Raw genomic sequence first — 70,349 nt, 5'->3', positions numbered from 1 at the left:
GGCCAGAACCCCAACCTTTTCCAGCCCTCATCTGCCACATACTGAGGTGTCCAAAACTGTGTCGGATTTCCTTTTCAGGGAGGGCCCAGTAGGGCTGTCGATTCGGTTCATCCCAAACCGGAAAAACCGTGGAATTTCCCCCGATTCGGCGGTTTCCGGTTCGGATGGAACCGAACTCAAAAAAACATGCCTTTTCCCGCCTTTAAAGACCGCCCTGCCCGGTTTCCTGGCAGTCCCAGGAAACTGGGTGGGGCAGTCTTTAAACTGCTCCCCGCTGCCTGGGCAGGCAGCGCAGAGCAGTTTAAACCTCCACCACCCCCTTCCCGGGAGTCCCGGGAAGGGGGCGGTGGGTCTTTAAAGTGCTCTGTGTTGCCTGCCCAGGCAGCGCGGAGCACTTCCCCCCCCCCAGCTCAGCTGTTGGGCATGTCCCCGCCCAACAGCTGAGCATTGGACCGGGAGGGGAGGAAAGTGCTCCTTCCCGGGACTGGGGGCAGTGGGTCTTTAAAGTGCTCTGCGCTGCCTGCTCATTCAGTGCGGAGCACTCCCCCCCCCCAGCCCAACAGCTGAGAGTCGGGACCGGGAAGGGGGGCGGAGGTTAAACTGCTCTGTGCTGCCTGCCCAGGCAGAGCGGAGCAGTTTAAACCCCCACTACCCCCCTTCCCGGGACTCCCAGGAAAAGCGGGCAGTGGGTCTTTAAACTGCTTGCAGTTTAAAGACCCCCGCCTGCCTTTATTTGGCCAAATTGATTCTGGAATTCGGCTGAATTCCCCGGATCCGAATCAGGGGAGTTTGGACTTCGGCATTTCCCGAATCAAAACGGGTCGAATTTTGCCGAATCTGAATCCTCCTGAATTTTTTTTCCCAACAGCCCTAGGGCCCAGTCTACTGAGCCACTGGAAATCAATGATCGTTTATGCATGGGAGTTTTACCTGTGGTTCGTTGCTGGCTGGACCCACACTTTCCTGTTGGGAGTCTATGCACCAGCAGTCTCCAAGCTCGAATCAGGAAGCATTTGGATTCCCTCCCCTTGAAATGCTGCTTTGTAATTGGCTGTAGTGAGAAAAGTTCCTCCCCCAGAAACCCAATTGCCTCATAAAAAAGCATTTTAAGAACAAAAAAACAAAAAACAGAGCAATCTGAAAAAGAAGGGTGGGGAGAAATCCCTTGGTTTTAAAAAGCCTTTCTTCTTCTCAGAAAGAGCTCAGAGGAAACAGGAAGCATTTGAATACCCACTTGTGTACACACTCCTTTGTAATTGGCTGTGAGCGAAACTCACCTTGCATGTCCTGTACTTTGCCTTACGCACGAGGATTTCACCTGGGCTGAGCTCAGGAAAGAGGGAAGGATCGGGTTAAGAGAGGAATGGGATTTAGGAGGGCTGGCAGCGAGATAATCTCTAATGGAGGGAAAACTCATGCATGACTCCAAGGAACAACTGAGACAGACGGGGGCGGGTGTGGCGAACATGAGTGAAAGTACCCATGCATAAATAACCAATGATTGTGTGAGGGTCTCTGTCTTTGTGTCTCTGCTTTCCATCACCTGCGGTATTATCAGTGAACTCGTAAAAGCAGTTCACACCTTCTGGTCTCAGGCGCCAGGCCTGATGGCCCATGTATCTTCCCCCCCGCTGTTTTCCTGCCAGTACTCCCTCAGGCCGGTGCGGCCTTGGAAGTGTGACAGCCGCACCAGACTTCCTGGGATCCGTCTGATGTTTTGTATTATGCCAAGCTTGTAACTTCCCATAACAATAAGTGTGAACCCCAGTGCCCCAGTGCCCTGGAGTCAATATATTCTGTAAACCCGTATAGCCCCTCACTTGCAACTTTCTACCTGTGCCTGTCTCATCTCCTGAAGGCTTCAATAAATCTATTGTTTCTGTATCAACGTCTGAGCAACTGATTTGGAGAAGCAAACTCAGAGAGGGGGATCTCTCACATTAAGTTGCAAGTCTTTGCCTCTCGGACTGCAGCTGTACCGTTTTGGACAGAATGTCAGCCGACGAGGATACCACCCCTATCCCCGATGCCCCCAAGGCTCCGGACGAGCCGGAGAAGCCGGACCCGAAGGAGGAGGGAGCCAAGCCAAAGAAACCGAAGGGTCGCGCCCCCGACCAAGATCGGGACGAACGTCCCCGGGGGCTTACTTATTGGCTGGACTCTCCCAAGGGCTGGTCGCTCTCGCGGACTGCGGCGAAGGATCGCCGGTTGGCCTTCCCCAGCACGGGACTCGAAGGGGACCCGGCCCGCAAAGAGGCCCTCATGGAGGAAGAACGAAAGCAGTGGCAGGAAGACCGCCGGGCTATGCAGGAGCAGATGGAGACCATGCAACGCGTAATGGGTGAGATGGCCACGGCCCTAGATGCGCTGAAGTTGCAACCTCCAGCCGGTGCTCCCCCAGACGGGGCGCCGGCAGTTCCGCCCGCAACCCCTGCCCCCCCGGCCCGTCGGGACCTGAAAGTCACGTATGACGGGTCGGGAGACCAATTGACCTTTTTTATGGTCCAAGTGGACATTTTTATGCGGGAACAAGGCCGAACCTTTGTTTCTGAGGAGTCCCGGGTGCAGTACGTGGCTTCCCTACTGCAGGGGGAGGCGGCCGCCTGGATGGTGTTGCAGTATGAACTCCGCTCGCCGGTACTGCGAACCCTGGACGAGTTCATGGTAGCACTCCGAAACCGTTTTGAGGACCCGACTCTGGGTGAGCGGGCTAAAGCCTCCCTGATGCAACTGCGCCAAGGGACTAAGTCGGTGGCGCAGTATGCAAGTGAGTTCCAGTCACTGGCTAGCCGAATTCTGGACTGGAGTGAAGCTACCTTGGTACAATGTTTCAGGGAGGGTCTCAACCCAGACCTCCAACATTGGGCTTTCATGCAAGGGAACCCCCCGGATGTGGAAGGTTGGGTTCGCCATGCTGCTGACATCGAGAATCGCAAGCAACTCCTGAACTTGTCCAAGCAACGGCTTGGGCGAGACCCCAGGCCCCGAGGTGACCGTGGCCGGGAACTCCGGCAAGGGGGTGGCGGGGGTCTCTCAGCCGCGGAACGCCGCAAGCGGTTCGAGGCCGGCGTTTGCCTGATCTGCGGGGGAAAGGGTCACTTTGCATCGCAATGCCCCTCTCGCTCAGGCCGTCCGACCCCCCCCCGCCAAACCCAGGCCGAGCCGACGAAACCGGCCGCCGACAGCCAGCCTCGCCGCAGAAGCGGACCACTGAGCCGGCGCTCCGGCGCACCCTCCGCTCTCCACGCGCGCCCCCAGGATGGGGCATCCGACTCTACGGTCCCATCGGGGTCCCGGATTACAAATACCGTCTTTGATTCGGACGGCTCCCCGGAGGCCACCACCCCGTCCCCCTCTTCCAGCGAGGAGGAAGAGTGGGAACAGCCGGCAAAAAACGCCGTCGGTCTGCTGTAGAGGGGGCTCCGCAGCAGACCGTCCCTATCGTTGTGCAAGGAGCTCCACCGATGGTAAGCGCCCAAGAGGACAATGTATTTGTGCGTGTTCATCTGTCCCTACCCAAAGGGGGTCCCCCGTTAGAGGTCCCCGCGTTGGTCGACTCGGGGTGTGCCCGCACCATGATAAATGAGGAAACTGCCAAGAAGTTGGGGGTCCGGCGCAAGCGGCTTCCGGGACCCCTCCGTTTTTCCCAAATGGACGGGAGTGACTTTAAACGGGGCCCTGTGACCCACAGAACTGCAGCCGTGATTATGTCCGTGGGGGAACATTGGGAACGGTTGTATTTCACCATCGCCCCTATTGTAACCCCTGTGGTGTTAGGGATGAACTGGTTAAGGGGACACAATCCCTCCATTGATTGGGTTAAACGGGTGCTTTCTTTCCCCGAAAACCCCTGTGGGTTGCATGACAAGGAACGGGTACTCAGAACTCCAGCCGCCGCACTGGTAGGGTCCCCCGCCCCAGTCTCTCCACAGTTACCCTCTGAGTACTCGCAGTTTACTGATGTTTTCGATGTTAGAGAGTGCGACGAACTGCCTCCCCACAGAGAAACGGACTGTGCCATCGAGATCGTAGGGGAAGGCAAACTGTCTAAGGGAAAGGTTTACCCCATGAGCCCCAGTGAAAAGACTGTATTGCGGGACTATCTGGATGTCAATCTGGCGAGGGGTTTCATACGCCCCTCCAAGGCTCCTTATTCAGCCCCAGCCTTCTTTGTAAAGAAAAAGACGGGAGATTTAAGACTGTGTATTGACTTTCGCAGACTGAACGCAGTCACCCAGTCTAATGCTTACCCCCTCCCTCTTATTCCTGACCTTCTAGCACAATTAAAGGAGGGCCGAATCTTCACCAAACTGGACTTGGTAGAAGCCTACCACCGCATTCGCATCAAAGAAGGAGACGAACCCAAAACGGCCTTTTCCAGTTGTTTTGGGATGTTTGAGTACCTGGTCATGCCGTTCGGACTTTCGGGGGCTCCGAGTGTCTTTATGCAATTAATTAATGAAGTTTTGCATGATTTACTGTTTCGGGGGGTGGTGGTATTTCTCGATGACATTCTTATTTACTCTGAGACCATGGAAGAACATGTGCGCCTAGTGCGAGAAGTGCTCCAGCGGCTGCGGGAGCACAAACTGTATGCTAAGGTGTCCAAGTGTGAATTCCACCAACCTTCTATTACATTTTTGGGGTATGTGATTTCCCACCAAGGGTTGGAAATGGACCCCGCCAAGGTCCAGGCGGTGCGGGACTGGGAAACCCCCACTACCCGCCGCCAACTTCAACAGTTTTTGGGGTTTGCCAACTTTTACCGGAATTTCATTCCCAACTTTGCCCAAGTTGCGCTTCCCCTCACTGCCCTGTTACGTACCAAGGACAGGGGGGCTAGCGCCGCACTCCCCTCAGCCCGTCTGCAATGGTCTCCCCAGTGCCAGCAAGCTTTTGAACGTTTAAAGCTACTTTTTTCATCCGAACCCGTTTTGGCTCACCCGGATTGCACCAAGCCCTTCGTGGTGCAGGTGGATGCCTCGGATGTAGCAATGGGCGGGGCCCTATTGCAGAGGGATGAGGGGGGACGATTAAGGCCGTGCGCCTACTTCTCCAAGAAGTTTTCCCAGTCCGAAATCAACTGGGCCATTTGGGAGAAGGAGGCAGCAGCGGTCAAACATGCCCTTACCATATGGAGACACTTCTTGGAGGGGGCCGAACTGCCGTTCGAAGTGTGCACAGATCACAAGAATCTTGAGGCTCTCAAGGGAGCTAGAAAACTCAATGCCAAACAGATTCGGTGGGCCCAATTTTTTGCAAAATTCCGGTTCACCCTCAAACATGTCCCTGGCAAAGAAAATGCCCTAGCTGATGCTTTGTCACGACTTCCCCAGTATCGCAACGATTTCGATCGCCCCGTCGACTCCCTGTTCACTCCCGAACAGCGAGGGGAAGTCCCTAGCTTAGCCGTCACCACCCGATCCCAAGCCCGCCAACCGGAGACCCCCCCTACGCTCAAAGGTATCCCGGAAGTGTTCCAACAGCGACTCCGAGACGCCTCCTTGCAGGAGGAGGAGCACGATCTCCTCCCTCCTGGCTTGGAACGAACCAACACTTGGTGGGTGCAGGGGGGGAAACTATATGTCCCATCTTCCCTTCGCAAAGAAGTATTGGGACTTGTACATGGGGCCAGGCTGGCAGGTCATTTTGGTTTCGTAAAAACGCTTCACCTGGTTCGAAGGCAGTTTTGGTGGCCCGGTATGAGATCTGATGTGGAGTTGTATGTGCGCAGCTGCCCCACCTGCGCCACAGCCAAGAAACGGATGGGAAAACCCCCGGGGCTTCTCAAACCGCTTGAGAACCCCTCCCGTCCCTGGGAAGTCATCGCCATGGATTTTATCACCGACCTACCTCCAAGTCGGGGGAAAACGGTTCTCTGGGTTATCACAGACCTCTTTTCCAAACAGGTTCATTTCGTTCCATGTGCAGGTCTTCCTTCAGCCCAGGGCTTAGCTAAACTGTTCATCACGCACGTCCTCAGGCTACACTCGATCCCGAGGAAGGTCCTCTCCGACCGGGGGGTCCAGTTTGTTGCCAAATTCTGGCGGGCTTTCCTAAAGTTAATGGGAGTGGAGGAACAGGGCCTTTCTTCCGCCTATCACCCCCAAACGGATGGTCAAACAGAACGAGTAAATGCGGTAGTAGAATGTTATTTGCGCTGCTATGTAAATTTCCACCAGGATGACTGGGTTGACCTGCTGCCATTTGCCGAATATGCGTACAACAATGCGCCTCATTCCTCTACCGGCTTTAGTCCCTTCCAAGTTATATACGGGACGGACTTTGGCCCTTTCGGTTCTGCCCCCGTCTCGCCAGAGCTCCAGTCTACCCCTGATCTTCAGGAGTGGATTCAGGTGGTTAAATCCACCTGGCCATGGTTGCTCAAAAATCTGGAAAGGGCGAAAAGCAAGTACAAGGAACAAGCGGACAAACACCGGTCTCCGGGATGGGAACTCAAGGTGGGGGAGCAAGTCTATCTGTCCACCAAAAACCTCCGCTCTCTTCGCCCCTGCAAAAAACTGAGCGACCGTTATGTAGGACCTTTCCCCATTACCCGAGTAATCAACGAGGTTACCGTGGAACTGAGTCTCCCTAAGACACTCAAGGGGGTTCATCCAGTCTTCCATATAAGCCTCCTCAAACCTTATGTAGCAGCTCCCCAATTCCACCCCCCTCCCGCTCATGAGATTCCTACCGTAGTAGGAGGGGACACCCATTTGGAAATATCCAAGGTTTTAGATTCCAAATGGAAGAAAGGGAAACTGTTTTACTTTGTTCGCTGGAAAAACCTTGGCTCCGCTCATGACGAATGGGTGGCCGCACCCCACATGGCAGCTCCTCGCTTGGTCCGAGAATTCCACCTTGCTTATCCCGATAAGCCTCATCCTCCCGGAGGGGGGCCTTAAGGGGGGCAGAATGTGAGGGTCTCTGTCTTTGTGTCTCTGCTTTCCATCACCTGCGGTATTATCAGTGAACTCGTAAAAGCAGTTCACACCTTCTGGTCTCAGGCGCCAGGCCTGATGGCCCATGTATCTTCCCCCCCGCTGTTTTCCTGCCAGTACTCCCTCAGGCCGGTGCGGCCTTGGAAGTGTGACAGCCGCACCAGACTTCCTGGGATCCGTCTGATGTTTTGTATTATGCCAAGCTTGTAACTTCCCATAACAATAAGTGTGAACCCCAGTGCCCCAGTGCCCTGGAGTCAATATATTCTGTAAACCCGTATAGCCCCTCACTTGCAACTTTCTACCTGTGCCTGTCTCATCTCCTGAAGGCTTCAATAAATCTATTGTTTCTGTATCAACGTCTGAGCAACTGATTTGGAGAAGCAAACTCAGAGAGGGGGATCTCTCACAGATTGTTTCTTTGGGTCTATTCCATAGGCTTGACCCTGGTCACCGAAGAGGAGCTAACGCAGCTGACGCAGATTAAGCCAGTGCAAAGAAAAAATGGCCTGCAACACCATCTGGAACACTTTATCCAGAATCTTGAGAGGCTGATCGAACTTCAAGAAATGCTGAAGGAGTTCGTTGTAAGTCACCCTCTCCCCTGCTTTCACGAGCCGGAACTTTGTGGTGGTGGTAGAAAAGTGCCTTCAAGCCACAGCCAACATTTGGTGACCCTGGTTTGCTGCTGCCTGCCTCTTCGTAGCAACCCTGGACTTCCTTGGTGGCCTCCCATCCAAATACTAACCAGAGCTGGCCTTGCTTAACTTCCGAGATCTAACGAGATCGGGCCAGCCTGGGCCATCCAAGCCAGGCCAAACTTTGCTGTAACAGCAGAAATGAGCATAAGCATTATCCTCCACCGTGGAAAGGGTTGCCAAACTCCAGGTACTAGCTGGAGATCTCCTACTATTACAACTGATCTCCAGCCAATAGAGGACAGTTCCCCTGAACGCCTGCTTTGGCAATTGGACTGTATGGCATTGAAATCCCTCCCCTTCCCAAACCCTGCCCTCCTCAGTCTTCACCCCAAAAATCTCCCGCCAGTGGCAAAGAGGGACCTGGAAGCCCTAAGCGTGGAGTAGTGGTTGAGAGCTGTGGAGTCTAATGTGGAGAACCGTGTTCGTTTCCCCACTCCTCCACATGAAGCCTGCTGGGTGACCTTGGGCTAGCTACAGTTCTCTCAGAGCTCTCTCAGCCCCACCTACCTCACAGGGTGCCTGTTGTGGGGTGAGGAAGGAAAGGTAATTGTAAGCCAGTTTGAAACTCCTTAAAGGTAGAGAAAATCAGGCAACCTGAAGCATGTTGAAGATTTTATGTTTTGTTTTAGGATTTAGAACACATTAAGCCAACAGATGATTGCCTGGTAGGCAAATTGCCAGAAAACCGGGAAAAGAACAGATACCGTGATATTCTGCCATGTAAGTACAAGAGACCATGAATGTCACCACTCTGTGATCTATGGAAAGATGCAAGAGTCTGAAAGTGCAACTAGCATATGACTGGTTTGGTTTGAGCTACGAGTGAAACTCCCAAGCCATTTATGCATGACTGAAAGTCAGCATATACAACTCTTCTTTTTCTCCTCCTCCTCCTCCTCCTCCTCCTCCTCCTCCCTCTTCCTTTTCTTCAGGGCTTTTGAGGGATGGATGTTCAGAAAGGCAAGTTGTAAAAGTTAACAGCAAAAACAACAATAATAATGTGGGGTAATTAGCTTAAAATCTGCCTTGTGTATGAAAACTTCACAGATTGGAAAGGCAGGAGGAAATGTCTCAGGCCTCTTCTCTCTCTCGCTCTAGATGATGAAACGCGAGTCCCCATTGGGGAGATGAAGGGATACATCAACGCCAGCTATATCCAAATGCTCGTGGGGAAAGAGGAGCTCTTCTACATCTCCACCCAGGGTCCTCTGCCGTGCACCATGAACGAATTCTGGCAAATGGTTTGGGAACACCACTCCGATGTCATTGCCATGATTACAAGGGAAATGGAGCATGGGACCTCCAAATGCCATCGGTACTGGCCTGAGCCGCCCCACACGTTTCTGGACTTGATTAAGTTTCAGCTGCGACTGGATAACTATCAGATCCTGGATTGCTTTATCATTAGAGTAATAGAAATTACAAACAAAAGGGTAAGGCACTCGGACTGTGCACACTACCATCTGGGTACAAATTGAAAACAGTAACTATGTTGTGGCAGTGGTGGAACGTGCTGGCAGGTCATAACCGACTTATGGTGACCCCTTAGAGGGTTTTCAAGGCAACAGATGAGCAGAGGTGGTTTGCCATTGCCTGCCTTGGCAAAGCGACCCTGGACTTCCTCGGTGGTCTCCCATCCAAGTATTAATCAGGGCTGACCTTGCTTAGCTTCTGAGACCTGACGAGATTGGGCTAGCCTGGGCCAACCTAGTCAGGGCAAGAGATGTCCACAGGTGATTTGCCATTGCCCACCTCTGCGTAGCAATCCTGGACTTTGTGTGGTGTAGTGGTTAAGAATGGTAGACTCTAATCTGGTGAACAGGGTTGGTCTCCCCACTCCTCCACATGAGCTGCGGACTCTAATCTGGAGAACCATGTTGGATTCCCCCCTCCTCCACATGAAACCAGCTAGGTGACCTTGGGCTAGTCACAGTTCTCTTCGAGCTCTTTCAGCCTCACCTACCTCACAAGGTGACTGTCGTGGGGAGAAGAAGGGAAGGCGAGTGTAAGCCGGTTTGATTCTCCTTAAAAGGTGAAGAAAATCGGCATATAAAAACCAACTCTTCTTCTTCTTGGTGGTCTCCCATCCAAGTACTAACCAGGGCTGACCCTGCTGAGCTTCTGGGATTTGTTGAAATTGGGCTAGCCTGGGCCATCCAGGTCAGGGTGGTATGAATAGAGCTGAACAGAAATCCTTTTGTTCCTGATAACGATTCCTTAAAATTTTCTTACTGCCAGCCTCGACGGTTCTAGTCTGCGTGTCCTTTCGGGTCTCTGTCTTGCAGACGCAGGAGAAACGCATGGTGCAACATCTCCAGTTTACCAGCTGGCCAGACCACGGCACTCCCCAGTCTCCAGAGCACCTCATCAGGTTCATCCGCTTCCTGAGAAAAGCGAACAAAAGGGGCCCCGTCGTCGCCCACTGCAGTGCTGGGATCGGCAGGAGCGGAGTGCTGCTGTGCGTGGACGTTATGTTGACCTACATAGAGAACGATATGCCTGTGAGTTGAGGTTTTTTGTTTTTAAGACATTTTGCTGCCAGAAACAAGCCTCAGTTCTTCGACAGACATCAGTTGATTTAGAACGAAGCCACCGAAGTTCATAGATCCCAAGTTTATAAATTTCATTTATATCCTGCTGTTCTCCCCAGTGGGTACCCAAAATGGATTACACTCTCTTCTCCTCATCACAGCCCTGTGAGAAAGGCAAGGCTGAGAGAGTGTGACTGGCCCAAGGTTACCTAGCAAGCTTCCATGGCTAAACGGGGCTTACTTTATCCTCACAACAACAACTCTGTGAGGTAGGCTGGGCTGAAAGACAGTGACAGGCCTAAGGTTACCCAGCTGGCTTCCATGGCACAATGGGAGTTATGTACTCCTCACAACAACAGCCCTGTGAGATAGGCTAGGCTGAAAGAGAGTGACAGGCCCAAGGTTACCCAGCTGGCTTCCAGGGCACAATGGAGGTTACGTTGTCCTCACAACAAGAACCCTGTGAGGTAAGCTGAAAGAGTGTGACTGGCCCAAGGTCACCTAGCAAGCTTCCACAGCAGAGTGGGGGATTCGAACCTGGGTCTGCCAGGTCTTAGTCCAATACTCTGACCAATAGGAGGGGGAGATGCTTGATCAAAGGGCACAGGGTGTGAGGTTAGAGACGGCAGGAGCTGGAGTACACCGAGCTACACTTCAGGATGTCCCCCGACCTCCACTGACCTGTGCCCATGACTGTTGAGGGTGAACTTAGACAAGCCTCTTTCTCACTCAGCCTCAGTCCCTCCCCGCCGTCGGCAGGACGGGAATGATAATTGCTGACACCCCCCCACCCCCCATTATGGGTTAGTCAAAAAGACAGCATCTTCCTCGTATGCTCCAGGAAGGGCAAGGGCTCGGTGCAGCCTGAGGCTGCCAATAAAGAACCTTCTTTATTCTGGAGAGTCAGCGTGGCGTAGTGGTTAAGAGCGGTGGTCTGAAGCGGCAGACTCTAATCTGGAGAACCGGGTTGGATTCACCACTCCTCCACACAAAGCCAGCTGGGTGACCTTGGGCTAGTCACAGCTCTCTTAGAGCTCTCTCTCTCAGCCCCACTCACCTCCCAGGGTGTCTGTTGTGAGGAGGGGAAGGGAAGGTGATTGTAAGGGGGGTTGATTCTCCCTTAAGTGGGAGAGAAAGTCAGCATATAAAAACCAACTGTTCTTCTCCTCCTCCTTCTCCTTCTTATTATCTTCTTGCAGTTCGACATCAAGAAGATAGTGCGAGATTTGAGACATCAGCGCTTTGGTATGATTCAAACCAAGGTAAGGGCTCTGGGCTGGGTTCCCTTCTTGCTCCAACAGGACGGAGCTGAGCAGTTTATTTGTGCCAGAGTTACAAGAGTCGAGCTGATTTAGCTTCAGCCCAGGGAATGGCAAGCCAATTAATTCTCGGCTTCCCGTGGGAATGGATCGCTCAGGCTCAGCGTGGCAAAGATCCGGCTCATAACCAAGGACTCCTTGCTGCTGGGAGTCAGTCAGGATCTCTCTGCAACAGGGTGATCGCTAGAGGGGCAGCATTCTATGTATGGAGCACCCCTACAGTTGCCAGGCCAACCAGCCTGGCAATCAGAAGGAGGGTTGGAGGATGGGGACATGTGGGGGCAGGTGACCTTGGCGACCCTGCTAGCATCATTAGGTCACTTCTGGCTCCTACCCAAGAATGAAAACAAGTAGCTCTAGGAATCGGCAGAAACTCTGTGGTAAAACCATAGAGTTTCCGGCAATTCATACAGCTACCCATTGTCACTTCTGGGTTGGACCTTGAAGAGACATACCAGTAGGGTTCCCAACTCTGGGCTGGGAACTACCCGCAGATTTGGCAGCAGGGGAAAGCCTGGGGATGGCAGGGTTTGTGGAGGGGAGGGACTTCAATGGAGTACAATGCCATAGAGTTCCCCTTCTAAAGCAGCCATTTTCTCCAGGGGAACTGATCTCTGTTGCCTGGAGCTCAGTTCTAATAGCAGGAGATCTCCATCCACCACCTGGAAGTTGGCAACCCTACATCCCAGCATAGATGCTGGCAGGAATTCTTTCCTTTATATTTCTCCTACTGCCACCTGGAGTGGTGAAGGACAGTGAGCACAATTGGCGGAGTGGAGATTAATTGCTGTTTATAAGTAGGGTTGCCAACCTCCAGGTACTGCTGGAAAAAAAGCTGCAGCTTTTCAAGCGCCTTGAACTGTCTTGAATTTTGTTGAGATTTTGAGAATTCTGTACCAAGGAGCTTGGTCTCCCGATAATTGAACGGTGTGCTAATGAAGCCGCCGACGCGGCGGTGAAAACATTAAATTAATCCGGACTGCGTTTCAACCCGATTTTGATCACTCCCACCGTCTTCTTCATGAATTTCCACGTATGAAGTTTTTTGGGACTTATAAATTACGTTCAAGGAGTTATTGAAGACTCCTTGGGAGCAACGTATTTACTCTACTCATTGTTGTATAGTGATGTCTGTTGTTTTGTTTCACTTTTGCACGTTTTTTCACTTGCACTAAATTGTGTTTGCATTCTACGAGTTGTTGTTGGTACTTATTTTCTCTCCAACCTCCAGGTACTAGCTGGAGATCTCCTGCTATTACAACTGATCTCCAGCCGATAGAGATCAGTTCCCCTGGAGAAAAATGGCTACTTTGGCAATTGGACTCTATGGCATTAAAGTCCCTCCCCCAACCCCGCCCTCCTCAGGCTCCACCCCAAAAAATCTCCCGCTAGTGGCGGAGGGTCCTGGCAACCCTATTTATAAGTGGGGATGGGTGTACAGTATATTATTGGAGATATTTATTAGTTACTATTGCAAAGTTGCACAGTTAGGAAAACATGGGATCACGCAGAGCAAATGCTCATGAGGTGAATACATTAGAAAAGAAAAAACTTACTTTTATTGAAGTAGGTTCCCATTCAGTGTAGTAGAAAGTAGATAAAAGCCTAGGCCTTTTATGCGTGGCTGTTTCATTCACCATCACCACTTCGACGACTTCGGGTCTTGGTGTTGATTATGCATGCTGTTTCCGACCATCAGAGGTCACCTCGCTCTCCCCCTGCCTTTCCCTGAATTTTGCTCACGTTTTCAGAGACAGATTTAAATTTGAAAACGAGGTGCAAAATGCAGGGAAAGGCAGGGGGAGAGCGAGGCGACCTCTGACCGTCAGAAACCACATGTATAATCAACATCAAGACCCAAAGTCGTCGGAGGGGTGATGGTGAGGGAAACAGCCATGCAGAAAAGACCAGAGAGTTGCTGCAGTTAGGTGCGGACGCTTCCGTGTTTCGAAGGTAACGAAGTTTGGCCACTTCTCTTCTGATCTGAAATTCAACCAGCTCTTCCCTTCTTCGTGTGCAGGATCAGTATGTGTTTTGCTACGAACTCGCACTTGAAGTCCTGAAGAACATTCAGACCGCGAACTCCCAGCTACCATGCTAAGGAAGGCTCCGCTGTCCCACGTCTCTCTCTGGACTCTCTTTATCCCTTGCAGTTCATTCCATCGAGATGCTGCCAGGGCACCCAAAGTTGCCTCTCCGCGTCTGAAAAGCAGGGCGTTCTAAAGCATTACCCAGGAAAAGTCGGCACGCCGAGAGTAGATGTGGGGCTGAGTACACGCTGTGAAATATACATACTTGCCTCTGAACTCAGTTCTGCTTGTATTTGTAATGGTCTGTCGATGCCCAGGCAATTCACTGGGGGTTTAATGGCTGGGAGGGAGTTTCCCTGGTGTGGGAGACATTCTGGGGTCGCTAAGAAATGCCTCCTCCTAACTGGCTTCCTGCAATGGCGGCTTGAGAGCCTACATTTTGGATTGCTTCATTTCCCATGACAAAGTTCTCCAGAAAAGAGGCAGCCAGTCCCCATCTCTTGGCTTGAGATGTGCAGCTGCGGCGCGTCTTCATCACCGCCATCCTTGGAAGCCAGGCTTAAATGCATCGGTAGCAGGACGTGGCCTTTAAGCAGTTACCCCGGATGGCAATCCTGTCTACGAAATGTACTTCCTCCCTCTGTCTCGGGGCCAAGCTGCCTGATGTGTCCAACACATGCTAGGTCACAGTTACACAACCAGACTCACAGACAGAGGCACATCGGGGAAACTCACCCTTAAAAAGCTCTCGTTCTCTCAGTCCTGCATGGGAGCCCTTGTGCAGGGGGGCGGGAGAAGGAGCTTCCGGATTCTCTCCCAGATGGCTCTTGCCAGTGGAAAGGGCAGCAGCTGCTGCCCTTTCCACTGGCAAGAGCCGTCTGGGAGAGAAGCCAGATGCTCCTCCCCCTTGCAACACTGAGTGAACAAGCACCACTTAAGGTGAGTTCACCCCGATATACATCTGACTTCCAAGTCAGGTCATGCGCCCGTGAACCAGCACATGTCGAGCATATCCCTCACTGCTCTTTGGCTCAAGTGGCGTGGCTCATGCTTGTGTGTTCTGTTTAATGCATTTCCTTCCTTTCCTGCTTTTTCTGAACCTTCCCAGTATCTTCTGCGTCCATCTGACAAAGGAAGTCCGGTTTTAACTTTTATTTCAGATGCTCTTGTTCTTCCCCTCTTTGCAAACTCCTTGCCCACGGGGTTTCATGGCAACTTCGTACATTCCTTCCTCTTATCCGGAGAACAACCACTGTGTAGGAAAAAAATCACAGATTTTTATAAATAAACAATATGCATTATGGTTTGAATGTTGTCTCTCCAGCAGAGTATGCCCAAATTTTAGAATTGGTACCCCCAGGCCATGTACCCGCATGTACCCTACACGGGAGATTTTGTGCTTTTTCTAATAAGGTAAACTATCTCAGGAGACGGTGTGAGAAGTAACACAGGAAACAATCCTTGACCAGAATTCACTCTTCCTGCCTTCACTAGGGAATCTAAACTGGGATCTCACCTTTGCCTATCTCTATACACAATGGCACATCCTTTACTATGTGGGTGGGGTAGGGTTGCCAGTTCTGGGTAGGGAAATAGCTGGAGATTTTGGGGGTGGAGTCTGAGGAGGGGAGGGTTTGGGGAGGGGCTTCAATGCCATAGAATCCAATTGCCAAAGCAGCCGTTTTCTACAGGGGAAACTGATTTCTATCGCTTGGAGATGAGTTGTATTAGCGGGAGATCTCCAGCCACCATCTGGAGGCTGGCCCCTAGGCTGGGGCCAGCTGCATATTATAAGAGACCACAAAATAAGTGTTTCCCAAGCCCAGGCCTCTCTTATGGGCACACTGCCAGGGAGAATCAGCTGGCAGAAGTAGCTGATATACCATTTTCCCATTATTTTCTCCAACTGGAAAGAGAAACCAAAAGGGGTGTTTCCTTTCCCCCTCCCCCAAATCTCCCTTGCAAGTTTTTTTTTTCTTATGCATTCCTGTTATCATGGCAATTGTAAGGTTAAGAACATAAGAAATATAAAAACATAAGAAAAGCCCTGCTGGATCAGACCAAGGCCCATCAAGTCCAGCAGTCTGTTCATGCAGTGGCCAACCAGGTGCCTCTGGGAAGCCCACAGACAAGACAACTGCAGTGACATTATCCTGCCTGTGTTAACAACATAAGAAAAGCCCTGCTGGATCAGACCCAGGCCCATCAAGTCCAGCAGTCTTTTCACACAGCTGCCAACCAGGTTCCGCTTGGAAGCCCACAAGCAAGACGACCACAGCAGCATTATCCTGCCTGTGTTCCACATCACCTAATTTATAGGGTTGCCAGCTCCATATTGGGAAATACCTGGAGATTTAGGGGATGGAGCCTGAGGAGGATGGGGTTTGGAGAGGGGTGGGACTTCAATGGGGTATAATGCCATAGAGTCCACCTTCCAAAGCAGCCATTTTCTCCAGGGGAACTGATCTCTATTGCCTGGACATCAGTTGTAATAGCCGGAGATCTCCAGCCATCACCTGGAGGTTGACAACTGTACTAATATAATAGGCATGCTCCTCTGAGACTTTAGAGAACAGGTATGCATCATTGCTAGTATCCATTTTGACTAGTAGCCATGGATAGCCCCCCCTCCATTAACATGTCCACTCCCCTCTTAAAGCCTTCCAAGTAGGCAGTCATCACCACATCCTGGGGCAGGGAGTTCCTCAGTTCAACTGTGTGTTGTGTGAAGAAATACTTCCTTTTTTCTGTTTTGAATCAGACATCTGTTTTGAATCGTGCATTTGCTGAGAGATCCTTTCCTGTAAAGAGCTTTCCCCCCTACCCTGGATAAATATTTTGGAAGCAGACCGTACGGAGCAAAACAAAGATCCTCGTTTCAAATTGAGAAGCACCCAGCTTTCCTGGTTTGCGCTCCTCCAGTTGTACATTTGCCATGATGGGCTTTTTGCCAGCCACACTGCATGACGGAATATTCAGGCAAAAATAAAATAACTGAGATGGGTAAGCCAAGGAGATTGGTATGGCAAGGCAGATGCCACCAAATGCCGCTGAAAGCTGCTGAGAGCCAGCGTGGTACAGTGGTTAAGAGTGGTGGTTTGGAGTGGTGGACTCTGATCTGGAGAACCGGGTTTGATTCCCCACTCCTCCACATGAGCGGCGGAGGCTAATCTGGTGAACTTGATTTGTTTCCCCTCTCCTACACACGAAGTCAGCTGGGTAACCTTGGGCTATTCACACTCTCTCAGCCCCACCTACCTCACAGGGTGTCTCTTGTGGGGAGGGGAAGAGAAGGTGATTGTAAGCCGGTTTGATTCTTCCTTAAGTGGTAGAGAAAGTCAGCATATAAACACCAACTGTTCTTCTTTATGACCAAGTAGTTATCTGAGTCACTTCTGCCAGGTCAGCCTTTGATTTCCACTGGACAGATCAGTGCCGAAGGAGCCTGGTTTTTCCACTCTTGGGAACGAGAGCTGGACCAAGCCTTATGGGTTACATTATCTGACGCAGAACCTTCCCCAAAGTGATTGACACCTCAAATTATGGAACGCTTTTCTTTCTTTATGGTGTACCTAATAATTTTATGTTCAGCCGTTGCCTGTCATCATCAGCCAAAGCTGACTAATGTCCAACCTTTCCTCTTTCTAAGTTGTACACAGATGGAGCGTAATCTATAAAATGGCACACATGTAAAAGGTAGTTCTTCAGACCACACTGATTCATGATAGCATCTGAATGTCACAGTTTACCCAGCTTTGTCTGTATATTAAAGATTTGTTCTACTACTGCTACCATTGGTCTTTTGCTGACAACCCTGGTGAAAAAAATAAGATTGCTGTTGCTACATTAAAAAAACACACACATGTGTTTTCTTTCCAGTTGTTTGACTGAAGAAATTAAAGTAAGCAATCTTTGAACTAGTTGCATTCGAAACCCACTGGTTTTACTGACATCCTCCTCTGAAGCAGGGAAACAGTTACTTGGTGAGCCATTCCGATGCATCTACAGGGATTTGGGTGCACGTGTTCTTACAGGGTTAAATGGATTTACCTGCGTCTGCCACCACTGTCTCCAATATAGAAAACGTGTGTGTGTGTGTGTGTGTCGAAGTGCTTTTAATCGAGCCTTTATGCTACACAGGTGTCTTACACAGTGGGTAGCCGTGTTAGTCTGTTTGCAGTAGTCAAAAAGGGCAAGAGTCCAGTAGCACCTTAAAGACTAACAAAAATATTTTCTGGTAGGGTATGAGCTTTCGTGAGCCACAGCTCACTTCTTCAGATACAGCTAGAATGTGAATCACATCGGTCTTTAAGTAGAGGAACAGTATGTAAATGTGAATAGCAGGCTTGATTGGATTAGGTGTGATATGCAAAAGAGTCTGTGATGTCCAGGGGAGAGATGGGTGTGGAGAAATCAGCATTGGTAATGGGCCATGAATGCAAGGTCTTTATTCAGCCCAGGTAAATGCATTGACTTTAGTTTGAATATCAACTGTAATTCAGCAGTTTCTCTTTCCAATCTCCCTTTAAAATTCCTTTGTAAGAGAACTGCTACTCTTAATTTATGCCATCACATGCCAGCAATGCCCTTCCACAATCTACATTGGACAAACAGGTCAGTCTCTTAGACAAAGATTAAATGGACATAAGTCTGACATCAGAAACCACAATATTCAAAAACCAGTGGGTGAACATTTCAACCTTCCAGGACATTCTGTTGCAGATTTAAGAGTAGCAGTTCTCTTACAAAGGAATTTTAAAGGGAGATTGGAAATAGAAACTGCTGAATTACAGTTGATATTCAAACTAAAGTCAATGCATTTACCTGGGCTGAATAAAGACCTTGCATTCATGGCCCATTACCAATGCTGATTTCTCCACACCCATCTCTCCCCTGGACATCACAGACTCTTTTGCATATCACACCTAATCCAATCAAGCCTGCTATTCACATTTACATACTGTTCCTCTACTTAAAGACCGATGTGATTCACATTCTAGCTGTATCTGAAGAAGTGAGCTGTGGCTCACGAAAGCTCATACCCTACCAGAAAATATTTTTGTTAGTCTTTAAGGTGCTACTGGACTCTTGCCCTTTTTGACTACAGGTGTCTTAGTGCACCATTCTAATGAGAGTTACACCCGTCTGCCCCTTGAAGCTAATGGGATTGGAAGAGGTAGCCTGAATTGCCCTGCTAATACCGAGCTCATCAGAGCAGTGTAACTAGGGTTGCCAGGTTTGGGGGGTGGAGCCTGAGGAAGGTGGGGTTTGGGAAGAGGAGGGACTTCAATGGCATAGAGTCCAGTTGCCAAAGTGGCCGTTTTCTCCAGGTGAACTGATTTCTATTGGTTGGAGATCAGTTGTAATAGCAGGAGATCTCCAGCTAGTACCTGGAGGTTGGCAACCCTAAGTGTAACCCAGGTGATGGAACCAAGGAAGAGTTCCAGGTCTCGGGCCTGCTTTCTTAAATTTATTTAGTTATCCGTGTTATTTATAGTCAATCTTTCTCACAGGGATTTAAAGCAGATTCTATGGACACTAATTCACAGAACATGAGTTTGTTGTTCTATATCTAATCGGCATTAAAACACAAAACCTCTTAAGGAACACTTCCTAAAAGTGTGATTTTTTTTTTTTGGTCCTGTTGGGCTAAGCAATTGTAGTCACTGATCTTGAGAACAACCAAGGAAGAAAAAGAATTGTTGGGTCAGTTAAATTTGTTCGGAGTGTTAAATTTTACACTGTTCCAATACTTCTGTGGTTCTTCCCAGGAGAGTGCAAAATACCTTTTGGATTTCTACCCATGTAATTTTGACCTTTTATGCTTTGCTGTTTCCCTCACAGTCACCCCTCCGACAACTTTGGGGCTTTGTGATGCTGTTTCTGACTGTCAGAAATCGCCTTGCTCTTCCCCTTCGTTCCTCGTGTTTTGCCTGCGTTTTGAGAGAGCTATTTAATCTCGAATTTGGAAACGCAGGCAAAATGCGAGGAAAGGCAGGGGGAGAGTGAGGCAACCTCTGATGGTCGGAAACGGCAAGCATAATCAACACAAAAACCCAAAGTTGTTGGAGGGGTGACCACAAGGGAAACAGCCATGCATAAAAGACCAAAACCTCTTAAGAAACCGAGAATAATGAATAAGAAAACAGGACTGAACCTAATTGCTCCAGAGACATTATCTCCCAAAAGTTTTTTTTTTTTTTGTCCTGTTGGGCTGAGCAATTGTAGTCACTGATCTTGGGAACAACCAAGGAAGAAAAAGAATTGTTAGGTCAGTTAAATTCATTTGGAGAGTTAAATTTGACATTTTCCCAATATTACCTAGGAGAGTGCAAAATACCTTTTGGATTTCTACCCCTGTAACACTTTGCCTGCATTTTCTGGATTCTTGCTAAAACAGCATCCAGAAGACACGGGCAAAACTTGCAAAAATGTGCAAGGAGAGCGAGGTGACCTCTGACGGTCGGGAAAGGCATGCATAATTAAAACAAAACACTGGAGCAGTCAGCGGGGTGACTGCGAGGGAAACAGCCCTGCATAAATAACCCTCATTGGGGACAAAAATCATCAGAGTTTATTAAGGATGGCAGTGAAAATTAGGTTCTTACGGTGTTGGTTTTAGATGTGGGGAAAACCAAGTCACTGGTGATAGAAAGCCAGGCCAACATGGATGATGGAAGGGTACTCGGGTTTTCCAGATTCCTACATGGCTCCACTGACCAGCAAATGTCACTGTTCCACTGCACAACTTGGCCTATCTAGTGTTCTTTGTGGTGGTGGAAACTGCGCTCAGGTCGCAGCTGACTTATGGCAACCCTTTATGGGGTTTTCGAGGCAAGAGACATTCAGAGGTGGCTTGCCACTGCCTTCCTCTGCATAGCAACCCTAGACTTCCTGGGTGGTCTCCCATCCAAATCTTAACCAGGACTGACCCTGCTTAACTTCTGGGATCAGATAAGATCAGACCAGCCTGGGCCATCCAGGTCAGGGCAGATGAACAGAGGTGGTTTGCCATTGCCTGCTCTGCGTAGCAACCCTGGACTTCCTTGGCGGTCTCGCATCCAAACATCTGCCAAGATCAGGCTTTGAACTTTTAAATAGTGACGCTGGGGAGGGAACCTAAAGTCTTCTGCATGCCATGCAAATCTTTTGCTATTGAGCCACAGCTCTCCACTGATGTTGCATGAGTCTTCTAGACTGACCCTAGGTCTGTATCTCTCTGGGTTGTTTGGCTACAGATGCACATGCACATTAACATGGCATAGCAGATACTACCTGGCAGCCAGGAGAGATGCGTAGCATTTTCCTTCCCCATCACCCCAGTCAGTAGCGCTGCCTGCCTGCTGTCAGGTCCCGGGCGGGGCTAGGAGGCTGGGTAGTCGTGTGGTCCAAGGTCGAGTCAGTGGAGATCAAAACAGGAGTCCAAATGTGTCCAGAAGAAGTCGTGAATCAAGCTGAGGATCAGAGTTCCAGAAATTCAAGCTGGAGAAAGGGTCAGAAGTGGATGCAAAGCAGTCTGGAAACTGAATCGTTGCTTCCACAGAGAAACCTCCCAACAGCCTGGAATCTATGGTTCTCTGGTGGTGCCCTCCTTTGCCCCACTCATTACCTAGCCTGGCTCCTGTCAGTATTCAGGGCTTTGTGTTCGCCTACACTCCCGTGCATTCCTGCGGCGGGTGTCTAAATCTTTGCGTAGTCTTTCCCTCAGCCTAGCTGCAGGCGGGGGTGATTCTACCAGCTGCAGCTGTCTCTCCTCCTCATTACTCATGCTAGGAGCAGGGGCTTCAGCCTTTGATAGAGACCATTTGCTAACTTCCAAGGAGGTAGAGGGCCCAGCCTCTGCCCCTGCTGCCAACTCATCCGGGAGCTCTGTCTGTTCAGTGCCCTGTACCCTGCTGACCACGACACCTGCCTTTCTGCATGTACAAGCATGTTTGTCCCTGAGCCTGGCAGGCACAGCTCCCAAGAGACCAGAATCAGAAGCCCCCATCCCCTTGTAGAATCAAATCAACACCCTCCCCAAAGCTAACCGGCCAACGTGATTCGTATAACCATCACTTTGGAAAACAGACCTGTCACAATGAGCATAAGATCACCAGGTAACTTTGCAAGGTGGTCAACAGCCCTGTCGGTTATGAATCTGTTGAGTTACTCTCTTATTCCCTCCCTTCGCTTTGAGCTTCTTGAACTCAAAGCCAAACAGGCAGGCACCAGAATAATAGCCGGATACTGAGATTTCCTGATAGTACTTAAGGTCAATAATTGGTTAATTTGGATTGGAAGAAGAGTTGGTCTTTGTACCCTGATTTTCTCTACCTTTAAGGAGTCTCTACCTTCCCTTCCTCTCCCCACAACAGGCACCTTATGAGGTAGGTGCGGCTGAGAGAGTTCGGAGACAACTGTGACTAGGTCACCAAGGTCACTCAGCAGGCTTCATGTGGAAGAGTGGGGAAACAAACCCAGTTCACCAGATTAAAGTCCGCTGCTCATGTGGAGGAGTGGGGAATCGAACTCGGTTCTCCAGATTAGAGTCCACCACTCCTAGTTATAATGGGGTGAGAATCCTCAAGAACTTGTGGGGGCATCTCATTATCTCCTCATCCACTATTTCCTCTTTCCCTTGCATGAAAACCCCCATAACCTCTCTCCTTTTCCTGCTTCCTTCTCTCCTTCCCACCCACCAGCAAACCTACCATTATCTGCTTCCCAATCTTCAGTTTTGCCTTCCTCCCTGCCTCTGTAATGCCTGTAATCATTATTATTATTTGAATGTATGCTTTTGTGTTCAGTCTGCATAATTGCTCTTATGGAAATGCTAGGCCTAGAGTATAAAAGCTGGTTTGGGACACTATGCATTCATGTGCACACACACGAGGGCTTTGGGAAGGTGGCACCCGGGAGTCATGAGTCAGTCAATCAGTCTGGTACAGCCTTCCACCAATACATGGCCCAGAATTACTTACTGCTTAAGGAATGTTAAGTTTCGGTTCCCCGTCCCAGATCATGTCGCCACCTAAATCCCCACCTCAACCCCCACTGATAGGCCTATGCGAATCCAAAGGTGTCCATCACTGGGTCTTTGTGTATCTATGCTCTATATTACGTATATTGTAACACCCCTGACCAGAGGTTATAAATGTAGTGGCAATCCTTTGTTCTGGTGTGTGAATTGTCCCGCTTGCTTTGGGGCAATCACACCCGACTGCATTATTTTGGCCACAATAAACAGATCGTTAATCTTCCAACCTCCGACTGTATTATTTATCATTGGCTACTAAGTAATACAGGAGCACTTCACCTCTACCTGGAAAAAGCTATGACCCAGTTGTCCTGTGCCAGCCACCAGGACGGGCCCAGTTGTGCAGTGAAGTTCCCGCAAGGACTTGGGTGGGGTACATCATTTCCTGCTGTATTCCCTTCCCCACACTATTTCCTCTTTCTCTCCTCCTGGCAAGAAACCAAGGACTGAAGGCTAGCTATAATATAGTGATTGCCAAGCAACGGCCACTGAAAGCATTCATTTCTTAAAGGTACAGCCGCTGTTTCTATTATTTTGGGTATTTTAAATCAGATTTTTCTGCAAACACAGGGCTTTTTCAGGTTTGCAGAAGTATTTGTCTTATCTGTCCATGGCTCCAGTCCCTAGCTAAGTATCCACAGATTTGGCCACATTGACAGATATATTGATAATGAGATTTGCAAATGGAGCATTTTCAGTTTGGGTCTTTATTCATTAATCTCTGAATGCACACACCTTACTAAGCATCGCTGGTGTCTCTCAAAGTCTAGAGAAGGAGGCCGAGGGTGTGTGTGATAAGTTGGTTGTTGTAAACTGTCCTTATTAACTGGGCATTTCATGTAAGTCATCTTCAGCACCTGCCAACAATTACGAGATGTCTGATTAAACTGTGCCCTGTATTTCAGGGGCCATTAGACACTTTGACGGCTCCGTGTACATCTAAAGGAGATCATCTGTCTTCATCTTCTCCAGCTATCCTTGAGTAACTTGACAGGAATCCCTCCTTGCGAGATAATAAGATCCATTATAGTGGAGAGGCTAAAATAATGCCTTACAGGCCCTGGGTGGCGCATTGGGGAGCAATTTGTATTCATTAATGTTCTCACCAATTACTTTCCCCTGATTAACATGTTGAGGCTGACAAATCTCAGGGCGATGCTACTGCAGGCCTTCTGCATCCATCCGGGCTGTCATTAAGGGCTAATAGGCGGCCAGCATTACACCTTTGGCCCTTTGGCAGTGTTTTTGCAGTTCTCTTGAAGCAAGGAAGTAAATTGTCTCTGCTAGATGGGGAATCCGACCAGACTTTGGAACACAGGGCTAGAGTAACCGCTCAACGTTGTCTTTTGGCACCAGGTTTTATCTGCGCTGGCCTTGTGATGTCTAGAGCACCTGGTATGTGTGATTTCCGTGTGCACATTCCACACAAATATTTTGCTCTCCCCAAACTTTTATGGGGAGGGAAGTAGCATGGTATAACCCCATCTCATAAGATCTCGGAAGCTGAGGAGGGTCGGTCAGCGGATGGGAGACCACCAAGGAAGACTTTATAGAGGAAGGCCATGGCAAACCGCCTCTGCTTCCACTTGCCTTAGAAGCCCCTTGCTGGGGTTTGCTGTAAGTCGGCGCCGACTTGAGAGCACTTACATATGTAAACCTTTATTATGGAATATTTCTCAGAAGCCTTGATTCTTTCTTCAACCTCCTTCCACTTCTTTTCCTGTAAACCAGAGCCCTTTCCCATCCTACAAATTTCTCCCTTGACACCATTCCCTTCTGCTTCTTGGTTTCCTTTCCTCTCCTTTCCCCCAAGTCAGCTTTCATCTTTAAAAATCTAAGCATCTAGCTCTTGCTATCATTTAAAAGATATGCATAAACTAGCTGAGCAGTAAAGATGATACAGTTAAGAAAGAGTTAATGTCTCAGCCAGTTCAAAACCCATCAGCATACGTATATTTAAAGTTAGGACTTTTCCCTTTCCTTTCCCCTTAGAAGCTCCTTGATTCATAAATCTTCAAGCCTTCCAAGTTGGCAGCCATCACCACATCCTGGGGCAGGGAGTTCCACAATTTAACTATACATTGTGTGAAGATATACTTCCTTTTGTCTGTTTTTAACCTCTCACCCTCCAGCTTCAGCAGATGACTCCACATTCTGGTATCATGAGAGAGGGAGAAAAGCTTCTCCCTGTCCACTCCCTCCAAACCATGCATAATTTTATAGACCTCTATAAAAACCAGGGCTTGTTTGTGTCATGGGTGGCCGTTCCATTGGCACAGACTTCAAGTGAGAAAGGGAAGGAACAGCATGAGGAAGCCAGAAGCAATCGGAGGGAGAAAGTGATGGGAATAATACCCTTGTCAGAGGAAATTGATCGTTGAATATTAATGGTATTAGCAGTAGAAGCTAATTAATGTTGCACGCACACAATAAAGACTCGCAGTCTCTTCTCTTAGCAAAAATCACTTTTACTTACTAACATCAGGGAAGGGTAACTTAGGTTTTAAAATAACAAATTCCTTACTACATTCTAAGTTTCCTAACGCATCCCAGAAGCTGGGAGCTCTATGGCTTTACATCTTCACATGGTAAAATCTAAAATACAATGGTGATGGCTTCTTCTTGCTAAACAAAGAAGAAGCCCTAGTATGCAAATACTTTTATAACTGTCCTGTTTAACCAATAGCTACTTGACACATACTGTAGGTTACATCACCTTTGATCAGGTCAGCTTGGTTACAAACAATTTAACCCTTGACTGTCTGAAATACAATGAAACTCGCTACCTAAGACCTAACAGAAAGAACTGGCAGGCCTTCTGCAGACATCCATTTACTAGGAAATGGAGCAGAGAGAAAAGTTGCCTTTGTGTGTCTTGTCTGTGTGGGAAAGGAAACAAAAGTCCCTCGCCTAACATGGTCATCCCTTCCCAATCGTCTTTGTCTGTTCTCTTCCCTAGAACAGCTCCCTGCCATTCTGAGCGATAAAGCTGGTGGTGCCAATTGCTAAGGTTGCCAACCTCCAGGTACTAAAATGCTTATTGGTGTTTAAACATATAAAATCTACAGAACACAGTGGGATACATAAACATAAATCTTAGAGAATATATACAATATATACACGTGTAAGTTTGATGCAGTCTCTATGCAATTCAAATTGGTGTTGAAATCTTCTGGGTATATATCTCTTAAGTTCAAGCCTTTCGGTTTTACTGTATCAAAAAGATGTATAAAAAATGTCTCTTTTTGCCTTAATATCCTTTCCGTATTTCTTCTATCATAACGTTTGCCCCTTAGGTGCCATATAACAAAAAAGCGGAGTTCGTTCTCAGAATGGCCGGCTTCCAGGAAGTGATCTACAACTGGAGAGCTAGATATTTTTGCACGTATTCTTGCCCTTTGTTCAAGGATCCTATTTTTTACTGGTCTAATGCTGGACCCTATGTATAAAAATCCGCATGGGCATCTAAGGCAATAGACAGAATTTTTAGTTTCAGTTTGTAAAGTAATTGAGCCTGAACGTGAAATTAGTATCTATTCGTGTAAACTTTTTAACCTCTAAGCTAAGGTTACAAGCATTCAGTATAGTTTTGGTAACTAGAATTACACCCTTTTAAAATAAAAAAAATATTAATAAAAATGGACAGTCTACAAATCCATCTGTTCCATGTGTTTCTATATGGCATTTCGGTCTTAGCCGGTAACACTACTACCTAGAGGTTGGCAACCCTAAGTCTTGATGGTATGTGTCGTAGGCCAACCTGAGCTGCCCTCCTCCTCTGAGGATTCTCCCCAAATCTCAGGTGCTAAATTTTGAAGAGGAAACACTGAGAGAAGCCCAACGAATACAATGGAGTGAACCAGCAGTTTGCTCTAGAAGACACGTGAAGGTGGACTTTGCTGATATCGGCTGGAATGAATGGGTCACCTCTCCGAAATCTTTTGACGCATACTACTGTGCGGGGAGCTGCAAATTCCCAATGCCCAAGGTAGGATGCATAAGTCAACTACTTTCTATGCTTAGAAAGGGGCCTCCTCCCTCAGACATATTGGAATATGGTGGCTGATACAGATTTAAAGGTCTTGGGACTGGTAACAAGGCTCCTGATTTTTTAAATGGAATTATCTTAAGGTGCTAGATAGAATCATAGAGTTGTCAGGGGCCATACAGGCCACATAGTCCAACCCCCTGCTCAATGCAGGATCTCCCTAGAGCACCCCTGACAAGAAGATTTAATAATACAGGTTGAGTATCTCTTATCCGGACATCCAGTATCTGGACTGACTCAAAAACCAAATTTTTTGAGCCGGCATGCAGGCATTACTCACAGGCTCTCAGCAGCACGCCAGTTTGCTTTCTGATGGATCAATGTACAAAAAATTATTAAAATATTGTTTAAAATCACATTCAGACTATGTGTATAAAGTGTATGTAAAACATATATAAAACATAAATGAATTTCGTGTTAAGACTTGGGTCCCATCCCCAAGATAACTCATTATGTATGCACAAATATTCCAAAATTCGGAAAGATCCAAAATTCGGACTGCTTCTGGTCCCAAGCAGTCCAGATAAGCGACACTCAACCTGTATTCAACCATTTCTTGTATTGATAAATCTAGCACCTTAACATAGCAAGGCTGATCTTGCCTGGTTTTTGGAAGACAAAGTATCTTCCAAGTAAACTGGATTGGTTAAGGAAAACTTGGTTAAGGAAAACTATCTAAATTAGTTAAGCTTGCTGCTTTGGTTAATAGGAAAGAAATGAAAGGTTTGGCAACTGGATTCTATGGCATTGAAGTCTCTCCCCTCCCCAAACCCAGCCCTCCTCAGGCTCCCCCCCCCAAATCTCCGTATTTCCTAACCTGCAGCTGGTAACCCTAATGTTGACACAGTTAGCATATAGTCTGAGCAGTTCACATCTTGAACATTTTCTACTTTTAAGCAGAAATTTGTCAATTTAATATTTCACTATTTATTTGGTCATCTTTCTTTTCCAGTGCGGAGACTTTGCCACCCATACTGATTTTGGGGGGGTGTCTCTCTGATGTTGCCCCTTTCCTGCCAAGTCCGGCTGAAATGTGTGGGACCTCTCCCCTCCCCTGTTTTAAAAGCAGCAGAATGGGCACACTTTCAAGTTTGCCTTTTCCAAGAAATAAAGGAGCAGCTCAAAGAGGGGAGTGGGTGCGTGGGTCAGAAGGGCAGGCCGAGAAACTAGGGTCAGATCCATGGTGGCAGTAGCAGCTGAAGCCAGAGCCCCTCCAGTCTTGGTGTCCTGAAGAGGCATCGATGGTGTCCTTGCGGTTTTAAAAAAGCATCTGGATTGGAGGGGAGGGGGGGAAGGAATGGGATTAGAGAAAAGCAAAATGTCTTGATATGATTATTATGTCATAATGATTTACTTAAACCACCTGAAAAGTCATCTATAGGTGGGGATGAATAGAAATAGCCAGGTGATTTGTACAATTTATTCGCTTATTTCATCATATATTGTTTGTGCTTGTATTTACTTTTGTATGTCTTTATTTTCTCCAAGTAATGATATATTTCCTATTATATATTCGCTATGTTATTTTCAAAGGAGTTTTTTGGGCATGAGTCCTTCTATCTCATCTGTAGCGATCTCAGTGCTGTTTATCTTTTATGTTCTGTTTTTATCAATATCATATAATAAAAAAATATATTTGTTTTTTTTTAAAGCATCGCTACTTGGAAAGATGCTTGTCTTCCATCCAGATGCAACAAGGCCAGTCCTTTAGCCTTCATCTACTCGCAAAGCCTCTCTCTCTCTCTCTCTCTCTCTCTCCCTCTCTCTCTGGTTCCGAAACTATTCTGGGAAAACAGACGTCCTTTGCCAAGAAGCAGTAATGACTCTTCCGTCTCCCTTCCAGATCTTGCGGCCGTCGAACCACGCCACCATCCAGAGCATCCTGAAAGCCGTCGGGATCATTCCAGGCATACCAGAGCCCGGCAGCGTCCCCAATACAATGAACTCCCTGGCTGTTCTGTTCCTCGACCAGAGTGACAATGTTGTGTTGAAGGTGTACCCTAATATGTCTGTCGATAGCTGTGCCTGCCGATAGGCTGCTTCAACACAGTATCATATCAAGCCAGAGTTCCTGGCTGGAAATGGGGGTTCCCTGCTGAAGCAGTGAGATGTTTTTCCTTTTGGCACTTTCAAATTAGGAACTTGCATAGTTAAGAAGAGATTAGGGGGCTTAGTGGAATCTTCTATATATAGCAGAGTTTCCCCCTAACCTCACAATTGCCGGTCAAGCTAAACACGGGAAGGGCAGAGTCAACCCTTGGTCTCTTTGAAGAGTTGAAGTAGAAGAAGAGTTGTTGTTTTTTATATCCCGCTTTTCTCGATCTTAATTCGTGCATTCATACTGATGAGAAAGTTATACTCAAGGGTTTCATAGAATCACAGAGTTGGAAGGGGCCATAGAGGCCATCTAGTCCAACCCCCTGCTCAATGCAGGATCAGCCTAGAGCATCCCTGACAACTGTTTGTCCAGCCTCTGCTTAAAGACTGCCAGAGAGGGGGAGCTCACCACCTCCCTAGGTAGCCAATTCCACTGTTGAACAACTCTTACTGTCCAAATTTCCCCCCTAATATCCAGCAGGTACCTTTCCACCCGCAATTTATGCCCATTATTGTGAGTCCTATCTTCTGCTGCCAACAGCAACAGCTTCCTGCCCTCCTCTGAGTGACAGCCCTTCAAATACTTAAAGAGCGCAATCGTGTCTCTCCTGAACCTCCTCTTCTCCAGACTGAACATTCCCAACTCCTTCAGCCTTTCCTCGCCGGGCTTGGTCTCCAGGCCCCTGATCATCCTCATCGCTCTCCTCTGCACCCGCTCAATTCTGTCCACACCCTTTTTGAAAGGAGGCCTCCAGATCTGCACACAATACTCCAGGTACGGCCTGAGTAATGCAGTGTACAGCGGGACTATGACATCTTGGGATCTGGATGTTATGCCCCTGTTGATGAACCCCAAGATCACACTAGCTTTTTTTGTCGCATCACTCTGGCTGCTCATATTTAACTTATGGTCCTCCCGTACCCCAAGATCTTGTTCATACACACTGCTACGTATGTACATTTTCTTTTAGTGCACTGTAGATGTGTATGTGATGAGTAGCACAACTGTGGGGCAGGGGGCAATTTCAGCTGACTCTCCTCCCAGTGCAGCCCCCACATTTGCACCCCTTGCTGTTTCTGGGAATCTCTTGAACCCTGGGCTGGAGTGAAAAGAGGGAGGGAAGAAAATTCTGTTCTGCAAGGGAATCTCGCTCATGGGGTTCAGTCCAATGCATTGAGACAGAGCAGGGCTTGACAGATCCCAGGCTCCAGGTCACCGCAGCTCCTAGAAATTTCATTGTGGCCCCTGCTGTTTTGTGTGGAAGCAATAATTAGAAAAGAGAGTCATACAACACCCTGAAAGCTGAAATAGAATTTGGGCTTCTAAATATTTGTGCTGGCTTCTACAGCCAAAGAAAAACTCTCAAGGCCTGAGATAGAGACGAATAAATGCACACACGCCGATGCATAGTTTTTGGTTTTTATAGCAACATATATAATTTGTGCTATATATAGAAGCATAAATCGGTCTCATGAGAAGAAGTAACCAAGACCTATATAGAGAGTGTTTGTTTGTTTGTTTGTCTCTTCTCATAATAGGTATTTTGAGCAAAGACTGTGGCCTCTTATGCACAGGTTGTTTCCATTGCGATCACCCTTCCTCTGTAGAGTTGCCAACCTCCAGGTACTTACCAACAATCTTCACCAGTGCTGCACTAAGTTAATGAGACTATGAAACAAAGCAGCAAAAGGCTCAACTATTAACAAATATCTTATTAATTAAACTCTAATCCAAAACATATAGTGAAATATACAAGGAATGTGAGCTCTGTTGTCAAGAAAGACACCACGCAGCCGGCTAGTGCTAAGGATTGTATGAACGTGTATGACACTGATTTCTACGAATGGAGCTTGTCAACGCTAACTTGGTGAAGCGCAAGTGCTGATGAAGCCAGGACATGGTGAAAACGCCGATTAATTCCGGAAGACGCGTTTCCCTACTTCTCTTCGCCTATAGATTGGCCTGTTTGGAAAACAACATATACAAAAAAGTATCAAGGAGGACTATCTCCACGTACCACTAGCATGGTGTTGCTATTCATAGCGGATTTGGATGGATTTTGTTTTGTTTTGTCTAAGATTACATTGTTGTGTGTATCATTTGAGATATAATGTGTATGTTGTATCATATTTCGCATTCCTTGTATATAGTTTAATTAATAAGTTATTTGTTAATAGCTGAGCCTTTGTGCGGCTTTGTTTCATATTCTCATTAACCTCCAGATACTAGCTGGAGATCTCCCGCTATTCCAACTGGTCTCCAGCCAATAGAGTTCAGTTCACCTGGAGAAAATGGCCGCTTTGCAAGGTGGAGTCTATGGCATTATACCCCATTGAAGTCCCTCCCCTTCCCAAACCCCACCCTCCTCATGCTCTGCCCCAAAAATATCCAGGTATTTCCCAACCCAGAGCTCAAAACCCTATCCCCCCCCCCCACAACTTCAGGACTTCGTTTTTGTGACACACCTCTTTTTTGACCTTTAGAAGTCGCTTTGCTCTCTTCCCACATTTCCCCCACATTTTCTGGATCCCGCCAAAAAGCCCTTTTATGCGTGGGCTGTTTCCATCGCAATTGCCCCCAACTACTTCAGGGCTTCGTTTTTATTATGCGCCTCTTTTCCGACTGTTAGAAGTCACTTTACTCTCAGAAAACGCAGGCATCCAGAAAACACAGGAGAAACTCGGTGAGAAAGCAGTGTGACTTCTAAAGGTTGGAAAAGACGTGAAAACTAAGCCCCAAAGTAGTCAGGGGGGTGATCACCACGGAAGGCCTATGTAATTGTATCCCTGAACAGCCTCTTCTTTCATTTAGACAGTTTCAGGTCATTAAACAGACTCCTCGATTAATAGCAATATGACTTTGTTTACTAAAAATAAATAGCAAAGATTTATAGGGGTTTTTTTTATATTACTTATTTCTAGTCTGACTGTTGCATTTTAATTTAAAAAAATAGTGCAATAATTTCTGCAGTTGTTCTCCACGTCTCTCGCATGTATTATCATTCTCCCCACTACGCACACACATACAAAGCAGTGTTGCTCACGGACATGACAGTATTCCCATCAATTTCAGGAAGGTAGAGTTGTCATACCCTGCAGGCACCTGTTCTTTTAAAAGAACAACCTTAGAGGGACAGGAAGATCTATTCTTTTCATGTACTCAATCGCTAAGCATTTGGGGTAACATATTAAGAAGTTCAGAACAGATAACGGGTTATTTCTTTATCTGCCAAAAATGGATGTTCTTCATTTTGTTTGCTGTGGGAACCAAGACAAAAAATTTGAGCACCCTCCAAGGCTGTTTTCAAATACGTCTTCTTGTTGGCAAGGAAATAATAAAGTAACCACAATTAAGCAGCGATGCTGACCCCGAAAGAGGAAGATAGATTCTTTCCTGGATGCCAAGCGCCTCCACCAGGCATATGTGCTCGCCTGATGTTTATAGAGTCTTCATTAGCAGAGTGCCTGAATAGATAAGGGGCTGAAATGTAACATCAGTGGCTCAAGATAAGGGCAAGTGTGTAACCAATCTGCCGGACGACTCACAAGGGGCCATAGCTGGAAAAACCCTTGGCAAACACAGCGTCCAGCCGCTGCCATCCCTTGCTTTTCCTTCGGTCTCTCATCGGACGAGAAGTGTGGTCTCCCAGATTATTCTTGGTTCTTTCCCGTTTGGAACCACTGAACCCATGCAAGATGTACTGTTTGGGTGTCTGGATTCTCCCGAACATCCTCCTCCTCCATCTAGCGCGTGGCAAACCCTTTTTAGATCAGGGCCGGTTACTTATGAGGGGAAACGCTCACGAAGACTCCGGTGAGCTTGGGAACGGGGAGGGAGACGTTCATTTCGACTTCAGAGCTTTCCTGGAGAACCTGAAAGCCGATTTCCTGAGGAGCTTAAATTTGTCAGAAGTCCCTTCGCAAGAGAAGTCCAAGGAGGAGCCGCCCCAGTTCATGATCAACTTGTACAACAGATACGCCAAGGACAAGTCTTCCAGCCCCATCTCCAACATTGTGCGCAGTTTCAGCCCTGAAGGTAGGCAATGTCTTAAATGTACAAATCTATGGTGAGACCACACTTGGAATACTGTGTACAGTTCTGGTCACCACACCTAAAAAAAGGATATTGCAGAGCTTGAGAAGGTGCAGAAAAGAGCAACCAAAATGATCAGGGGACTAGAGCAACTGCCCTGTGAGGAGTGGTTAAAGCGCTTAGGGCTGTTTAGCTTGGAAAGAAGGTGGTTAAGGGGAGACAGGATAGAGGTCTATAAAATTATGCATTGTGGAACTCCCTGCTCCAGGATGTGGTGATGGCTGCCAACTTGGAAGGCTTTAAGAGTAGGGTGTACATGTTCATGGAGGATAAGGCTATCCACAGCTACTAGTCAAAATGAATGAATACTAGTCATGAAGCAAACCAATTCTCTCCAGGATCAGAGGAGCTGTGGAACACAGGCAGGATGGTGCTGCTGCAGATGGTGCTTCTGGGCTTCCTAGAGTCACCTGGCTGGCCACTGTATGAACAGACTGCTGGACTTCATGGGCCTGGGTCTGATCCAGCAGGGCTTTTCTGATGTTCTTATGAGGATTCCCCAGTGAGGACGTCCTCGTCCCTTGGAAATCCTAGACACAGTGATGAATGTTCTGTTAGCAGCATTTCCTTCTTCTGTTTCCTTATGTACTATAAGAGAGATGACTACTTTACACCGCTTTTAAAGAGATCATAGAATCATAGAGTTGGAAGGGACCACCAGGGCCATCAAGTCCAACCCCCTGCACAATGCAGGAAATTCACAACTACCTTCCCCCTCCACACCCCTAGTGACCAGAAGATGGCCAAGATGCCCTCCCTCTCATCATCTGCCTAAGGTCACAGAATCAGCATTGCTGACAGATGGCCATCTAACCTCTTCTTAAAAACCTCCAGAGAAGGAGAGCTTACTACCTCCCGAGGAAGCCTGTTCCACTGAGGAACCACTCTAACTGTTAGAAAATTCTTCCTAATGTTTAGACAGAAACGTTTGATTTAATTTCAAGCTGACAGAGGAACTGGGGATTTCCCTCTCAAAATAGGTTTAGCTCCATAGAGGAGCTAACCAGCAGATGTAGGTGAAGGGTTTGGATGTAAATACCCAGCTTTCTGGGGTTTGAATAATCTCTACGTAGTCATGGAATGCCAGATTGTTCCATATTTAAGGGCATCTCAGGATGGCCCAGGCTAGCCCAATCTCATCAGATCTCAGAAGCTAAGCAGGGTCAGTTCTGAACGTTTTTTGCCCTGACCTGGATGGCCCAGGAGAGCCTGATCTTTTCAGATCTCGGAAGCTAAGCAGGGTCAGTCCTGGTCAGTACTTGGATGGGAGACCACCAAGGAAGTCCAGGGTTGCGGCACAGAGGCAGGCAATGGCCAAACCACCTCTGTCCGTCTTGTGCCTTGTAAGCCTTATGGAGCTGCCATACATCAGCTGCATCTCGACGATACCCTTTCCACCACCACTGGGAATCATGGCAATTCAGGTTGGGAATGTGAATGTGAACAGGATCATAACAAGGACCGGGTTCCCAAAGGGAAATGGAGGGGAGTTGAGCATCATTGGTCACCAAGATGGATGGCAGGACAACCCTTCAGTCAAATAGTCTGCCCATCCAAGCGTTCTGTTCTTCACAGCCATTTATGCATGGGAGGTTTTGTCTTGGATTTGCTGCTCTCCAGATGCACATTTCCCCCATCCAAATTCTCAAAACTAAAAAATAAGCCCCCCAAGCAGAGTTTTGGGGATTCCTCAGTATACAAGGCAAACAGTGACCAAATATCCAATGGCCACAGTGTCCAATATCCAATGGCCACAGTGACCAAATCTGGATGTTTGAAGAGGCCCAGGGTAGCAAGAGAGTCCCTGTAACTTCCAGCTGTTCCACTTTCTGAGAAATGCACCCAGTTCCCAGAACTCCGCTCCCATTTCCCACGGCCACATTCTGGCCAGTTGGGGCCAGGGCCCCCCTTCACATTTGCAGCTGGGAGAAGGGACATGAGAAATAAGTCTAGAACTGGTGTTTACCTCCTACTTCTGGGGCATTTATATGTATGGGGCAGCCAAGAAAGCAGCTTCCCAAGGGCAAAATCTGGCCCGGTGGTTATTAGGTATCAATAACTAGGATGAAAGTTTTGGCTGTCTGGGATATGAAGGAGGCCAGCTTACGGTCAGGCACCCTGGGGGAAGGACAGGCATGATTATTAAAATTTATTTATTTCATCTGTGTCCTGCCTGCCTCTCCAACGGGGACCGAAAGTGACTTATGACATTATCCCCATCTCACAACGGGCCTGTGAGGTAGGTTAAGATGAGAGTGTATGACTGGCCCAAAATCTCCCCCAGAGAGCTCCTGTGGCACAGTGGGAATTCGAACCGCGGTCTCTCGGATCCTAGTCAGGCATTCTAACCACTACACCATGCTGTCTGTGGGCAGTATCTCACTGGATATGAGATTACAGAGATGGAAGAAGAAGAAGAAGAGCTGGTTTTTATATGCCGACTTTCTCTACCACTTAAAGAAGAATCAAACCGGCTTACAATCACCTTCCCTTCCCCTCCCCACAACAGACACCCTGTGAGGTAGGTGGGGCTGAGAGAGCTGTGACTAGCCCAAGGTCACCCAGCTGGCTTTGTGTGGAAGAGCTGGTTTCATGTGGAAGAACAAACCCAGTTCTCCAGATTAGAGTCTGCCGCTCATGTGGAGGAGTGGGGAATCAAACCCCGTTCCCCAGAGTTGGGTGGGCGTTTGTAGAATCATTTCCTTCCTTAGCAATATTGGTGGATCAGTTTCCCTTCATGTTTACATGATCGTCCTATTTGTGGTAAGAAAGCCTTTCCACTCAGGTCTGGTTCAAAGGCAGGTCTTCTTGTGAGGGAAGGGTGAACATTGATTCTATGCGTGTGCGTGGTGGGGCTTCCTCTTGCATATAGGGTTGCCAGGCCCCTCTTCACCACCAGCGGGAGGTTTTTGGGGTGGAGCCTGAGGAGGGCAGGGTTTGGAGAGGGGAGGGACTTCAATGCCATAGAGTCCAATTGCCAAAGCGGCCATTTTCTCCAGGGGAACGGATCTCTGTCGGCTGGAGATCAGTTGAAATAGTGGGAGATCTCCAACTATTACCTGGAGGTTGGCAGCCGTACTTGCATAGCTTCCTCCCTTGAGCTTTCCACTGATGTAGGTCAGGGCATTTTGTTCCCTTTAAAAAAGTTTCAGATTCAGGCCACTCGCAACCTGGAAGAGATTCCAGATTCAGAGAGTTTGAGGGGCCGGCGCTGCCTGAATCCCCTCTCTTGACTGCTACAGATCTGGCTATGCAAACCCAAATATTTCAGTATGTCGCAAGCAAGCAGTTGACAGCAGAAGGGGAGAGGCTTCTGAGGAGCAAGTCGCTCCGGATGAGTCAAGCAACTGAGTCCGTTAGAGTTGCCAACCTCCAGGTGGTGGTTGGAGATCTCAGATATCAGTTCCCCTGGAGAAAATGGCCACTTTGGCCAATAGACCCGATGGCATGGAAGTCCCTCCCCTCCCCAAACCACGCCCTCCTCAGGCTCCTCCCCAAAATCTCCCAATGGTTGAGAAGAGGGACCTGGCAACCCTAGGTACCCTAGAGAGCATGTTCAGGCCCAGATCCATGCAGCAGATTTGGTGAAGATCCTCCAGTTTGCTGCCTGTTTTGAGATGCAGACTGAGAATTGGGTTCCAAATAGGGTCGCCAACCTCCCGATGGGGCCCCAAAAGATCTCGGAATTATAATTCATCTCCAGATGACAGAGATCCCTGCTGAGGTCTTTCTCCTCCCCAAACTCCACCTTCTCCAAGAAAAGAAGAAGAAAGAAACTCTTCTGGGCATGGGGTAGGGGTGACTGGGTGTGTGTGCGGGGGGAGGTAGTTGTCAATTTCCTGCATTGTGCAGGGGGTTGGACTAGATGACCCTGGTGGTCCCTTCCGACTCTATGATTCAATGATTTCGAAATAGGGTGCCAGCCACCAGGTGGGACCTGGGGATCCCCCGGAATTATAGCTCATCTCTAGACTACAGAGATCAGTTCCCCTGGAGAAAATGGCTGCTTTGGAGGGTACCCTACTGAGGTCCCTCTTCTCCCCAGGTTCCATCCCCAAATCTCCAGGAGTTTCTCAACCCGGATCTGGCAACCATACCCCCCATTGACCACCAACAGCCAGGAGGGATCTGGCAACCCTGTTTCTAAACCAGGGAGACCAATGATCCCCAGTAATCCCAGTCATAACACTGGGAGTGCACGGAGGCCTCAGAGCTTACTCTGCCCCTCGTGTAGGGTTGTCAGCTCCAGGTTGAGAAATACCTGTAAATTTTAGAGGGGAGCCTGAGGAGGGCGAAGTTTGGGGATGGACTTCAATGTCCTAGAGTCCAATTGCCAAAGTGGCCCTTTTCTCCAGGAGAACTGATCTCTGTCAGCTAGAGATCAGTTGTAATAGCAGGAGATATCCAGCCACCACCAGGAGGGTGGCACCCCTACCCTTATGGTATGGATCGGTCCTTTCCCTCCACTTAGACCTGCCAACCTCCAGGTGGTGCAGGAATCTTAGGCTATAGTTACTACAACACAAATGAGTGAGACATCAAAGTGTAATCAATGCATACAATAGTGGAAAGGGACAAACATACAACTATATACAATGGTATTTCAATAATCCACAAAGGTATGTATAAATGTGTTTTTTTCAATAGTCCATAAGGGTACATAGATCCAAGAAGATTCCAATAGTTGGTCACAAGACCTCAGCAGATGTGTAAAAGACTATTATGAAAGGAAGACGATCGTTTCATTCTTCATCAGTTCCATTCAATTCATGCAATTCAAAAGGTATACAAGGTTCAAAAATTCATTTCTTCCCCTTAGGGATAAATCTTATAACTATATCCATTGGCAAATGTAATAGTCCATATGGCTTAAAATCTATAGAGGATATAGTTGGAATCAACAGAAGTCATTGCAAATGTAACAGTTCCACAAGGGATACACAAGGTAAAATTGTGTATCCCTTGTGGACTATTACATTTGCCAATGGATATAGTTATAAGATTTATCCCTAAGGGGAAGAAATGAATTTTTGAACCTTGTATACCTTTTGAATTGCATGAATTGAATGGAACTGATGAAGAATGAAACGATCGTCTTCCTTTCATAATAGTCTTTTACACATCTGCTGAGGTCTTGTGACCAACTATTGGAATCTTCTTGGATCTATGTACCCTTATGGACTATTGAAAAAAACACATTTATACATACCTTTGTGGATTATTGAAATACCATTGTATATAGTTGTATGTTTGTCCCTTTCCACTATTGTATGCATTGATTACACTTTGATGTCTCACTCATTTGTGTTGTAGTAACTATAGCCTAAGATTCCTGCACTACTTTCCTTATCCTTGATATTAGTGCAGAGGTGTTGATTTTGGTTTGCTCAATAACCTCCAGGTGGTGGCTGGAGATCTCCCGCTACTACAACTGATCTCCAGGCGCCAGAGATCCATTCACTTGAAGAAAATGGCCACTTGGGAAGGTGGACTCGATGGCATTATGCCCCATCGAAATCCCTCCCCTCCCCAAATCCTGCCATTTTTCAGGCTCCACCCTCAAAATGTCCAGGTATTTCCCAACCCAGAGCTGGCAACCCTAACACTGAAATGTAAGCAGATCCCATGATTACCCATCTCGGTAATCACTGAGTATGTTTGAGTTTCAGCTGGGCTGAAATAAGTACTACCAGATCCACTGTGTGAGAAAGCATCATTTATGGTCTATTCAATACTACCAGCATCAGAAGCAGGAACATAACAATAAATAAAGTGATGTCAAGTTGCAACCAACTTAGGGTGAAACCTCCAGGGGTTTTCACAGCAAGGGATGTTCAGAGGTGGTTTGCCTTTCTCAGCATAGCAACCCCATTCTTCCTTGCTGGTCTCCCATCCAAGTAGTGGGCATGGGCTAACTTCCAAGCTCTGATAAGCTCCGGCTAATCTGGACTATTTAGGCAGAAGCAGGAAAATTTATTCCATTGCAAAATATGGAAGAGAAGGAAGAGAAGAACTTTCTGTAATGTGTAATTGGAGGAGGGTAGGGATTCGGGGAGAAAACCTTTGTGTAGGAATAGGAGAGTATGCAGAAGCGTACTTAATTTCATCTGTAAAACAACATCATTTGCCAACTAAGAATACTGATCATAGAGAACTACTTCCCGATGCAGTATGCATAGGGTTGCCAACCTCCAGGTACTAGCTGGAGATCTCCTGCTATTACAACTGATCTCCAGCCGATAGAGATCGGTTCACCCGGACAAAATGGTCGCTTTGGAAGGTGGGTTCTATGGGATGATACCCCGCTGAAGTCCCTTCCCTCCCCAAACCCCGCCCTCCTTAGGTTCCACTCCCAAAATCTCCAGGTATTTCCCAACCTGGAGCTGGCAACCCTAAGTATGCAGCTAACTGCATGCTCCTTCTTCTGTAACAGGTAATCGTGGTGATGGTATTTTGAACTGTTTTCTTGCAGATATTTCTTCACTGGAAATGAATCCACTTCAGAAATACATCTTGCTGTTCAATGTCTCCATTCCACGGCATGAAGAAGTCACCCGAGCTGAACTGAGAGTCCACATTGCTTGTCAGGAGGAAACAACATGTTTGTCTCATGGTCAAGGAAAAGTGTCCATTTACGATGTCCTCAGAGGAGATCGTGGGGAGCAGTCGAAAGGAACCGAATCCTTCCTGGCCTCCAAAGACATCCGAGAATGCGGCGGGGTGATGTTTGATGTGTCTGGCACTGTGGAAAGATGGGTCAGGGGAGACAAAACAAAGGCCAGCAACCAGCTGGACATTTCTGTGGAGAGTCATGGGCCGAATGACCCCTCCTGTGAGAAGTGGCGTCTCAGCGTCATGCCCAGCTCCAACCACTTGCCCTTGCTGATAGTGTTCTCCAACGATCATAGTAACAGGGTCAAGGAGAACCACATGGAGCTTCAGGAGATGATGGTGCAGGAACAGGAGAGCGCACTCGAGAATCTGGCGAAGAACACCACGGCTCACAAACACGGCATCCGTCGCCCTCCCACCAGAAGCAAACGTAGCATTGAGATGAACCACTGTCGAAGGACTTCCCTCCGGGTGAATTTCAAAGAAATCGGCTGGAATTGGATCATCGCCCCCCAAGATTACGAGGCCTTTGAGTGCAAAGGGGGGTGCTTCTTCCCTCTGACGGATAACGTCACGCCGACCAAACATGCCATCGTCCAGACCCTAGTGCACTACAAGAACCCCAAGAAAGCGTCCAAAGCCTGCTGCGTCCCAACCAAACTGGATGCCATTTCCATGCTATATAACGACGACGCTGGGACACCCACCCTGAAGTACCAATACGAGGGGATGAAAGTAGCCGAATGTGGGTGCAGGTAGTATCGGGGGGAGGGGAGGCCTCTCTGAGAAGGGAGGGGGAGGGTCTTCCGGCTTCACTGCCAATCCGTACATGGATCGCGTTAACGCCAAGGTGTGCATGCGGATGTTTTCGGGTGGACATTTCATAGCACGGCACTGGTTAGCAAGCAGCGGGAAGAGACCAGAGAAGAACTGTTGGATTCTCAGCTCAGTTCCTAGTTCAGCCTCCATTTTAGAAATCCCTCGGTCTGTCCCAAGATCAAAGCAACTGCAGCTTCCTCTTAAGTAGATCATACGGAACAGCTCCCCTCTGCAGGGCTGTCGCGGACCTGGGCTCTTTGTAGGACAAGAATTCCTTACGGAGGGTGGCGTCATTGGGGCTTGTTGATGTCATGAGCTATACTTAAGATATTGGCTGTGTGGGTCAATTGAAGAAGATGGAGGAGGAGGAGGAGGAGGGTTGGTTTTTATTTGCCGATTTTCTCTACCTTTTAAGGAGAATCAAACCGGCTTACAGTTGCCTTCCCTTCCTCTTCCCACAACAGACACCTTGTGAGGTAGGTGAGGCTGAGAGAGCTCTAAGAGAGCTGTGACTAGCCCAAGGTCATCCAGCTGGCTTCATGTGGAGGAGTGGGGAAATCAACCCGGTTCACCAGATTAGAGTCCACCGCTCATGCGGAGGAGTGAGGAATCAAACCTGGTTCTCCAGATTAGAGTCCACCACTCTTAACCACTACACCACGCTGGCTCAATTGGTTATACACTGCTAAACAGAGATACCTAATCCTGGGAGAAATAACGGTGCAGTTTTCTTATTTTTCCTGAAATCTTATAGGGGGGAAATGGAAACGTGAAGAAGCAATTGGGGTGGGGGGAGTCTTATGAAATATTTCAAAGTGATTAGTGAAACAGCATTCATTGCATGGCAAGCCCTTTCCCCTAGAAACATCACCATGAGCCCCACATATTCTTTCTAAGAACCAATAATATTATCTCCCTTTCTGATAACCGTAACCCGAAAACATGTTTAGAGGGCCCTAACGTGTGGCTCCAACCTGCCGTTCCCGGATCAGATGCTAGATGGAGGAGAGGGAGAGGATGTAGTTTACACCCCCTCCGGCCCTCCTTCTCCAAGAACCCGCCGCCAGGGCTTTAGATTTCATGCAGGGCTCCCAGCGGGTAGGGAGAACATGTGTAAACATCTCCTTGGGTACTGAGTCCGTCTACCCAGCGACGTTTGTTGATTCTACATGGGTTAGGATACAGATGCAATTGTAATTAGAGTCTGAATAAAAGCTAATGAATGTATACTTTCTAGAGGCCACGCCACACCTGCACGAGGCAGCCAGCCCCATGCAGAGGGGTTGGCGTAGGGCAGGGGTCCCCAATACAGTGCCCATGGGTGCCATGGCTCCTGTTGACACCTATCCTGGCCCCCATCAAGTATTTTTAAGGAACTGGGTGGGGCCAGGTGGGTCGTTTGCCCGGCAAGGCTTCTGATTGGCCAATGGAGATAGGATTGCCAGGTCCCTCTTTGCCACCGGTGAGAGGTTGTTGGGGTGGAGCCTGAGGAGGGAGGGGTTTGGGGAGTGGAGGGACTTCAATGTCATGGAGTCCAATGGCCAAAACGGCCATCGTAGCTGTTTAGTGGCAGCCATTCCCAAGTGTCAGAATTCCAAAGGTGCCTTGCAGGCTCAAGAAAGGTCGGGGACCCCCGGCGTAAGGCTCAACCCAACTGTGTCCGTCCTCACATCTCCCCACTTGTCTGTAAATTGCTCAAGTTCAGAGTTCGTGTGGTTTGAACCAGTAGGGTTGCCAACTGCCAGGTAGTAGCAGAAGATCCCCTTCTAATTCAACTGATCTCCAGCCAATAGAGATCAGATCACCTGGAGAAAAATGGCCGCTTTGGCCATTGGACTCTATGGCATTGAAGTCCCTCCCCTCCCCAAACCCCGCCTTCTTCAGGCTCCACCCCCAAAATCTCCCACCGGTTGAGAAGAGGGACCTGGCTACCCTATGAACCAGGGAAGGTGGGATGGTGCATGCAAGATATGCGGACAGGGATGCCGTTCTCCTTGGTGGCTGGGGGTTCTGTGATGCACATGAGGTGGAACAGGGCACTCACTGAACTGTCCCTCAGAGCACGGAGAGGGCAGCTCACGCCCTTACCGGATGAGTATGTCAAACAGTACTCTTTTATGTGCTAATAGCAATGTTATACGTCATGCGCTGCATACTTGTAAAGCGGTAAATAAAGCTTAGGTTTTACAGGCCTTCAATGGCATCTGTTTCAATTTCCTCTGAAATTTCACAAATCCCACTCAAAAAGACTCTTTGGGGCTTCCAATATTTTTGACCCCAGATTCTGAAACGGGGGATAATAACCTTTAAGGACAAGGCGAGTCTCAAACGATCATTTTCTAGCAGGGTTGCCAGGTCCCTCTTCGCCACTGGCAGGAGGTTTTTGGGGCAGAGCCTGAAGAGGGTGCGGGTTTGGGGAGGGGAGGGACTTCAATGACATAGAGTCCAATTGCCAAAGGGGCCATTTTCTCCAGGGGAACTGATCTCTATCGGCTGGAGATCAGTTGAAATACCAGGAGATGTCCTGCTACTACCTGGAGGTTCTTCAGAGAATAAGCGGCACGAAGGCACAATGTACCACTGTGTCAACAAAAATATACACTGCGTGTGACCAGAAATTCAAATATTTAATGAGCATTCATTGCATGTCCCAATAATAGCTGCAAGTGACCAACATAAAATTCAAATTCACATAACAATTAATAAAGCAAAAGTACAAAGGCACAACACTCATACGGAGGTACAATTTCAGTTACAGCCAAAATGGAAGTCTATGTAATAAAGCGAATTGAAATATTGTTGAAGGCTTTCACGGTCAGAGTTCAATGGTTCTTGTAGGTTATCCGGGCTGTGTGACCGTGGTCTTGGTATTTTCTTTCCTGACGTTTCGCCAGCAGCTGTGGCAGGCTTCTTCAGATGGCAGGCATCTTCAGATGCCTGCCACAGCTGCTGGTGAAACGTCAGGAAAGAAAATACCAAGACCACAGTCACACCGCCCGGATAACCTACAAGAACCAAAGTGAATTGAAATTCAACAACGGCACAATTGATAGTCCAAGGGCAGAGCCTCAATAGTCGGTTGCGTCTAGAATCCAAGGGGACCCAATGAGATCCACAGGTAAGGTAGCCACGGAGGATTCGTGCAGTAAGGTGCAAGAAAGACCCAGGAGAGGATCCAAATCACAGAGAAATAACAGAAGAGGACGTGTGACCAGTCAAATCACGTTTCGGTGGCTTCCATAGAACCTTTTCCACCCTTGTATCCTTTCACCTTTTGTATTTAATGTAAAAGTTAAATTTTAGAGTAAATGTCCTCAAGAAACCTGGATGCAAGATAGATACTATATTGAAATGTATTGTTATGTAAAATGTAATAAAGCTTAAAAAACAAACAAACCTGGAGCAAGATTTGAGTCCGGGGTATAGAATAAAAATTAGAAAAATAGTTATAGCAGACAGGACAGATAAGAACTGGGATTACTACTACTAGGTTTGCCAGGTCCCTCTTTGTGACCGGTGGGAGGTTTTTGGGGTGGAGCCTGAGAAGGGTGGGGTTTTGGAGAGGGGAGGGACTTCAGTGCCATAAAGTTCAATTGCCAAAGTGGCCATTTTCTCCAGGGGAACTGATCTCTGTCAGCTGGAGATCGTTTGTAATAGCAGGACGTCTCCAGCTACTACCTGGAGGTGGCAACCCTAACTACTATGCATAATGATGTTTAACAAGTTCATACCAATTAATACCAATTAATTAAACAGCAATAACAAGAGCAAGATTATAATATGTAAGAAAAAACATCTCTAAACTTCAAAAGTGTTACAAAATTTAAGAATAGCTTAACTAATAGTCTGGTATGTCATATAGAGGGACAGTTCAGCCAACAGAGGGAATATATAACCTCATTTAGTTATTTCTATGATATCCATAGTTATCTCTATTCATCTCTATTTATCTCTGCATACCATTAGTTTCTATAAAAAACTCAGTGATTACTTTAAATGTGATAGTGAAATGTTTTTTTACTAGATTTAAGAGACTTGCTTCCAAAGTAAGTCATTCCAAGCAATATGTGTTTAAAAAAATGTTAGATGTTAACAGACCCTCATTCTGTGTATTTTTAATAGGTAAAATAAATAAATATATTTAAAAAAAAAAAAGATTTCCAGGGTACAAGCTTTTGAGAGTCAGAGCTCTGACAAAGGTATCTGACGAAGGAAGCTTTAAAGTAATTCTAAATCTTGTGCCTCTACTGCAGGCAAACAGAGCTGCCCATTTGAAAGACTCTGCCAGGGTAATGCCCAACCCTGGTTCTCTCCTTTTTCTCTCTGATGGTTAGGGTTGCCAACCCCCATGTGGTGGCAGGAGATCTCCCGTTGTTACAACTGATCTCCTGCCAATACAGATCAGTTCACCTGGAGAAAATGGCTGCTTTGGCAATTGGACTCTATGGCATTGAAGTCCTTCCCCTCTCCAAACCCCGCCCTCCTCAGGCTCCACCCCTGAAATCTCCAGGTATTTCCCAACTCAAAGCTGGCAACCCTACTGGTGGTGCATATATGCGCCCTGAAAACCAAGGCCACTGATCTTTCCCCTGTGTATTTACCTGCCATGGAACAAGGAGGCATTACCCCCCCCCCAAGTTTTCCATGATCTGCCTCTTACCTCTTGCAGTGGGGAGGACTCCAGATCCTGCCATGCAGGCATGAGAGGAAGGAACCAAAGAACTTGGAAGCCGCTTGTAAGAAAAAATCACGGCAGCTTTGCATGTCGATTCAAAGAGTCAAGAGCGCATCTTTGGGTTGCAGCCTGATAGTTTTACACCTTTCACATTGGTGTTTTTTTTCCAGCTATGCACCATAAGGTGGTAAAAAGAGTACAAGAACAGGACAGGAGCAGAAAGGGAAAAGACTGAAACCCAAGCTGTCTACAAAGCTGCCTTGCTGATAACCAAAACGGTTTATTCCAGCAAGTCAGATTATCCCAGATTTATGTGCAGAGTTGCAATTATGCATTATTTAGGTGGTTTAAAAAAAATTCGACTGCTTGCCCATCATAAAACACCAAAATAGGCAAGTGTACAGCATTAGAATACAGAAACACAAAAAGACTAAAATCCAACAAACCAGCAGCAGCTAGAAAATAAATATAGCCACCACTCCTAAAACAAAGATGGAATCTTGATGTTGACACCTCAGTTCGGAATAAAACAATTTGGAGCAACCACTTGCTTCAGTCATGTAGTTAGGAGACTTTCTCTATAAAAACATAAGAAAACATAAGAAAAGCCCTTCTGGATCAGACCCAGGCCCATCAAGTCCAGCAGTCGGTTCACACAGCGGCCAACCAGGTGCCTCTAGGAAGCCACTAACAAGATGTCTGCAGCAGCATTATCCTGCCTGTGTTCCTCAGCACCTCATATAATAAGCATGCTCCTCTGATACTGTGGAGAATAGGTATGCATCATGACTAATATTCATTTTGATTAGTAGCCATGTCCACTCCCCTCTTCAAGCCTTCCAAGTTGGCAGCCATCACCACATCCTGGGGCATGCCAAGCAGAGGCTCTGCCACAAGCCACAGCCCCTCCCCAAGGCCCATCAAGTCCAGCAGTCTGCCTACACAGTGGCCAACCAGGGGCCTCTAGGAAGCCCACACAAAAAAAGACTGCAGCAGCATCTTGCCTGTGTTCCACAGCAGCTAATATAATAGGCATGCTTCTTGGATATTGGAGAGAATAGGTATGCATCATGACAAAAATCCATTTTGACTAGTAGCCATGGATAGCCCACAAACAAGATGACTGCAGCATCATCCTGCCTGTGTTCCACAGAGCCTGATATAATAGGCCTGCTCCTCTGATCCGGAAGAGAATAGGTATGCATCATGACTAGTATCCATTTTGAGTAGTAGCCATGGATAGCCCTCTCCTCCATGAACATGCCCACTCCCCTCTTAAAGCCTTCCAAGTTGCCGGCCATCACCACATCCTGGGGCAGGGAGTTCCACAATTATCTATGTGTTGTGTGAAGAAATACTTCCTTTTGTCTGTTTTGAATCGCTCTATGAAGCACGTTCTACTGTTGGAAAGCTACATCAGAAAAGGCCCAGAATGAATCTGTCACAGGCATCTGAGGAGAATTTCTGTGCAGAGCTTCATAACTCCAGTGTTCGTTCCCGAAGATGCACTGGACCCCGGCCGTTTGGGACTCCCAACGCTGGCAGACATCTCCCCAGCCTCAACTTTTTCTTAATAGTTTCCTTCTCCTGTCAGCCAGTGTCTCATCTTATCCCGCACGTCTCTATTTTTACTCCTTTATGGCACACACTTGAGTGATAAGAAGCCCAGTCGGCCATTCCTAAGACAAGACTTCCTCTGAGGAACAGCATCTGTTATCATCACACTTGGGAAAGATTTGACCTTCTGCACCTTCGGAGCATTTCCACATGAATCTGCTGCTGAACTATCAGGATCAGATTCTCAAGACACTCACGTACCGTCCTTTCCCCCTCAAATTTCCAGTTTCTCTCGGTCTCTCTATCTCTCCCTCTCTCTCAGACCCAAGAACATCCATTGCTAAAAAATCTGAGGAGGGAGAGCAGATCTGATCATACGCAAGGGAGTCATTCCAGAGGGATTGCCCTGTAAGTCTGCGATGACCAAAATAACAAAGACTAACAAATTACAGTCTTCTGGAGTTAATTCAGACATGAATTTTCTCCGTCTCTCTTAATACCAGAATGCAGGGTCATCTGCTGAAGCTGGAGGGAGAGAAATTAAAAACAGACAAAAGGAAGTATTTCTTCACAAAACCTATAGTTAAATGGTGGAACTCCCTGCCCCAGGATGTGGTGATGGCTGCCAACATGGAAGGCTTTAAGAGGGGAGTGGACAAGTTCATGAAGGATAGGGCTATCCTTGGCTACTAGTCATGATGCATACCTATTCTCTCCAGGATCAGAGGAGCATGCCTATTATTTTGGGTGCCGTGGAACACAGGCAGGATGGTGCTGCTGCAGTCGTCTTGCTTGTGGGCTTCCTAGACTAGTTGGCCACTGTGTGAACAGACTGCTGGACCTTGGTCTGATCCAGCAGGGCGTTTCTTATGTTCTTAAGAATTAGGGTTGCTAACTCCAGGTTGGGAAATACCTGGATATATGGGGGTGGAGCCTGAGGTGGGTGGGGCACAGGAAGGAGAGGGACCTCAGCAGGGTATAATTCCATAGGGTCCACCCTCCCAAACTGCCATTTCCTCCAGGGGATCTGATCTTTGTAGTCTGGTGATCAGGTGTAATTCTGGGAGATCTCCAGGCTGCACCTGGAGGTTGGCAACCCTGACATGAATGGGAATGCCTGCAGAATTTCCTGCTCAGGGCCCAGTCCTGAACAACCTCGGGAGAACGTGAATAATGGAACACCTGCCATGGTGGAAGCCTTCCTCATCTCTGCAGAAGGCAGAACAAAATCACCTTTGCCAACTTCTATACCCCTCCCTGCTGTTGGACTATCTATCGTGGGGATGTTCCGGTATTTAGCAGAGTGCCTTAAGCTTAGCTGCAGCAGAAGCGAAGCGTGTGTGCATGAGTGAAAATAAAAAGGGGGCAGTCTTTTGCTCTAATCAAACTAAGAAACATTTATTGTTGAAATACACATTGGATAGGAAAGGACAAACAAGGGTTCTCTATTCTGATCTAACTTGCTAATTCTCTAGGTATAAAAGGGTATCTGCCTTCCACGCCATCTTGGGGTGGGAAGGCCTGGACGCGTGCAGAGCGCCCGGCTCCTAGGTCTTGCTTCGATGATGGGCAAAGGGGAAAGGAGAGAGAGAGGGGAGGTTTCCCTGACAAGACATCCTCTAAACATCAAAGGGGCAGGAAATGAGGGCAAGGTGTACCTAGAGATGACCTTCCCCTGTCCTGTCTGTCTATCTGACGTTGTGGTCAGTTCTCCCTCTCAATGTGCAGGCAAGTGACACCGTCCTAGAAAGGGCAGAGTTTCCAACACCTGCCTCTCAGAAAAAAGGTCAACGCAACACATGGAGGCAGGGTTGCCAGCTCTGGGCTGGGAGACACCAGGAGCTTTTGGGGGCGGAGCCTGAGGAGGGTGGGGTTTGGGGAGGGGAGGGACTTCAGTGGGGTATAATGCCATAGAGCCCACCTTCCAAAGTGGCTGTTTTCTCCAGGTGAACTGACCTTGGTCTCTTGGAGACTGTGGGAGAGGTCCAGCCACCACCTGAAGGTTTTCTAATCAAATTAAATTTTATATGGTTATAAAAAAGCAAAACAAGCACTGATGGCTAACTAATCATCTTATTGAATCATGAAATTTACAAAGCACAATAAGGCAACAATCTTTGCACATGCAAAGATGACTAACATCCCAAATGATTACAGTCGCTCAAAGTTCTTAATTTCCAACAAAAGTACTGAAGCAAGGTCAGCCAGTTGTGTGCTTCGAGGGCAGGGATGTCTACCCGAGCGAAATCTTCTTAGGGAGGGACTAAATGAGGGCGCCAATATTCAGAAGATTGTCAATCCCCGAGATGGGAGCCATCCTGCTGAAGTGTTTGTGAAGCTATATACTGCGCAATAAGATGTTTATCAATTGCATTAAGAATTCCCGATAGACAAAGGTTCTGCGAAATGGGCTCAGCACTGGGCTCCCATCTCGGGGATTGACAATCTTCTGAATATTGGTGCCCTCATTTAGTCTCTGCCTAAGAAGATTTCGCTCGGGTAGACATCCCTGCCCCCGAAGCACACAATTGGCTGACCTTGCTTCAGTACTTTTGTTGGAAATTAAGAACTTTGAGCGATTGTAATCATTTGGGACGTTAGTCATCTTTGCATGTGCAAAGATTGTTGCCTTATTGTGCTTTGTAAATTTCATGATTCAATAAGATTATTAGTTAGCCATCAGTGCTTGTTTTGCTTTGTTATATCCACCTGAAGGTTGGCAACCCTACATGGAGGGGAGCTGCCTGGTCTTAAGACCAGCCTTGTGAAGAGAAATTAGAATCACAGAACCATCGATTGGAAGCCCCTAGAGGCCATCTAGTCCAACCCCCTGCTCAATGCAGGATCAGCCTAGAGCATCCCTGACAAGTGCTTGTCCAGCCTCTGCTTAAAGACTGCCAATGAAGGGGAGCTCACCACCTCCGTAGGAAGCTGATTCCACTGTCGAACAACTCTTACTGTAAGAAATTGTTTCCTAATATCCAGCTGGTACCTTTCCGCCAGCAATTTAAGCCCATTATTGCTAGTCCTTTCCTCTGCTTGCAACAGGAAGAGCTCCCTGCCCTCCTCTAAGTGACGGCCCTTCAAATACCTAAAGAGAGCAATCATGTCCCCATTCTAAGTCCTCCTTATGCAATTGCTCCCTGAAAACCAACAATCCATTTCCTTCCTTCTTTTTAGAAATTGGAGTCCGTTCCTCCCCAAAGAAAAATTCAAACCCGGAGCTTGGAGCAGCAGTGCGGTCGACCACTTGGTGGTGCTCCTCAATCAGAAACTCCTTGGCAGTGGAGCCACATCACAGGGTTGCCAACTGTGGGTTGGGAAATTCCTGGAGATTTGGTGGTGGGCCCTGAGGAAGGTAGGGTTTAGGGAGAGGAGAGGCCTGAGTGGGGTACCACGCCGTAGAATCCACCTTCCAAAGCTGCCACAGTCTCCAGGGGATCTCTGTTGTCTGGAGATCAGTTGTAATGATGGGAGATCCCTGGGTCCCACCTGGAAGCTGCCAACATTAATCACATGCCCACCTGAATTTTGCTTGGGGAAGATGGGCTGTTTCCCTCGAAGGCACCCCTCTGATGACTTTGGGTCTTTGTTTGGATTATGCATGCTGTTTCTTGCCGTCGGAGGTTGCCTCGCTCTCCCCTTGCCTTTCCCCGCATTTTGCCCGCATTTTCAAATTCGAGATAAAACAGGTCCCAGAAAACGTGGGGAAAATGTGGGGAAACTTAGGGGGAGAGTGAGGCAACCTCCGACGATCCGAAACGGCATTCATAATCACAACAAAGACCTAAGTCGTCGGAGGAGTGACCCTGAGGGAAACAGCCATGCATAAAAGACACGAGAAAGACTATGAACACGCACACGCTAGGGTTGTCAGGTCCCTCTTTGCCAATTGCCAAAGCAGCCATTTTCTCCAGGTGAACTGATCTCTATCAGCTGGAGATCAGTTATAATAGCAGGAGATCTCCAGCTACTACCTGGAGGTTGGCAACCCTAACACTCACACTCTCTCTCTCTCACACACACACACACACACATTCTATACCCGGCCATCGAGTTTAATTTATTTTAGCTTAAAGCACGGCCAGCCAACACCATATGTTGTGTGGCAGCAGTACAAGTAAATCCTAATTGCTTGCTAATTATGAAGATTAAAGTCACCTCAGATTTAGCTTGGTTCTGATGAGGCAGAAGAAGGTGTTCAGATCTGATGCAAACACTTGCGCTCAGTGGCACAAATGTTAATGGAAGCGCCGCTCTCTTGCAAATCGCAAATGGGCTGTGTTGGAAATCTCCAAACTCTCAGACGCAAATAGAACGCAGGGAGCAGATCTGCGGTGCCGCCCTGAACGGAGTCACACATTCCTAAGGTCCATTGGTGTCAAGGGGCTTAGAAGGGTGCAACTCTGCTTAGGACGGCGGCGGCGCACCAATATTTGCAAAAGGAGAAGAGACTGCTCCCTTTCCCTCCCTTTCCCTACACTTCTGGTACTGTTTGGCTGCCTCAGGGTTGCCAGCCTCCAGGTGGGGCCTGGAGATCTCCCAGAATTTATAACTGATCTCTAGATGAAAGAATTCAGTTCCTTTGGAGACAAGGTTGCCTACCTCCAGACGCCTTACTTTTGTCGTCCTAAGAAATAGGAAAGGTATATTCCTTCAAACTTTGAATGAATTTTGCACGGAACGATTAAAAGGCTTGAGAAAGTCTATACGAAATGGAACTTTACCGGATCTCCATTGCTATTCTACTTCTTGTTCCCGCTGCTAGATGATGAGACTGTTATGTACTTTACAGACAACGAATTGAATTGAGCTGAGCGTTTTGCCGGCATATTCTTACAACTTGTATTTGTTTTGAAACCTTGTCCTATTGTTATATATTTGTTGCGTTAGAAGTGACTTTGTTTATAATATTTTGAATACATTACTCTAACTGCAAGCTTTGCATTGTGATTTTCCTGATTTGGATATTTCTATTAAGTGCCATATTTTGAATTCCATACTCCTGTAAGCACTTGTAAGCCGTTTTTTTGAATACAACCTCCAGGTACTAGCTGGAGATCTCCCACTATTAACTGATCTCCAGACAATACAGATCAGTTCCCCTGGAGAAAACGGCCGCTTTGGCAGTTGGACTCTATGGCATTGAAGTCCCTCCCCTCCCCAAACCCTGCACTCCTCAAGCTCCGCCCCAAAAACCTCCCGCTGGTGGCGAAGAGGGACCTGGTAACCCTATTCGGAGAAAAAGGTTGCTTTGGAGGGTGGACTGTATGGCATTGTTCCCCATTGAGGCCCCTCCCCCCCAAACCCCAAGTTTTCCCAGTTTGCACCCCCAAAATCTCCAGGAATTTCCCAATCCAGATTTCCCAACCCTAGATTTGTCCACACTTCCAGCCCCTCAGCTTGTTCCTTTTTCCTTGACTATGTTTTTCCGAGTTTTGAATAAACAGGAAGGAGGCAAAGTGGGGGTTGAATTTGGATTTGGCCACTTCAAGCTTCCGGGTGGCATATTTCACACAGAGTTGTTCGCATCGATTTGCTCGCATCGAAATGCCTATTATTAGTCGAGTTGCCAGGTCCCTCTTCACAACCGGCGGAAGGTTTTTTGGGGGGAGCCTGAGAACGGTGGGGTTTGGGGAGGGGAGGGACATCGATGCCATAGAGTCCAATTGCCAACGCGGCCATTTTCTGCAGGTGAACTGATCTCTATCGGCTGGAGATCAGTTGAATTAGCAGGAGATCTCCAGCTAGTATTGGTAGGTTGGCAACCCTAATTATTAGGGGACATTTCATAAATAAGACCGTGGCCATTATATCCTTGCTTATATTAAGTTCAGTTAACACATACCTTTACGAGTGCTCTTAGCATTATGCTACAGCCGCAAGATTAACCCACTGGTGACAAGTTAGCTGACAAGTTATGTAAATAGGCGACCCAGTGAAGAGTTTCAGAAAAATTGGAATTTATATAGCGCATATACTTCCTAAAAATGAAATGAAAAAGTTTAGATACAAGGTTATATCAAATATATTAAATAAAAAGTGTATATTGAAATCCAGTTATTATTATTAATTAATTAATAAGAGATTATAAACGAGATAGTAAACTTAGGTGTTAGTATATGGTAGAAAATCATGTCAATGATGGATCTTATATCAAGTAGTATATAACTAATGTGACTAAGCTAGTAAAGTCAAATATAGGGAAGATTATAATGTGTGAACAAGATTGGTTATGCCCACCCAGAGAAAGCTGTTGTAGATTTCAAGTCTGTAGTGTTTATGTATTGTGTGCTTGCACACATGCTGAATAATGCCCTTTCAATCCACTTTCAATGCACTTTGCAGATGGACTTTACAGTGCGAAACGGCAAAATCCACTTGCAAACGATTGTTAAAGTGCATTGAAAGTGGATTGAAAGTGGATTATTCAGGATGTGTGAAAGCACCCAATTGTATTGTAGTTTTTTTGGTATTTTATGTTTAATTATGACATTTGAAAATAAAAACACTTTTAAAACAAGATTAACCCACTGGTGTTTTCTCTGCCACAGTTCTGCTCCTAGTGATTTGTTACAGCCATTGAGATTTGCAGTAAAATCTGATCCGCTGTTCAGGTGGCAACACCAGATTATGTGGAAAGCAGTAAACTATAGGGCCGTGTTGGCGAACCTATGGCACGCGTGCCCGAGTTGGCATGTCGAGCCCTCTCTGTGGGCACGTGAGGAGCCGTCGCATCTGCCTTGGAGTGGCTCGCTGCGGTTGCGTGAGAGGGACGGGCGCACGGCAGCAACGTCCGCCCCCTCCTGAGCCTCCCGTCCTGCACTTCCAGGGCTCCAAAAGGCCTTCCCGGTCTGCGTCTGGGCCCCTCCCTCTCTCTCAGCTGAGATGCGGCCGCAGCTCAGCTGTTTGTCGGCTCCCTCTCGCCTCTCCAGCTCTGCCCCGCCTGTCTCCACCTCGGACCGGCGAGGCTGTGGCCGAGCGCCTTGCCGCGGCATGGTTCCCGGCATCGGCGTCTCTTGGGCTCTGCCGCCCCTGTGCCGTGTTGCCGTGGCGTCTGGCTCCTTTCTTCCTGGCCGTGATGCCGGGTCCTCCTGGGCTGCTGTGGTCGGCGGGGCATTCAGCTTCGTCCCTTTGGCCGGTGACTGCCAGGGTTCCTGCCCTTCACACTGCTAGCCCCTCAGTTGTGTAGGAGGGTCTGGCCAGGGCTGCCAACTTCCAGGTGAGGCCTGGAGATGTCCTAAGGCTAAAGGGGACTTCTGCACAGAGAGGGGGGGGAGAGATAAAACACACTTTGCTGCTGCTGTTGTTTACCATGAGCACAAACTCAGTAGAGCATTTTGATGCTTACTATCCTGTATCTGGTCTCTCACAAACAAGTCTGCACCCCAGGTTCTCAGTAACTTAACAACTTCTTTATTCAGTCATTTTACATTCCTTCCCGAGAGAGATGAAGACTCTTATCACCCCCCTTGGTATACTAAGAAATGAGTCTTGGGGGATTACCGCACTTGTATTCCCAGCAATGTATTAAGAGTTTGAAAATGTTATAAAAAATACTGTTCGCACTTTCTATGTATTCCCACCGATGTATTAAGAGTTTGAAAACATTATTAAAAAATACTGTTCGCACTTTGTTTGGCCCCTTTAGCTGTGAAGACGTCTTCCAACCATTTATAAGCCATGGTATCCAAAAACCCTTTTAAAGCGATGTTTTTAACAACATTTTCAAACTCTTAATACATCACTGGGAATACAAAGTGCGGTAACTCCCTCAGTGAGAATGGTGCAAAGGGTTCAGCTCTCTATGGCCTGTGTGTGTGCTATATGAGAGGACAAGACAGACATGGCACTCATTGTACTGAGATTGTCAGGGGGAACCTTGTATTGGCTGCTGTCCATAGGAACCAACCTGGGCTCCTGCTAATGGGAAAATGAGACCTTGTATGGATGATCGAGGTCTGCACGCCTCCTATGTATGGGAAATGTGTGCAACACCTCCACTTCATCTTATTCCAAGAAGGGAATATCCATTTCTTTAGTGTTAACTAATAATTTGAGGGCAGCAGGAAAAGAGGAAGACCCAACAAGAGATGGATTGACTCAATAAAGGAAGCCACAGCCTTCAATTCGCAGGATCTGAGCAAGGCTGTCAAAGATAGGACATTTTGGAGGACTTTCATTCATAGGGTCGCCATGAGTCAGAAGTGACTTGACGGCACTTAACACACACAATAATGTCCGGTGGCTGAGCAGAGGATGAGTCCTGGAGAGATTTGTAGCCTGCTTGGATGAAATTAGGCTGAATAAAAAAGGGCAGGAATATCCACAGCTCACTGATATGACCTGGCTTACCAACCTCATGTTTTTTACAGATTTTACACAACACTTCAATGTACTGAACAAACAACTATAAGGTGTAGGGAAAACAGCAGAAAGGATGTTTTGTGATATCAAAACATTTGAGAGAAAACTGCAGGTTTTTGAAAGAGACCTTGAAAGTGGGCACTTGAAATATTTTCCAAATCTAAAAATGCATTTAGAAAATTCTACAACATTTGCAGACAATCCTACAAGCCATCAGGAAATCTACAAGGAATTTTATAGCATTGTAGCAGCTGCAAAGGTGAATTTTAGTAACAGATTTTTACAGTTACGTAAGATGAAGACAACCCTGTGTTTTCTTACTTTTCCAGATAAAGCCAAATTTGAAGAACTTGATCCTTCCTGCCTACACTGGTTAGATTTAGAAAATCTGGAAATGGAGCTAATAGAATTTCAAGAAAACTCCGTCTGGAAAAATAAATTCTATGACCTTCATGAAACACTTGAGAAGACAGAAGGGATGACAAAGGATAGCACAGTTAGTTCTGAAAATGAAATCCTTAAAGTGTGGAATTCTCTGCCAAATAATTTTAAGTCAATGAAAGCACTTGGGATTGCTTTCCTTACTTTGTTTGGATCATCTTATGCTTGTGAGCAGCTGTTTTCAGCTTTGAATTAAATCAAATCTGCCACCAGAAACAGACTAACAGATTACCTGAGTGCTGCATGTGTTGCTCTCAAACTTACAAAGTATGAGCCAAGAGTAGACAAATTATCAGCATGCACACAACAGCAAAAATCACATTAATTGTTCAAAAGCATGCCAAATGCTAACTTTTACCTTTCAATAAAAAGTTGTTTGTATCATTGAAAGCTCTGTTATTGTGTTTGTCTTTTAAGGCAAAAGATGTTAATGTATGAGTTGTTTTTTCTAAACTAAAACCTCAGTATACAGGTTAAATTGCCATGTTGTCACTTTGCGATAAATAAGTGGGTTTTGGGTTGCAGTTTGGGCACTCGGTCTCTAAAAAGTTTGCCATCACTGCTATAGGGCAAAGTCCCCACGAGCATAGCCAAATGTCCCATAAAGAGAGTCTTCTATTCTTTTGCTGAGGTTCAGGGATGTTTCATAAGAGTGTTGTAGCAACACAGCCAATGCCCTTGAGACTAATTAGATTACAGGGTTACAGCCAGATTTAAAGGTTAGCGTTGGATTAAAGTGATATTCTGTGCTCTCCGACTGAATTCAGCACTGATTTGCAGACAGAAACAGCGGGTCAGTAGGGAGCTAAGCTCGTCTCAGTCTGCAAGGAGGTTGGATTTTCTTTCACGGCGCGTTTCTCGCCTTGCATTCTCCTGGCTGAACAAAAATGGTGGGGACACAATGTCATCTGCTCCTGATAGCCCTGGTGTTTTCTGGCCTCCGTACCGAGGATGTCTTCCAGCCCACGCTGGTGCTAGACATGGCCAAGCTTCTGCTGGATAATTATTGCTTCCCTGAAAACCTGGTAGGGATGCAAGAAGCTATCGAACAAGCCATTAAAAATGGTGAGATCTTGGACATCTCTGATCCCAATCTTCTGGCATCTGTTCTGACCGCCGGCGTGCAAGGGGCCCTGAACGACCAGCGTTTGGTGATCTCCTACGAGCCTTGGACTCCGATCACCCCCAAGCAAGAAATGGAAGCTTCCCCAACATCAGAGCAGCTCCTAGAACTTATCCAACATGTTGTGAAGTTTGAGGTATTGGACGGCAACGTGGGATACCTGAGGATCGACTCCATCATTGGCCAAGAAATTATACAGCAGATAGGCGCCGTCCTCATCGAAAAGGTATGGAAGACCCTGATGGAGACGTCGGCTTTGGTGCTAGATTTGCGTTATACCACCGGCGGAAAGGTCTCGGGCATCCCCTTCATTATCTCCTACTTACACCACAACGGCCAAGCGTTGCATGTGGATACGGTCTACAACCGGCCCTCCAACCACACCACTGAAATCTGGACCTTGCCCAAAGTTCTGGGCCCGAGGTACGGCAAGGACAAGGATGTCATTGTGCTGATCAGCCAATACACCACCGGGGTAGCCGAAGCCGTGGCCTACATCCTGAAGTACATGCATCGGGCCATACTTGTGGGAGAGACGTCGGCGGGGGGCTCCTTGGACATTCAGAAGTTTCCAATTGGTGCTTCCCAGTTCTACATGACAATTCCTGTGTCCTGTTCGGTGAGCCCCTTGAGTGGCAGCGGGCAAACCTGGGAAGGCAGTGGGGTGGTGCCGAGTGTCACAACTTCAGCCGAGAGAGCACTGGAGGAAGCCCTGGCTATCCTGGAGCTGCGCAAGGCTATCCCTACCGCCATCAACCAGCTGACGAGCATCCTGAAGAACAACTACTCCATGGTTGATCGGGTGCCTTTGTTATTGCAGCACCTCGCCAGTTTTGACCACTCCTCCATCCTGTCCATTTCTGACCTGGCTTCCAAGCTGAACACTGAACTGCAGGCTGTGTCTGAAGACCCACGCCTCTCGCTGCGGGTCACCACCCCAGGGGAGGTTGTCTCAGGACCAGTGGAGCAGCACGTCGCCACGGCTACCGACCTGCCTGACGATGAGCAGTTTCTGCAAGCTTTGGTCAACACAGCATTCAAAGTGTCGGTGCTACCAGGCAACGTAGGTTACATGCGCTTTGACGAGTTTGCCGATGCTTCTGTGCTCAGCAAGATAGGGTCTTACATTGTGCGTCAAGTCTGGGAACCACTGCAATCGACGGACAACTTGATTGTGGACTTGCGCTACAACCCAGGGGGCCCGTCCTCGAGTGCCGTGCCAATTTTGCTTTCCTACTTCCAAGACCCCTCTGTTGGCCCTGTGCACCTCTTCACAACCTACAATAGGTGCACAAACCACACCCAGGACTACAACAGCCAGCTCAAAATTTTAGGCAAGCCCTACGGAGCACGGCGTGGCGTCTACCTGCTCACCAGCCACCACACGGCCACAGCAGCTGAAGAATTTGCCTACCTTATGCAGTCCCTCAGCCGTGCCACTCTGGTGGGCGAGATCACCGCAGGCAGCCTGTCGCACACACGCACCTTCTGTCTGATGCAACAGGCAGGCTGTGGCCTCCTTGTCAATGTCCCTGTCATCTCCATCATTGACAACCACGGTGAGTGCTGGCTCGGTGGTGGGGTGGTACCGGATGCCATTGTGCTTGCCGACGAGGCTCTTGAGAAAGCCCAGGAGGTGTTGGAGTTCCACAAGAGCATGGGGGCTCTCGTTGAGGGTGTTGGGGAGTTGCTGGAGGCTCACTATGCCATTCCAGAAATGGCCAGACGGGTCAGTGGAGCACTTAGTTCCAAGTTGGCCCAAGGTGGGTATCACATGGCGGTGGACTTTGAGACGCTGGCTTCTCAGCTGACCAGTGACCTTCAGGAGACCTCTGGGGACCACCAGCTGCACATCTTCCACAGCCACGTAGAGCCTTCCCCAGAGGAGCAACCCCCCAACAAGACCCCCACCCCCGAGGAGCTAAGCTACATCATCGAGGCTCTCTTCAAAGTGGACGTCCTGCTGGGCAACGTGGGATACCTGCGCTTCAACATGACGGTGGAGGCGGAGACGGTGAAGGCCATCGGGTCACAACTCCTGCACATGGTTTGGGAGAAGCTCGTGGAGACCTCCGCCATGATCGTCGACATGCGCTACAATACAGGGAGCTACTCTAGAGCTGTGCCCACATTCTGTTCCTACTTCTTCGATGCCGAGCCCCAGCAGCATCTGTACACCATCTTTGACCGTAGCACCTCTCAGAGCACAGAAGTGTGGACTTTGCCCAAGGTGTCCGGCAAGCGCTACGGCTCGACAAAGGACGTATTCATCCTCATCAGCCACATGAGTGGCTCGGCTGCTGAGACTTTCACCCGCTCGATGAAGGACCTGCATCGGGCCACCGTCATTGGGGAACCCACCGTGGGCGGTTCCCTCTCAGCGGGCATCTACCGTCTGGGCGGCAGCCCCCTATATGCTTCCATCCCTAGCCAGGTGGTGCTCAGCCCACTCACTGGCAAAGTGTGGAGCTTGTCCGGGCTGGAGCCACATGTCACCACCCAAGCGACAGAAGCCCTGGCTTCTGCTCAGAACATCATTGCCTTGCGCGCCAAGGTGCCCTACTTGCTGCAGACTGTGAGCAAGCTGATTGCGGACAACTATGCCTCGGCTGAGCTTGGAGCGGAGGTGGCTGCTAAGTTGGCCGAGCTGGCCCGCAAAGACACTTACAGGAGGATCAATAGCGAGGCGGAGCTCGCTGAAGTTATGGCAGGTGACTTGCAGGCTCTTTCTGGAGATGTGCACCTGAAGACAGCCCACATCCCTGAGCATTTGAGGGCGCGAATCCCTGGGAGTATACCCATCCAGGTGAGTCCCAATTAGAACAACTTTGCTTGTTTATGCATGGGAGTTTTACCTGAGTTTTGTTGTTGGCTGGACCCACACTTTCTTGTTGGGAATCTCTGCACCAGCAGTCTCCAAGCTCGAATCAAGTCCCCACCCCTTTAAATGTTGCTTTGTAATTGGCTTACTTTGTAGAGTTTACTTTGAGAAAAAATCTCCCCCCCCCAAAAAAAAACCCCAATTGCTGCATTAAAAAAGCATTTTAAGAACAAAAAAAAATGGAGCAATCTGAAAGGGTGTGTGTGTAGAAATCCAAGCCTCGGATTTAAAAAGCCTTTCTTCTGCTCAGAAAGAGCTCTGAGGAAGCAGGAAGCATTTGAATCCCTGCTGCTTTATATGCTGCTTTGTAATTGGCTGCATGCTTTCTGTGACAGAAACCAAGCTTGGACGTCCCATGCTTTTCCTTATGCAAGGGGATTTCAAGCAGGCTGAGCTTAGGGGAGAGGGAAGAATCAGGTTAATAGAGGAACGGGAAGGTCAGGATTTGTGAGGGGCTGGCAGCGAGATCATCCCTAATGGACGAAAAACTCATGTGTAACTCCAAGAAACAAGCGAGACAGACCGAGGGCGAATGGGAGTGAAAGTACCCATGATTAAACGACGTTTGTAGCAACTGCTGGGAAATCGGTCAGCAAGAACTCTGCCTGGTCCCTCCTCAGTTGAGAGACTGTTTGATGCAAAAATCAGAGCAGGATGCAGGTGTGACAGAAGTCTGAGGCCTTTTATGCATGGCTGTTTCCCTTGTGGTCACCCCTCCAACAACGTAGGATCTTTGTGTTGATTATGCATGCTGTTTCTGACTGTCTGAGGTCGCTTCGCTCTCCCCGTGGGTTTCCACACGTTTTGCCCGCGTTTTCAAATTTGAGATAAAACAAGTCCCTTCTGAGATCTGATGAGCTCAGGCTAGCTTGGGCCAGCCTATCTTTTTGTTTCCTACTCATGTGAATTAAAGGCCTGCTTGGGGGATGTAGCCTTCAACTAGGGTTGCCAATAAGATTGCCAACCTCCAGGTACTAGCTGGAGATCTCCTGCTATTACAACTGAAGTCCCTCCTCTCCCCAAACCCCACCCTCCTCAGGCTCCCCCCCCCCGAAAAAAATCTCCTGCTGGTGGCGAAAAGGGACCTGGCAACCATAGTTGCCAACCTCCAGGTGGTGACTGGAGATCGCCCACTATTACAACTGATCTTCAGGTGACAGAGATCAGTTCCCCTGGAGAAAATTGTCGCTTTGGAAATTGGACTGTATGGCACTGAAGTCCCTCCCCTCTCCTAACCCCACCCTCCTCAGGCTCCACCCCCAAAATCTCCAGGGATTTCCCAAATCGGAGCCGGCAACCCTAGAGAACAAGGAGGGAAGCACTGGCAACCCATCTAGAGTTGCTTCTGCATATTGGGTTGCCATCTCCAGGTTGGGAAAATACCTAGAGATTTTGAGGGTGGAGCCTGAGGAGGGTGGAGTTTGGGGAGGGACTTCAATGCCATAGAGTCTAGTTGCCAAAGAGGCTCTTTTCTCCAGGGGAACTGATCTCTGTTGCCTTACGGTTGCCAGTTCCGGGTTGGGAAATATCTAGAGATTTTGGGGGCAGAGCCTTAGGAGGGTGGGGTTTGGGGAGGGACTTCAATGCCATAGAGTCCAGTTGCCAAAGAGGCTCTTTTCTCCAGGGGAACTGATCTCTGTTGCCTTACGGTTGCCAGTTCCGGGTTGGGAAATATCTAGAGATTTTGGGGGCAGAGCCTTAGGAGGGTGGGGTTTGGGGAGGGACTTCAATGCCATAGAGTCCAGTTGCCAAAGAGGCTCTTTTCTCCAGGGGAACTAATTTCTATTGGCTGGAGATCAGTTGTAATAGCAGGAGATCCTCAGCCACCACCTTGAGGCTGGCAACCCTAAGAACTGGCCAAGCCAGAGCTGGCAACTTTTAGGTTTGCCAGTTACCAGGTAATGGTGGGCAATTGCCGCCAATTAAGGGGGCTTCCTGATGCCCCTCAGCTGGCCAGCGGGTGGAACCAGGCCAGCTGAAGGGGGGGGGGTTAACTTCACTTCTGGAAGTGACGGGGATGCTCTAACACATTCCTCCAAATTTTATGGAAACCATAGAGTTTTCAGAGGAATGTGCTAAAGCGTCCCACACAATGCCGGAGCTTCCAGAATAAACCTGGAAGTGGCATCATCGCGCAGCACGCACGGGACACCAGCCCCCACCCCACCCCCATGAAACTCCTGCTGGCTGTGAGGGGGACCTGGCAATCCTACACAAAGGAGAAATCCCTCCTGCTTTCCCAGACAGCTTCACTCCCCCCCCCCGCCCCCATCCCTGCCTCTTCCAGTCAGGAGCAGCAACTCAGGGAAATAACTCAACGTCTGCAACATTTGGGCATGGGAAAACCACTGGGGAGGGGGGCAGGAGCCCGGGTACCCCCCACGGCAGCATTCTGCACCCATACAGGCTCTCTTTGATTTTTTAATAGACATTCCCCTAGGGTTGCCAGCTCTGGGTTGGGAAACACCTGGAGATTTTTGGGGTGGAGCCTAGGGTTGCCAACCTCCAGGAATTAGCTGGAGATCTCCTGCTATTACAACTGATCTCCATCCAATAGAGATCAGTTCCCCTGGAGAAAATGGCCAGTTTGGCCACTGGACTCTATGGCATTGAAGTCCCTCCCCTCCCCAAACCCTGCCCTCTTCTGGCTCCGCCTAGGGTTGCCAGGTCCCTCTTCTCAAACGGAGGGAGATTTTTGGGGCGGAGCCTGAAGAGGGCGGGGTTTGGGGAGGGGAGGGACTTCAATGCCATAGAGTTCAATTGCCAAAGCAGCCGTTTTTCTCCAGGTGATCTGATCTCTATCGGCTGGATATCAGTTGAATTAGCAGGAGATCTCCTGCTACTACCTGGCAGTTGGCAACCCTAGCTCCACCCCAAAAACCTCCCGTTGGTTGCAAAGAGGGACCTGGCAACCCCAGGGGAGGCTGAGGAGGGCGGGGTTGGGAAAGGGGAGGGACGTCAATGCCATGGACTCCAATGGCCAAAGTGGACATTTTCTCCAGGGGAACTGATCTTTGTTGCCTGGAGAACAGTTGTAATAGTTGGAGATCTCCAGTTACTACCTGGAGGTTGGCAACTCTACATTTCCCACAACTACTCTTTTAAAAACAACAACAGCATATCTACCGTAGTTTGGCCTTCACTGTTGCTGTTTTCTCATGGATTTTTGCCTTTTTTTTTCAAAGCAACAGTTTCAGTTTCTTTAATTAAAAGTGCCCTTAACTGCTCAATAGATGAAATAGTTGGGATAAAGAATAACAAAACATTTTGGATTGTGTTTAAGCTCTCTGGCCAGGGTTGCAAACTCCAAATTTGAAAACATCTGGAGATTCGAGGGTGAAGCCTGGGAAGAATGGGGTTTGGGGAGGGGAAAGACCCAAGCAGGGGATAATATCATAGCGCCTCCCCCACCTCAAAAGCAGCCATTTTCTCCTGGGGAACTGATCTCTGTCATCTGGAAATCAGTTTGAATTCCAAGAGATCTCCAGCCCCCACCTGGAGGTTGGCAACCCCGTCTCTCACACAGGAACCTTTTTCTTTCGTTGATCCTAGGGTTGCCAGCTCCAGGTTGGGAAATACCTGGAGGTTTTTGGGCGAGGCCTAAGGAGGGTGGGGTGTGGGGAGGGGAGGGACCTCAATGCCATAGAGTCCAATGGCCAAAGAGGCCATTTTCTCCGGGGGAACTGATCTATATCAGCTGGAGATCAGTTGTAATAGCGGGAGATCTCCAGCTAGTAACTGGATGTTGGCAACCATAGTTGATCCCCGTGTTACCCTTGAAAGATCATGACCATGTTCATCCCATTTCAGATTCCTTCCCCGGAAAATTTTGAAGACTTCGTTAAGTTTTCTTTCCACACCAAAGTGTTTGAAAACAACATTGGCTACCTGAGGTTTGATATGTTTGGAGACTGTGAACTTTTATCCCAAGTCTCTGACCTGTTAGTGGAACACGTCTGGAAGAAGATTATCCACACGGATGCCCTGATCCTTGACATGAGGTAAGTAGAAAAGGACAAACGAAGCATGAATAGGGTTGCCAGTTCCAGGTTGGGAAATACCTGGAGATTTTGGGGGCGGAGCCTGAGGAGGGCAGGGTTTGGGGAGGGGAGGGACTTCAGTGGGCTATAACGCCATAGAGTCTACCTTCCAAAGCGGACATTTTCTCCAGGGGAACTGGAGATCAGTTGTAATCCCAGGAGATCTCCAGTTACTACCTGGAGGTTGGCAACAGTAGACATGAAGCAGCATCAGATGTTCAAAATATTTGATATATTTAAAACTGCATTCCATTTAGCTGCCTAGTGTACAGTTCTGGAAGCCCCGACATTTCATGCTCATGTTTCTTTAGGCCTTTGTAAGTTTTATTTGCGAAAACATGAGCAAGTGTGGGGTTTTTAAAACGAAATACAGATTACCCAAAAAAGACTAGCTGGCCAAATGTTTGGAAGATTGGTAATTTGCAGCAGACATGGAAACTTGGGCTAATATTTTCCTTTTTAACCAGAAGTAGCCTGATGTTTTTACCACTCATGGGAGGAGTCACAGCTCTGTGGTCAAGGGAAGTCCGAGCGTGGAGACAAATGAGGTCAAATCCCAGGGCGCTGGCCCAGCTCTATGCAGATCTTTGGGAGATGCTGCCTGTTACATTATGGAGCAGGGCAGAGTTATCACAAGGATTAAGTTTCCATTGGTCTGCAGTAGAACAGCTGGATTCAAGTCCAGTCACAACTTAGAGACCAAAGAGGCCATTTTCTCCCGAGGGACTGATCTCTGTTGGCTGGAGATCAATTGTAATAGCGGGAGATCTCCAGCTAGTACCTGGAGGTTGGCAACCCTAGTTCCAAGGCATTTGCTCTCAGCTAGGGACCATTTCTTCCACATTTTGGAATGTCTGTCTGTTTTCACCCCCTGCGTGTAACGCAAACTTGATCTGGATTTCCCCTTTTTATCTATGTAGATACAACGTAGGGGGCCCTACTTCTTCCATAGCAACTCTGTGCTCCTATTTCTTCGACGAAGGACGCCTGATTCTTCTGGACAAAGTGTACCACAGACCAAACAATACGACTACTGACATTTGGACCCATTCACAGCTTAAAGGTGACCATAATTACACTGTATATTTCTGTATCCAGGACAGACAACTGCCTGTAGTGCACCCACTCCTCGAATGATAAAGCCAGTCTCCTGGAAGCATGAGCCTCAGACAGGGAGCTCTAGAAAAATAATGAACAGATGGAGGGTACGAACTTAAAAAGGGTTCCATTGGATTGGAGCGCTGGTACATCTAGCCTAGCATCCTGTATCCCACACTGGCTGACAGCATACCCACAGAGGACCAATGCGCTGGGCATGTAGGCCAAAGCCACCCCAAGCAGTTGCTTCCCAGCAGCTGGTATTCAAAGGTTTACTGCTCCAGAAGATGGAGGTTCCATGGATAATGGCTATTAATGAGTTTCCACTCCTCCATGAATGTATCCAACTCCCTTTTGAAGCCATCTAATGTAGCACCAATCTTGTGGCTGTGAGTACCGTGTGTTCATTATGTGCAGTGAGAAGGAATGTTTTTTTGTCCCTCAGAGAGCCATCATGGTGTCGTGGTTAAGAGCGGCACACTCTAATCTGGTGAACCGGGTTCGATTCCCCACTCCTCCACATGAGCCGCAGACTCTAATCTGGTGAACTGGGTTTGATTCCCCACTCCTCCGCATGAGCAGCGGACTCTAATCTGGAGAACCGAGTTCGATTCCGCACTCCTCCACATGAGCAGCAGACTCTAATCTGGAGAACTGAGTTTATTTATTTATTTATTTCAACTTATACCCCGTCCTTCCTAGACAAAGGCTGGGCTCAGAGCCTCACACAACATTCCAACATACAATTAAAACAGCATAAATCATCTAAAACATGATTAAAACAGCCCCATAAAATCCCAACTACTATACAATATCCAATTAACATAAAAACCAAATGGCACCCCCGCCCCACATTGTAACGTAGAGCTACAGCGGGGCAAACAGGTGGATAGGCCCCCTCCATAGATGATAAGAGGGGGGAATCAGCAGTGGAGGATTGGAGGGCTGGGGAGGCCAGCGCTTATGGAAGGAGGAACCATAGCTGGCCTCAACCACAATCCCGGCAGAATGGCTCAGTCTTGCTGGCCCGGCGGAACTCTCCAAGGTCCTGCAGGGCCCTGATCTCACTGGAGAGGCTAGTTCACCAGGCAGGGGCCAGGGCAGAGAAGGCCCTGGCCGAGGCCAGCTGGACACTCTTCAGGCTGGGGATCATCAGAAGGTTGGTATTTGATGAACAAAGAGTTCTCTGGGGAGCATACCAGGAGAGGATGTCCTGCAGATACGAAGGTTTGATTCCCCACTCCTCCGCATGAAGCCAGCTGGATGACCTTGGGCCAGTCACAGTTCTCTCCGAACTCTCTCAGCCCCACCTACCTCACAAGGTGTCTGCTGTGGGTAGGGGAAGGGAAGGGGATTATAAACCGCTCTGAGACTCCTTAAAGGTAGCGAAAAGCGGGGTATAAAACCAAATCTTCTTCTTCTTCTGAATCTCCTTCTGCTCAGCTTCATTGGGTGCTAATGATGAGTTCCACCACTGGGAGAGTGAGAGAGAAAAACAGTTCTTTCTCACACCATGTGTCAGCTGCCCCATTTTTTATTATTTTATTATATGTATTTTGTAGTCCACTTTTCTTACTGGGAATCATGGCACCTTACACAGAGTATCTCGATACAATCAACAGGATGGGGCAACCAATAAAATCATGCAGTCGCATTTGTATAGTAGAATTGGAATAAACCAGAAACCCGAAAACAGAACTGAAGCAAGGCCTAAATATTAATATGATTGGGTTAGACAATGCAGAAATTAGGGAGTAGCATCTTGCTTAGAGCAACAGGCAGCATGAGTTATACACAGTAGTATAGACCACAGGCCCTGACCCTTAACCCAAGTATATTTCTGAACCATTTTGTTACCTGTAGAAAAAAAGCTCTCTTTGAGTAATTCAGCTTTGAATAGCTTGCAGAAAGCCAGGCGGGTGGGATCCTTCTTAGAGTTGCCAGGTTCCTCTTCGCCACTGGTGGGAGGTTTTTGGGGTAGAGCCTGAGGAGGGTGAGGTTTGGGCGGGGAGGGACTTCAATGACATAGAGTCTAATTTCCAAAGCAGCCATTTTCTCCAGGGGAACTGATCTCTATTGGCTGGAGATCAGTTGTAATAGTGGGACATCTCCAGCTAGTACCTGGAGGTTGGCAACCCTACTTCCTGGCCTCCTCGGGCTGGGCATTCCCCAAGGTGGGGGGCACAACAGGGAGGGCACATGTCTGGGTAGTTGTTGATTTCACCCATTTTCAGGGTGGCCGCCGGTTCAGAAGAATGAAGCTGTCATGGAGAAGCAGATGAGGAGAGGCAGGTCTTTTATGCATGGCTGTTTCCCTCACGGTCACCCCTCTGATAACTTTGGGTCTTTGTGTTGAGTATGCATGCTGTTTCCAACCACCAGAGGTCACCTCGCCCTCCCCCTGCGTTTCCCTGCATTTCCCCCGCATTTTCAGAGACCTGTTTTATTTCAAATTTGAAAACGTGGACACAATGCGGGGAAAGGCATGGGGAGTGCGAGGCGAGCTCTGACGGTCAGAAATGGCATGCATAATCACAACAAAGACCCCACGTCAACGGAGGGGTGACAGTGAGTGAAACAGCCATGCATAAAAGACCAATATGTTTGCAAGGTTCCTGCTGGTAACGTCTGAGAATGCTGAGAATCAGTTAGCCCTGACACAGTTAAATGCTTCCAGGTGAATTAGCTCTTGAGGACAATGGCTTTTGTTATTCCAAAGGTCCCCTCTCAGCACCAGACTTAATTTATTTTTATTTATTTATTTTGTGATTTATAACCCGCCCTCCCCGGCCGAAGGTGGCTGTAGCATGTGCACCAATGACCAGAGAGCTGTCTTGAAATTCAGCTGCTGAGGTGCACGTTCCTCCTCAGACATAGCAGCAACCTGTAGTCTTTCTCAAGGCTATTGTTGCCAACTTTGGGTTGTGAAATTCCTGAAAATTTGGGGAAGGCGGAGTCTGGGGAGGGAAGGGACCTCCGTAGGGTATAACGCCATAGTGTCCCCCCCTCCAAAGCTGCCATTTTCTCCCAGGGAACAGTTCTCTGTTGTCTGGACAGCAGGTGGAATCTCCAGGTCCCACCTGGAGGTTGGCCACTCAGAATACCAGAACGCAGGGCCATCAACTGAAGCTGGAGGGTGAGAGATACAAAACAGATAAAAGGAAGTATTTCTTCACACTGAGCATAGTTACACTGTGGAACTCCCTGCCCCAGGATGTGGTGATGGCTGCCAACTTGGAAGGCTTGAAGAGGGGAGTGGACACGTTCATGGAAGAGAGGGCTGTCCATGGCTACTAGTCAAAATGGATATTAGTCATGATGCATACCTATTCTCTTCAGTACCAGAGGAGCATGCCTGTTATTTTTGGTGCCATGGAACACAGGCAGGATGGTGCTGCTGCAGTCGTCTTGTTTGTGGGCTTCCTAGAGGCACCTGGTGGGCCACTGTGTGAACAGACTGCTGGACTGGATGGGCCTGGGTCTGATCCAGCAGGGCTTTTCTTATGTTCTTATGAATACTATTCATGACGCACTCCTATTCTCTCCAGCATCAGAGGAGCATGCCTGTTATCTTAGGTGCCATGGAACACAGGCAGGATGCTGCTGCAATCGTCTTGCTTGTGGGCTTCCTGGAGGCATCTGGAGGGCCACTGTATGAACAGACTGCTGGACTTGATGGGCCTCTGTCTGATCCAGCAGGGCTTTTCTGATGCTACCTGCTACACATGGCTGTCATTTCAAAGGACGCAATTGACTTTGAATTTTGACAAGTAGCAAGCGCATGATGCGACGTGTATACGAGGTCTGGCTCTATTTCTTCCATAGCACCCCTCCTAATAACTCCCCCGGGGTGAGAAGAAGTGTCCTGCTGATGTGGTGCCCCCTCCCTCTCTCTTGCAGGCATGAGATACGGTTCCCAGAAGGGCCTGGTCATCCTCACGAGCACGGTGACGTCAGGGGCTGCAGAGGAATTTGTGTCCATCATGAAGAGGCTGAACAGAGCCTTGGTCATCGGGCAAAGGACCCATGGGGGCTGCCACCCGCCAGAGACATACCAGGTGGACAGCACCGACCTTTACATCACCATCCCGACATCCAGATCTACCCTTTCTGGGGCCAGCACCTGGGAGGGTGTGGGTGTCAGTCCGCACATGGCTGTCCCCGCGGAGGTGGCCCTCGTCCGAGCCAAAGAGATGCTCAACGCACACCTTCACCCTTCCAGCTAGACTTTTAGAGGGATGCCCGGAAAGGCGCCAGCGTGGCAGCAAAAGCCGGAAAGGAGAATTAGCGAATAACGGTACCCAACGACTCACTGGCTTCCTCTGGGAGGCGAACTTCTGTCTTCCTGACACGGAGCTGCGTCAGTAAAGTAGGCCCATCTCTTCCCTCAACACCTGAATTCTGAGTTGCGAGCTTGTTGTGTGTTGCACAAAGAGAACTACAGGGTGGGGTGGGGGGTACCGGTTGAGTGCTTGAATAAAGAAGGACGACTGCAGTTTCAAGGTAGTATTCCATACTTGTCTTATTTCTGTAGACACAGGAAAGAATGAAGATGCAGGAACTGGCCCCAGTGGAAATGCAACCTCGAAGCCCAGTTCTCCCCTCTTCATCCCCAGTTCCGTAAACTATCTAGAATCCTAGAATCACAGAGTTGGAAGGGGCCATAGAGGCCATCTAGTCCAACCCCCTGCTCAATGCAGGATCAGCCTAGAGCATCCCTGACAAGTGCTTGTCCAGCCTCTGCTTGAAGACTGCCAGTGAGGGGGAGCTCACCACCTCCCTAGGAAGCCCATTCCACTGCTGAACTACTCTGTAAAAAAAAAAAAAAAATTCTTCCTAATGTCCAGCTGGTACCTTTCCGTCTGTAATTTAAACTCATTATTGCGAGTCCTATCCTCTGCTGCCAACAGGAACAGCTCCCTGCTCTCCTCTAAACGACAGCCCTTCAAATACTTAAAGAGAGCAATCATGTCCCCCCTCAACCTCCTCTTCTCCAGACTGAACATGCCCTAGTCCCTCCGCCTTTCCTCGTCGCTTTCCTCTGCACCCGCTCTGTTCTGTCCACATCCAGAACTGCACACAGGACTCCAGGTGCAGCCTGACCAATGTGCTGTACAGCGGGACTATGACCTCTTGCGATTTGGATGTTACGCCTCCGTTGATGCACCCAGAAGTGTACCCCCCATTGAAGTATTCATGACCCCAGCCTTTTGGAGCCTGTGGGCACCTTGGGAATTCTGCCACAGGGTGGTGGGCACAGACACAAAACGGCTGCCGCAGCTTACCTTCAGTCACACAGTGAAGATCCTTGTGCTGTGGTGGCGGCAGCTGCCAAACCAATGTCTTTAAAAATATGTGCAGCCAATTGACGTTCCAATAGCCGATCAGAAGCCTTGCCGGCGGGCAAAAGACCCACCTGGCCCCACACACTTTCCCAAAACACTTGCCGGGCAACAGGAAAGTTGTTGGCAGGCACCATGTCACTTGCGGGGATCATGTTGTGAAACCCTGCTTGAAACCATGAAGACTGCCGAGGTAGGGTTGCCAACCTCCAGGTGGTGGCTGGAGATCTCCTGCTATTACAACTGATCTCCAGCCAATACAGATCAGTTCACCTAGAGAAAATGGACACTTTGGCAATTGGACTCTATGGCATTGAAGTCCCCCCTCTCCCCAAACCCTGCCCTCCTCAGGCTCCGTCCCAGAAATCTCCAGGTATTTCCCAACCTGGAGCTGGCAACCCTATGCAGAGAGGAGGGCAGAATTAATTTTGGAAGACCCAAGCCCAGTGGGTGGATGCCCTCCAGGGCTACTTCTCTCCCCTCCCCAGGCCTCCCTGAGTGGGAACAAGTAGCACCAGGTAGGGTTGCCAACCTCCAGGTGATGGCTGGAGATTCCCTGCTATTGCATATAATCTCCAGGCAACCGTGATCAGTGTCCCCTGGAGAAAATGG

The 70,349-nt window shown here is 48.1% G+C and overlaps 4 protein-coding genes across 4 annotated transcripts; all 4 read left to right on the top strand.

Moving 5' to 3' along the window:
* Positions 1–1,466: 1,466 nt before the first annotated feature.
* Positions 1,467–13,596, top strand: PTPN20 (protein tyrosine phosphatase non-receptor type 20). Its single transcript, XM_056850539.1, has 7 exons — positions 1,467–1,476; positions 7,383–7,531; positions 8,275–8,365; positions 8,744–9,078; positions 9,931–10,146; positions 11,376–11,438; positions 13,516–13,596. Exons 1-7 carry the CDS (start codon positions 1,467–1,469, stop codon positions 13,594–13,596), a joined length of 945 nt encoding a protein of 314 aa, XP_056706517.1.
* Positions 13,597–24,798: 11,202 nt separating this feature from the next.
* On the top strand, positions 24,799–28,627 carry GDF10 (growth differentiation factor 10). The gene is made up of 3 exons (XM_056850538.1): positions 24,799–24,830; positions 26,328–26,532; positions 28,436–28,627. The coding sequence occupies exons 1-3, from the start codon at positions 24,799–24,801 to the stop codon at positions 28,625–28,627; spliced, it is 429 nt and encodes a 142-aa protein (XP_056706516.1).
* A 3,758-nt stretch (positions 28,628–32,385) lies between these two features.
* GDF2 (growth differentiation factor 2) lies at positions 32,386–40,153 on the top strand. Its single transcript, XM_056850277.1, has 2 exons — positions 32,386–32,725; positions 39,255–40,153. Exons 1-2 carry the CDS (start codon positions 32,386–32,388, stop codon positions 40,151–40,153), a joined length of 1,239 nt encoding a protein of 412 aa, XP_056706255.1.
* Positions 40,154–56,140: 15,987 nt separating this feature from the next.
* Positions 56,141–68,621, top strand: RBP3 (retinol binding protein 3). The gene is made up of 4 exons (XM_056850537.1): positions 56,141–59,182; positions 63,068–63,258; positions 64,218–64,360; positions 68,296–68,621. Exons 1-4 carry the CDS (start codon positions 56,141–56,143, stop codon positions 68,619–68,621), a joined length of 3,702 nt encoding a protein of 1,233 aa, XP_056706515.1.
* Positions 68,622–70,349: the final 1,728 nt, after the last annotated feature.

Source organism: Euleptes europaea, chromosome 5, assembly GCF_029931775.1.
Source record: "Euleptes europaea isolate rEulEur1 chromosome 5, rEulEur1.hap1, whole genome shotgun sequence".
Lineage (NCBI taxonomy): Eukaryota > Metazoa > Chordata > Lepidosauria > Squamata > Sphaerodactylidae > Euleptes > Euleptes europaea.
The sequence above is the reverse complement of the archived record's forward strand: the minus strand, read 5'-3'. Positions and strand labels throughout refer to the sequence as shown.

Excerpts from the sequence above, each read along its gene's own strand:
- PTPN20 (XM_056850539.1), top strand. Across the intron at positions 7,532-8,274 it reads AAATGCTGAAGGAGTTCGTT|GATTTAGAACACATTAAGCC; the intron begins GTAAGTCACCCT and ends GTTTTGTTTTAG. Across the intron at positions 8,366-8,743 it reads ATACCGTGATATTCTGCCAT|ATGATGAAACGCGAGTCCCC; the intron begins GTAAGTACAAGA and ends CTCTCGCTCTAG.
- GDF10 (XM_056850538.1), top strand. The coding sequence starts at position 24,799 with ATGGGTGGCCGTTCCATTGGCACAGACTTCAA. Across the intron at positions 24,831-26,327 it reads TCCATTGGCACAGACTTCAA|GATTCTCCCCAAATCTCAGG; the intron begins GTGAGAAAGGGA and ends TCCTCCTCTGAG. Across the intron at positions 26,533-28,435 it reads GCAAATTCCCAATGCCCAAG|ATCTTGCGGCCGTCGAACCA; the intron begins GTAGGATGCATA and ends TCTCCCTTCCAG.
- GDF2 (XM_056850277.1), top strand. The coding sequence starts at position 32,386 with ATGTACTGTTTGGGTGTCTGGATTCTCCCGAACATCCTCCTCCTCCAT. Across the intron at positions 32,726-39,254 it reads GCGCAGTTTCAGCCCTGAAG|ATATTTCTTCACTGGAAATG; the intron begins GTAGGCAATGTC and ends GTTTTCTTGCAG.
- RBP3 (XM_056850537.1), top strand. The coding sequence starts at position 56,141 with ATGGTGGGGACACAATGTCATCTGCTCCTGATAGCCCTGGTGTTTTCT. Across the intron at positions 59,183-63,067 it reads CTGGGAGTATACCCATCCAG|ATTCCTTCCCCGGAAAATTT; the intron begins GTGAGTCCCAAT and ends ATCCCATTTCAG. Across the intron at positions 64,361-68,295 it reads GACCCATTCACAGCTTAAAG|GCATGAGATACGGTTCCCAG; the intron begins GTGACCATAATT and ends TCTCTCTTGCAG.